The sequence below is a fragment of the Hemitrygon akajei genome, chromosome 5 (genome assembly GCF_048418815.1).
Source record: "Hemitrygon akajei chromosome 5, sHemAka1.3, whole genome shotgun sequence".
Lineage (NCBI taxonomy): Eukaryota > Metazoa > Chordata > Chondrichthyes > Myliobatiformes > Dasyatidae > Hemitrygon > Hemitrygon akajei.
This window is the reverse complement of record NC_133128.1, coordinates 27755705-27827793: the sequence shown is the minus strand read 5'-3', so window position 1 is coordinate 27827793 and position 72089 is coordinate 27755705. Positions and strand designations below refer to the sequence as shown.

Genomic DNA, 72089 nt, shown 5'->3' with positions numbered 1-72089 from the left:
ATACATAATCAACCCTCAATTATATCTATTTAATACTTTATTTTATTTCTGCCTTCCACCAATTTAGCCTTATGTCATAATTTCCATCTGCCTTGAAAATATTTAATGTTATATGTCATGAAGCATGGCTGTAATGTTATGAGTTAACTCCCTGCTTGGGAGGGAACATCATGGGAAAGTCATTTTGACCTTTGTTGTGAGAATACAAACTTCATTCTTGCTTCCACAACTGTCAGTCACTGAACAGAACTATGTATCTGTATCTAAAACAGTCAAGGCATGAATTTATTCCACGCTCACACACTGGAACTGTAGCTAAATTCTAATTTTGCAATGTTGCGGCTGAGTTAGTTTGTTTTCTTTACAGAACATTTACTTCATTTATTGGCATCAAAAGGTTTAGGGTCTCTCCATTGTGGAGTTCCTGTTGACAAAGCAGCCTATTGGGATTCGCATATACATGTGGCTCCCAGTCGCTCACTGATGGTTTGTCAACCCTAGTCCTTCAAGGCCAAAGTTGCTTTGTTGTGCTGAGAGAGACGGAGCAAAATTAGATGCTATCTTGGCGTGTAATGTAATCTATCGTCTCAGATGTAAAAGACCCAATACAAGAGTTGAATAGTTAGCTCCACATAATGATTAACGTTTATTCCTCCATTTGACATCATGGCCACAGGGTAGGAATTGTTATTATTGGTAGGTTGTTGACCACAATCTGCCTGTCCTATTTCATAAATTACAACAGAGTATATACTTCAAAAAATTCTTCAGTGACTGCAAAACATTTTGGCTTTTACGTAAGTCCACCACAGGCAAAGCCCTCCAGTTCACTGAGAACATCTACCAGGAGCGTTGCACAAGAAAGCAGCATGACTCATCAAAGGAGCTACAGGAGTCTTAGGTCCCACACCAACAGGCCCCAGAACGGTTATAACTCTTAAACGATGAGGCTCCTGAACCAGCGTGGATAACTTCATTTGCCTCAACTCTGAAATGATTCCACAACCAATGAACACACTTTCAAGGACTCTACAACTCATGTTCCCAGTACAATAAACACAAGAGAATCTCCAGATTCTGGAAATCCAGAACAACACACACAAAACACTGGAGGAACTCAACAGTGCAGGCAGCATCTATGGACATAAGGGAAGGGCAAGCACAGTGGCCACCATCTGAATGAACAGAATGGTGATCTTGAGGATTTAGCTCTTCGAAGCTTCAGCCAGAGAATGCAAAGGAAATGAAAGCTCCAGGTTAAGATTTTTTTTTGTCCTTCCCTTCTTTATATCTGCTCAGCTAGGACAGTAGAGATGCCAGACAGGATAGCTGAACGCTCCTGTTGCGGGATGTGGGAAAGCAGGGAGATCACCAGTGAGCATGGTGTGACTAATGTCCTGAGCTGACTATACTTCAATGCAAGTACAGTAGGAAAGACAAATAATTGTGTTGACGATGAGGTAGCTGGCTTACAAACAGAGGCAATGTATAGTGAGGAGAGGCTGTTGAGAGGGTAAAATTGCAGTCTTTTAAAAACCAACAGAAGGCAACTAAAAAAGTCATTAAAAAGGTAAGGATGGAATACAAAAGAGAGGAAAAATATATGGGTTTATTCAGAAATCTGATTGGATTCTGAATTTTCTTTTAATATTGTAAAACTTACATATAAGCAAGTTCTTCTTTCATAAACTTCAATACTGATGGCCAAAGTCATAGACAGGTTCAACTGGCAACAAGGACCCCATCTTTGAATGGGTTGTCACCTTTTCACAATTCTCCTGTGAGAATTAATGATTAATCTCTAGAAAATTACTTTAATCAATCCAACAGGAAAATGACAGACATTCATAGTTTTTTTAAGCATTCCTTGAATCTTTCAATGGTTATAAAAACATTGGAGTTATGGAGTTGAGGGGAAAGTTAATATTTTACCAACTCTACAAAATTACACAACTAGATATCAAAAGTGTTGGCCATTTTCTGATTGAGCTGAGAAGAGAGAGAGTGTGGAATGAGGTCCTTCAGCCCATTGAGTCTGCACCAACCATAAAGCACTTACTTTGACACAAATCTTATCATTAACCATTCATTCTTTTCACATTTCTATCAACTACCCCCACCCCCAGATTGTACCACTTAACAACACAAAATGGGCCATTTACAATGGTCAATTGACCTACAAACCCACACGCCTTCAGGGTGTGGAAGGAAACCACAGCACCCAAGGTCACAGGGAGAATGTGCAAAATCCACACAGACAACAGCCAAGGTTGAGACTGAAGCTGGGTCTCTGGAGTTGTGAGACGGTGGCTCTAATAGATACAGAACTGTGCTATCCTGACAGATGTCAATAGAGGAAAACAAATAGGATAATATTTTGTGCAAGGATAAACTGTTATACTTTATATCACGTTGAACTATACCATAAATCCCGCTAAAAACCAGCTTGCTTTAATGTAGTTTCATGGTCCAGGTCATGTACTTTTAAAGAACAATGCACTAAGCAGAGTCTCTTTCACCACTTCTTCTAATTCATTTCCCTATAGGGCCAATGTATGCTTAGCATTTGACCTGCATATGTGCATAACATTATAGTTTTCCAAGTTCAATAGGTACATTTAATGTATACAATATAAATCCTGAAATTCTTTTTCTTCGCAAATATCCATGAAAACAGAAGAGTACCCCAAAGAATGTATTTCCAGACATGGGCTTCAAGCAACCACTTCTCTGTCCCCTAAGTTCCTATTTCTCACATTTATTGTCTGTTTTTCCTTGAACATGTCATAACTGCTGAAATCTACCAACGTCTCCAAGTTCGCATCCAAGACAATACGTGTTTTTCCTCTATATAAATGCTTAGCCTTGTAACACGTGCAGCTACAGCTACGTTATAAACAAGCATAATAAACAGGTTTAAGGTGCTGGGGAGTAGGTACAGAGGAGATGTCAGGGCTAAGTTTTTTACTCAGAGAATGGTGAGTGTGTGGAATGGGCTGCCAGCAATGGTGGTGGAGGCGGATATGATAAGGTCTTTTAAGAGGCTTTTAGATAGGTACTTGGAGCTTAGTAAAGTAGAGGGCTTTTGGTAAGCCTAGTAATTTCTGAGGTAGGGACATGTTCGGCACAACCTTGTGGGACGAAGGGCCTGTATTGTGCTGTAGGCTTTCTATGTTTCTATGTTCCTAAACTATGAAGGGTCTCACACTGACCTGTTTCAGATATCACTGCCACAGGGAAGTCCAGGCTGATGTGCATCAACTGGTAATCATCTCCACCTGCAGAACATTCTGGGTGGGCCCTCTTCCTGAAGTGCTGAATGCTGAGGAAAATATTATCAATTGGAAAGTTTGTCAGGATATCACTGCCATCGTAATGTAAGTACATATTTGACCTTCTGAAAAGCATTTGATTTTTCAACATTATTTGAGTTTTTTTAGGGGGTGGATTTAGTGGGTATATTTCTGCCTCTTTGCTCCATACTCCACCTCAGTAGGTTGTGGTAATGCACCTTATATTGGTCTGCTAACTGCAATTAAACTTCATAAGAAGAAGAAAAGAAGAAGATATTACCTATCAGATAATCCACATCCACTAACTAGATGGCTTTCCTGTTAATCCTTTGATATCAGATTCATACCTGCACTGTTCATAGCAATTTAAAATGTGGTAGGATATGAACTTATGTAATTTTCTTTCATTAATTAATTCATCATCATCATTATGTGCCGTGTCAGTACGACGTGGGCAATCATGGTCTTATGACCCTGATTGTTATTGGCAAATTTTTCTGCAGATGTGGCTTGTCATTGCCTTCTTCTTGGCAGTGTCTTTACAAGATGGGTGACCCCAGCCATTATCAATACTCTTCATAGATTGTCTGCCTGGCATCAGTGGTCGCATAACCAGGACTTGTGATATGCACTAGCTGCTCACATGACCATCTTCCACCTGCTCTCATGGCTTCACATGATCCTGATTGGGTTGGGGTGGGGGAGGTGGTTGGCTAATCAGGTGCTACACCTTGCCCAAGGGTGACCCACAGGCTAGTGGAGGGAAGAAGTGCCTTACACTTCATTCAGTAGAGACCTATCTCTACCCTGTGGTTAACTGTACGTGGTAAAATTGTTATGGTTGAAACAAGGGTTAGAAGGGATAAAACAATATGAATGGTTGTTGTGTGATAGGAATACACTTTTATTTCAAAGCCACAGCTTTATCTCCTATGGACCACAGCTGTCTGAAATTCATACAATATTTAATACCCATGTAGTGTACTGGTAAATGGAACAGATAAACAGATTGTGATGATGGACAGGCAGTGAATTTGGGCATTGTTGCATTCAGTTGGATTGATTGAAATATGTCTGTTTTAAGGTGAGAAGGATCAGGAACAAGGGTGATAGATTCAGGACATAGATCAGTACATAGTATTACAATGTTGTGGCCATTAATGAGACTTCACTTTCCCAAGGGGCAGGAATGGTTGTTAGAGGTTCCTAGGTATAGATGTTTCGAAAGCGGTAGGGGGAGGTAAAAGAGGTGAAGAATGGCATTGCTAATCAGGGATAGTTCATGTCTGCAGAAAGGGAGGACGTCATGGAGGGATCGTTTACTGAGTCAGTGTGGGTGGATGTTCGAAACAGGAAGAGAAAAAGCACTTAATTGAATGCATTCTATAGAAGCCCCAATAACAATAGAGACACCAAGGAGCAGATCAGCAGGTAGATTTTGGAAATGTGCAAAATTGACAGTGTTGTTGTCATAGGTGACTTCAGTTTCACTAACATTGACTGGCATCCCCTTATTCCCAAAGTTTAGATGGAGGGGAATTTAATAGGTGTGTCCAGGAAGGACTCTTGATCAACTAGAGGAGGGCCATACTGGGTCCGAAACTAGGAAATGATCCTGGTCAGGTATCAGATCTCTCGATGGGTGAGCAACTCAGATAGAGTGATCATAACTCCTTCACTCTACCATAGCCTCAGAAAGGGATGAGAGCAGACAGCATGGAAGAATATTCAACTGGAGGAGGGGGAATTATGGTGCTTTTGGGCAGGAACTTGAGAGTGTAAACTGGGAACAGATGTTCTCATAGACATGCATAACAGAAGTGTAGAGTTGTTTAGGGAGCACTTGCAAAGGGTTCTGGATAGATTTGTCCCACTGAGGCAGGGAAGGGATGATAAGGCACAGAGATCAAGTGGAAGAAAAGAGCATACCTAATGTTTAAGAAGCAAGGATCAGACAGGGCTCTGGAGAGTTGTAAGGGAGACAGGAAGAAATTTAAGAAGAGACTTAAGAGAGCCAGGAGGAGATATAAGAAAGCTTTGGTGAGTTCAATTTAGGAATCCTCCAAGGCATTCTACACAGACATGAAGAACAGGAGGTTGACTAGAGTGAGTGTAGCACAGAACTTCCAGATGAGATGGGCAGGTGGGTGTTGTGAAACTAAAAACAAAAAGTATAATAATGTAAGATAATAAAAAATGTTAAACTGAGGAAAGAATAGGAGTGTAAGATGAGGTCCAGCATCCTTAATAACTAACAAATTGAATTGAATTGAATTGACATTATTTCTTACATCCTTCATATGAAATATCCCCGTATTGTTGTTTCACTGTCTTGATGACTTCGTACAGATCGTGGCTGCATTTCTTGAGTCACCAGCAACGTAAGCTGTGTGTAGCGCAGTAGGTGCTGCTCACACAGAACTGTTGATCCAGGGTTTCTGGTTTGGATAGACCCTGACCGATTTCTGGGGCACGACATCCTCAATGCACTCCTGGATGAGACTCGTGAACCCTACTGTGAACTTGGAGACATCCTCATCATGAAAGACATTCCAGTTGACGTCATCAAAGCATGGAGACCGATTGGTTTGACCAAAAAAAGTGGATGGTTTCAGCTTCTGCCTGTACCTCCACAGCAGCAAGATGGAGGAGTGATCCGACTTTCCAAATGGCGGATGAAGGAGTGCTTTGTAAGCATTGCAGAAGGAGGAGTAGCAGTGGTCGCGTATGCTATCCCCCCCCCCACCCCCCCCGTGATCACTTGGATGTGTTGACAAAACTTAAGTAAGACTTATTCAGTGACGCTCTATTGACAGTACAAAATAAAATCTATCTCAGGATACTCAAATAAGCATAATAGGAAGGAGCACATGTTCTGGCAATTTTTTCTATGATGATCTTTTTGACTAAAGTTGTGGTGACCTGGATGAATATTTTTCCTATGTTATAAATTTCTATAATTTTGTGATTTTTTAAAACTTATTCCTTTGACAAAGCCATCAATATTAACCTTGGCTTATGGAAACCATGTCGATAAGCATTTCTTTGAAACACTTTGCGCTACTTTGCAATTTTAAAGACACAGTATAAATGAAAATAGTGTATACTGACACATTCACTGTTGTAGAAGGAGCAATGCTGAATTATATTCACATGTTCCTCATCCATCCCCACCAGCTGGTGGATAACTTGTTGCTTTTTTAACATGTAAAATAATGAAGAAAGAATTATCTGCAGTGGTCCTGTTGTATTGTAGCTGATGCATCAATAGGTCAGACCTGCATCAGAATGGAAGGGATGAGCAGGATAAAAGTTCAAAGTTCAATGTTCAAAGTATGTTTATGTCATCATATGCTACCTTGAGAAACATTTTCTGTAGGCATTCACAGTAAAACAAAGAAACAAAATAGAATTAATGAAAAACTCTACACATTAGTTGTCAAGATTCAGCTCAGATACTTTGCAGTCTCATCTCAACTAAGGCCATGAATTACAATAACATAAATCCAAAACTGAACCTGGTCAAACACCACGGTGTTCCTACCTCATCAGTTATAATTTACTTCAAAGGTTATTTTGGAAAGCAATTTGCTTTTAGCAGGACTGTCTTTAGGTGGCTTCTACAGAATAAGCAATAACATTGTCACTTTTAGTCCAGATATAACACTGCCCCTAGAATAAGTTGTTTACTCATTGTAAACAGAGTGTCAGACGGGATCCATTCTTCATCGCGAGTCAGTGGAAGGAGGCCCGTCTAGTAGCATAACTGCTCTTGTAATGCAAACAAGAAAATAAATAGCTTCTTCAAATCCATGGTGCTAACTATTTCATTCTCTGACATGCCAGTTAGATCCTGTGCATGTAAAGAAAGTGTATGTTTGAAGAGAAAGCGTTTGAAGATCAAAATATTTGCTCAGAAACATTTAAAAAAATGTCATGAATCATTGCGGCAGAATTTTTACAAATTAGAAACATTCCGACACTGATAAAAGAGATGGCAGATGCTGGAATCTGGAGCAGAATAACTGCTGAAGGATATCAGTGGATCAGGCAGCCCTGGTGGAGAGAAATAGAGTCGACATTTTGGGTTAAGATCTTCATCTGGACCACAGATGCTACCTATGCCACCAGGCTCCTCCAGCAGATTGTTCTTTTTTCTTTGTTCAACGTTCCAGTGCCAATAATTTAATTCATGTTTTTAATGTAATTCCTTGTAAGAATTAAACGATTTCTGAAGTCAAGTGTTCGACAATATGAATGATACTATAGGGGCAGAAGTGAAATAAAAACACTACATAAGGGATCCTAATCCTAATGCTGGAAATCCTAATGCTTCATTAAGCTGAGGCTTTGTGGGTTGCTGGTGCCAACCTTGTGTGGGTCCCAATATTCCACCCTACGCAATACCCAAGCTTAGTTTATTCAAACCTACTAAGTTACATCAGGGTTCTCAACATCATAAAACAAACTCCTGCAGAACCCATATGAACCGAGGAAGAGTTTTTGCTACATTAAAGAGAATCCACAGTAGCCTGAAACTATACTGCTTTAGGGGAAATTAAGTTTTATATGATTCAAATTTGAATTAGTAAAATAATTCAGGTTTAGGCTCTTAGTAATTAATCTGTCAGCCAATAAATGGATTGCTTCCATGATGAAGAACTGCTGATAAACAATACTCATCTGCCAAGCTGGATTCACATGGCAAATTACAGGATTACATCATCCTTTGTATACAGTACTGTGAAAAGCTTTTGAAAATAAGCAAAACAATTTCTTCACATTTGGAGGAAAGCAGAACATTTTAGACTCGCCCTGCAAATCCATCAGCAGACTCAGAGTCTCTTCGGCCCAATTGATCCATGCAGACCAAGGTTTGTATCTAGGCTGGTCCCATTTGCTCATGTTTGGTACATATCCTTTTTATGCCATGGACCAATACCATTAAGCAAGGGGTCCATGGACGCTAGGATGGGAACCCCTGTTTCAACCTTTCCTGTACCTGTCCAATTTCTTTTTAAATAGTTAATGTAACTGCCTCAACCACTTTCCCTGGCAGCTCATTCCATATACTGATCACACTCTAGGTGAAAAAGGTTGTCCCTCAGGCTCCTGTTAAATCTCAGCCCTCACACCTTAAACCAATGTCCTCCAGATTCCCCAACTCTGGGTAAAAGAGTGTGCACGTTCATCCTATCTATGCCTTTATGCTCATCTACAACATCACCCCTCATTCTCCTTTGCTCCAATGAATAAAGTCCCAACCTGCTGAACCTATCTGCATAAGTCAGCCCCGTGACTCCCGGCAATATCCTTGCACGTCTCCTCTGCACTCTTTCCAGTTTAATGTCTTCTCTCCTATACCAGGATAACCAAAACTGAGCACAACATTCCAAACGTGACCTCTCCAACATCTTGCACAACTGCAATGTAATAGTCAAACCTCCATACTCATGCCTGGATTGAGGAAGGCCAGCATGGCAAAAACCTCCTTCAGCATCCAGTTTACCTGCGACTTCACTTTCGGGGAACCATGCTCTTGTACTCCTAAGGCTGGTGTAATAAGGGTTCTGGCGAGAGGATATTCAGAAAGTTAAAGGTCAATGTGATAGTGCAGAGTAGAGGGATGAGTAACGAAAACCAAAGTCTATCAGGAATAGAAGGAGCATATTATCATAAAAATATTCCTCCATTTAGAATGAGAGAAAGAAATTGTGAAAATTGCAAGCTGAACATAACATTCTCTGATTCACTAAAGGCGCAGAAAGAAAGAAATGGATGCGATCAATAGTTATTATGAGGACACTTGTAAAGTGTCCAAGGCTGGGATTTAAATATTTCAGGATACCTAACATCCTGGGTAAGTGGCAAAGTAGAAAGGGAAAACTAAGAATAAAAAAATGTAACTTCAGCAGAAGATGGATGCAGGATTAATTTGGGTGCAGCTAAGAAATTGCACAGGACAGAAAACATCAGTGGGATTTTTTGTAGAGTACTGATAAGTAAGCACATGTAACAAGCTTAACACAATAATCATCAGGCATTTTAGTCTACATGTATAATACTGTGCAAAAGTGTTCGGCACATATACATAGCTAGGGTGCCTAAGACTTTTACACAGTACTGTATTTGTCAACGTGGAGTGGAAACCAAGTCTGTAAATCAGGCAGGAGCAAGGAATGCTGGAAATGGTGAGGGTGGAATGCCTTGAGAGGGCTGTGGGGTCGTTGGCAGAGAAGGAGTGGGAGGGAGGTGGTTGTGTGCGTGTGAGTGAGTGGGAAGTTCTTTTTTTTTGTTGTTGTTTTGTTGCTTCTGTTGTTGTTTGTGTAGTTTTGCTCAACATTGTGGACATGCAAATTTGGTGCCGGAATGTGCTGCGACTCTTGTGGGCTGCCCCGGATCCTTAGATTTTGTTGGCTGTTGTCGCAAATGACACATTTTACTGTATATGTTGATGTGCGGTACTATGCAAAGGTCTTAGGGACATAAATATAGTAAAGATGTGTAAGACTTTTGCACAGTACTACTATATTAGTCAATGTGGAGCGGTGAACGAGTTTGTAAATCTGGTGGGAGCAGAGGATGCTGGGAATGGAGAGAGTGGAGTGCCATGGGAGGAGTATGGGACAGATGACAAAGTAAGAGTGCCAGTGGTGGGGGGTGATGCAGGTGCAGACACACATATAGCCCTAAGACACCTGGCAAAGTCAATTGATTCAAAACAATTGGTTTATTGATCATTACAGAATTTCTCTCTGGTGATTCCTGCTCCCTCCCCTCTCCCTTCTCCTTTTGCCAACCATGATTCCACTCCCCCTATCTCCTTCCCACTCTCAGTCCACAATAGAGACCCATATCAGAATCAGGTTTATCATTAATCACATATGTCATGAATTTTTTGTGGCAGTAGCATAGTGCAATACATAGAGTTACTACAGTGTACAAAAGTTTTAGGCACAGATAGATAGATAGGAAGCCTAAGACTTTCAGACAGTACTGTATCTACTAAATATTTATCAAAAACTTAAGATTCATAGATATTGCTATTTCAAGGACAAATTAAGTGAGGATGGAGATAGATGTCTTTCCACCATGTGCTTCAAATCAAATCAAACCTTTGCACAGAACAATTCATGTGATAAATAACTGAATCTGAATCTGATTTCAGAATTCAAAGGCTGACCTAAAAATTGATAAGGAAATGTAAAGAAGAATACAAGAGTAATCGGAAAATAAACAAAGAGGCGAACTAAATAACGAAGGGTACAGATCAAGAGCAGGCAGGTGGAATCAGTTAAATTAGCATTTTGGTCAGTGCAGCGATGGTGGGCTGAATGTCTTGTTCCTGGCTGTACTGTTCTTCATTGCGAATCTCTCTATGTATTCAAAAATGAAAAGCTTAGGAAGAGCAGAAAACCTGAGTATTTTTTAGAATGCTAGAGATTGGAAGGTGGTTGGTTTTTGAGGGATTGGGTTGTCCTTGTACATGATGACAGAAAGTAAACCGAGATACAAAAAACAAGTAGTAGGAATTAAAGAATATGATGGTTTTTATTGCAAGAGGGTTTATATACAAAAGTAAAATGTTGTTCTGCAGTTAAAGGTTATAGGAGCCCAGTAAGACTGCTCCTTGAATATTGCATAGAGTTTTGGTCAGTCTACCTACTTGCCTGAGTTGGAGGGCATTTAATTTAAGAACATTAGAGACAGGGGTTGGAGTAGCCTGTCTCAGTAAGGAGAACTGATCCAGACTTGGCAACAAGACCACTTTTCCATTTGCTCCCCTTTTGATTTGACTTCCTTGTAGTTTAAATGTCAATCTCTACCCTGAATAGATGAAATAGATACCCCTCCACAGCTCTGTGAGTAAAGAATTCCGATAATTCCCAACAATCTGAGAGAAAAAAAGACTTCCTAATTTCCTGAAATGGGTAATCTCTTATTCTGAATCTATGTACCTCAGCTCTAAATGTCTTCACCAGGGAAAACATCGTGTCAATTCTCTTCAGAATTTTATGTTTCAGTAAGTTCACTTGCCATTCTTCTATATCCATTTGTTCAGCTTTTAAAATAGTAACCTGCAGGCTATACTGAACAACAGATGGTAAGTCACACAGAGAATTTTAACTTCTCTCTGCCCCTGTTGCTACCAGACAGGCAAGGTTAAAAAGTCTCCTCAAGAAGGCATGGTTACAATTTTCAGTGAAATGTGCCAAATGTTGCTAAAACAAATCTTTAGAAAAAAAAACTGAATGCAAAGTTTGTTTAACTTTAATCAGGCTTCCAATTTATATAAAAATGATTTCAGTGCTGTGCAAACGTCTTAGGCACGTATATATAGATAGGATGCCTAAGACTTTTGGACAGTACTGTATGTATTGAATGTTTACTAAAAACTTAAGATTCATAGATATTGCTGTTTCAAGGGCAAATTAAAAGAGGATGGAGATAGATGTCTTTCCACCATGTGCTTAAAATCAAAACAAAATTAACCCACGCAAGAAATTATATTAAGAACAGCTTACAGTACCATGCAAAATCCTTAGAACCCTAGTAATATATGTGTATGCTCCTAAGAATTTTGCACAGTGCTGTAGAGCAGTACAACATAGCACAAGCCTCCAAAATCTACCTCATGATTAAGCTAACCCTCCCTCCTACATAACCCATAAACCTCAATTTTTTTCATCTACATGCCTATCTGAGTCTCTTAAATGTCCCTAATGTCCCTCTTAAATCAGCCTCAACCGCCACCCACAGCAGTGCATTCCACACACCAAACACTCTGTGTAAAAAAACTTACTTCTGACATCCCCCTTACTTTCCTCCACTTCACTTAAAAAGACATGCTCTACTGTTGCTGTCCTGGTTGGGGGGGGGGGGGGGGAAACACACTGGCTATCCACTGTATAATGTTTCTCAGACTGTTTAACAAGTTTTATCAGATACTTGCTTTTTTGTTAAATATCTCACTTTCCACAAAAGAAATATAGTTGCTTGCCTGAAGTTTAGACAACATGGCATCAACACAGAACATGACGCCCACAAAGATAGCACAAAGTACATGGCAAGACTGCTTTCGAGGTGCAATTTAACTTAAGTTATTTGACGAATGGCCACATGCAATGTAAAACACATCTGCGTGATTTGTAACATTCAGAATCCAGACAACGGCTCACAAACAAAAGAAGCTTTTTCAGAAGTGGTTTCCCTGCTCTTTTTAATATACAACAACTGAGACTATTGTACAGGGAACAGTTCGATTTTGTGCTATTTTATAATAATACTGACCAAATTCATGGCCTTCTGATCCAAATTAGCTTAGCACAACAAAATGAGATTAAATATTTTCTATGAGTTCCTGAGAGAATTTATGCAAAAATATCATAGAAAAAAAATCATATCATATATATTTATATAGTGTATTGAATGAGAAATCTCATAAACCTTATGCATGCATCCCCGAGATAATCCACACCTCAGTCTATAGCTCAGGAGTGAAATGAGCACTGGGGTTGTAGACTGCCAGCAGTATACAGTATCTTCTGTATAATGTTTGATTTTGGGGTATTATGGCCACTCACATCTATGGGACTGTCTGTTCTTAACTGTAAAGCCTCATTTCGTTTTCTTAACATCTGTCCAATGCCCATCATTGGGAATTTGCCTCTGCTTTTAACCAAGTAAGGATTGGTCAGTTCATTAGATTTTGCATTAGTTGCATTTGATGGAATAAGTGATGCCCTCTGGGGCCTTAAAATATCTTTCCTTCCATCATACATTGGAACAGTGTGAGCTGGATGACTCAGAGATTTCGAGGGACTTAAGCACTCATGCTGTTCAGTGGATGCAGAAAAGATCACTTGTGTAGATCCGATGTCTCTCTGCTGAGGAACCAGTTCTTGTTGTTCTTGCCCCATGCCAGGACGATGCCCAGTGGTGGCGATTGGCAAAAGGTCTTTCGTTCTTCGTTTCGAGCTCACCAAGCATGGTGGCTGGGATTCGTGCTGTCTGATAGGCAAAGGAGTCCTTGGCTGCGGACGATGCATTTCCAAGTACTCTAAGGAAGGTGACTTGAGGTAGCTGTTCTTGCTGGATGTTGTTCCACCTACTGGGATTGATCCAATAGGGCGGTAAGCTTCCGCCAACAGCCCTGCGGGGAAAAGATTAGAACGGGATTTGAGGCTTCAGATTACCAAAATTTAAATAAATAAATTTTCTCAGCAACCTTGCAAATACTTAACGCGCTCAGCAGAAAACCTTGGATATTTTGCATTGTAAACATCTGCATGTAATTTAAAATATGTGCTTGAAATTAGTTGGGTTGCTGGCCAGTACAGCTTGTTGAGCTGGAAGAGCCTGTTCTGCGCTGTATCTCCATCGAAATAAAAAAATTAATGTGTTCCGTGCCTTTTTGTTAAATTATTTCACCTAAAGTCTGAGACTTTAATCAGTTATTTTAAATGGCTAAAGCCTTCATTAAAACAGGCAGTTAATATGATACATAAAATGTTTATATGTAATAATAATTGAGAAATGGACTTTCTATTATGCTTTATAGTCAGTGGGGAATCATAGAGGGGAACAAGTTCAGAGGTCATTTGGTCTCTTGCCTGCAATGTCTCATACACAAGAAAATGTGCAGATGCTGGAAATCCAAACAGCACACAAAGTGCTGGAGGAACTCGGCAAGCCAGGCAGCATTTATGGAAAAGAGTAAACAGTTGATATTTTGGGCCAAGGCCCTTCATCAAGTCCAGAAAAAAAGTTGAGAAGTCAAAGCAAGAAGGTGTTCAGTCCTTTCCATGGATGCTGCCTGGCCTGCTGAGTTCTTCCAGCATTTTGTGTGTGTTGCCTGCCATGTCTCTCTTGAAGAGCAATCCAATTAGTCCTATTTCTCCACAACTTTCCTCTGGCAATTGTTTCTCCTTTAAGTATCTATTTTCATGGTTTCATTGAATTTCTGCCTGCCTGGCAGTGCCAAGGCAGTTCATCTCATACCCTAATTATATATGGAATAAGGTTTACCTCAAACTACTTTTGTTTCTTCTGCCAGTTACCTTAAATTTATGCTCTCTGCATTTCAACACTGCATACAATAGAAATATACTTTGTTTATTCTTGTGTATATTTTCAGGAGTTGAGACACCTCCATCAAATCTCCTCCCTTGGCCTTCTCTACTCTCAGGAGAGTTACTGCCACATCTCCAGTCAATCCATTTATCAATGCTCTCTCATACCTGGAACTATTCAAGTGAATCTCTTATATACCCTCTTCCAATTACCATAACCTTTCTCAAGTGTGAAATTGGAAACAATCAGGAAGCTGGGAACGTTAATGTTTTATGTAACTCTAACAAAGCTTTTTCGCTTCTATGCCATTGTACGCAAAGCTAAATGCTTTGTTAATCCATACTGTCACCTTCAAGTACCTGTAGCTTTCCTACGTTATTGTACACTCGTCATCTGATTCATTACATTTCAAGCTCCATGTATCCCATCCACAAAAATTATTTTAGATTATCTATGCCATTCATATCTATTGGTTCCTTAAAGTTGTTATAACCAGTGGTGGGGGGAGGGGGAGGGTGTGCATGTAGTAGTCAGGATCTCCCACTACCTAGTAAATGCTCCCAATAGAGTGCATCTTAAATAACCTCTGACAACCAAGTCTGGCTCCTGGTCTTCATGAGTGGCTTAACTATTAGTCCCGGCAGGACCATTCCTACTGACAGGAGAAAGGGCAAAGGCAGGTTACTGGCTCCTTAAAACCAGTTGCTTTGGGCAGATAGGACTTGTCAGCCATGTTTGGATGCTCATTGGCATCACCCATGTATCTGCAGACAATCAAATACATAGACCTTTACAAATTTTACCCTCGGTTTTAAGAATCCTTATACATTTAACCCTCATTTTCCTTTTTCAAGCTTGCATTTGTATACAAGATTATGAGGGATATAGATAGGATAAATGCAAGCAGGCTTTTTCCATTGAGATTGGGTGGAACTACAACCAGAGGTCGTGGGTTAAGGGTGAAAGGTGAAAAGTTTAAGAGGAACCTGAGGGGAACCTTCTTCACTCAGAGGGTCATGAGAGTGTGGAATGAGCCGCCAGCACAAGTGGTCCCTGTGAGTTTGATTTCAATGTTTAAGAGAAGTTTGGATAGATACATTGATAGTAGGGATATGGAGGGCTATGGTCCAGCTGTAGGTCATTTGGAGTAGGTGGTTGAAATGGTTTTGGCAAGGACTAAATGGACTGAGGGGCCTGTTTCTGTGCCGTACTTCTCGAAGACTCTATTTCTTCTCAAGTAGTCAATTTATCTGTCTTAAATGCTGACACTATTTCTGGTTTATTTATTCTACCTCAACCATCTCATTTGTCACATCTCTGATAAAATCCTCTTCCACAGTAAATGCTAATGTAAAGCACTCATTTGGTAGCTTATTCTTCTCCACTAATAGAACTCCATTGTCTACTTTACCTTACATATTCTGACAACCTTTTTTTATTATTTAAATCTATTAACTCCTCTTCATGTTGGTCATCATTCTATTTTTCAAACAGTCTGCTTCTGCTCACATTTCCTTTTCCTCTTCTTCTCTGCACTTGCTATAATCAGCTTTATTCTCCTTTGAATTATTCAGTTAACATCTATCATATGAATTATTGCGTTGACATGTTGATATCTATCATGTGAGCCCCTTCTCGGCTCCATCCCGTTTTCTAAATCTTTCACCAGCCAGGAAGCTTCGGCCTTCCTACAACACTTGTGGGGAAGAAGTTTGATTAATTACTTTAAAAGATGTTATTGAGATTTTCAATCAAGCTGTATTTTTGCAGACCTTAATTCTTTCCTTAATACAAGTGTAGGATACTTAAAATTTCAAGGACTCAAATGAAAAGTTATTAATTGGAAGAGGACAGGTTAGAGGCAGCACAGTAGCATAGAGTTTAGTACAACCCTTTTAAGTACCAGTGACATGGGTTCAATTCCCACCACGGCCTTTAAGGAGTTTGTACATTCTCCCGTGAACATGTGGGTTTCCTACAATTGCTCCAGTTTCCTCCCACGGTCCAAAGACATACTAGTTGGTAGGTTAATTGGTCATTGTAAATTGTCCTGTGATTAAACTGGGGGATTGAGGGTGGTGCAGCTCAAAGGGATAGAAGGGCCTATTCTGTGCTGAACCTCAATCAATAAATACTTTCTGAATAGCATAAGTTTACACGTAATTTATCGCTGCAGTTATCCACATTTAGAGAAAACTTTTCTTGTTCACCATTTTAGTACGAACATGCAATGGGACTTAAAAATGGACAAAAAGCAATATTGGAAATCTGTAAAGATAGATGATTGTTTTAGGAAAGGGGGTTTCATTAGTTTTGTTGAAAGATCTGTACCAAAAAGGTTATATTTCCAGTGGTGTCCACTTCCATTGAACAGCTTGACAGTGCAAGAAAGATGTTTTAAATAAAAAAATCTAAGCTTTTACATGATTATGTAATGAAGTTCTAAAGAAAGCTATTGTCCTCTAGATATACACTGGGGTAGAAGTTCATCCTGAGTCACTCATGCCGAATGCATAATGTATTCTATGATTTAATGCTATGTCTTAAATATATGCATGACATACTTAATGCAGCACATTGTATTCTTTCCTGGAACTTATTTTCAATGGAAAGAAATTTCAGAATTCATGCTCATTTCTCTGTAATGAATGGTCAATTGCTATTACATTGCTCATTTGGTGAGAAAGATAAGCACGTATTTCTATCCTAACTCTATCCCCTCCACAGATGAGTGCTTCCAACATTCCCTGTTTATCCCATTATACTGAACGTACCTCGCTCAGCTTTGGTGACCTTCCTGTCAGTTTGCGCAACTTTACTGGAGTTCACTGGAGCAAGGAAACATGGTGACTGTTTTGAAATATTAAAACCTTTCTCTGCCTTTCTGGGGAAAGGTTTCTGGGTAACATCCACTCTTTTCCCTGGATCCTTGGTCTTCTTTTCCTACACAGGAGAAAACAATTTAAATTATCGTTCAAACAAAAAGGAATATTTCTTAATGGACAATTCCATTCACAGTACATCAGAGAATAAACAAACTGTGCTGGCTTGCAGAAAGGTCTAGGCAATATTAAGATGAATAGAAAATAATATTTTTACCACTGAGGTGCCAGTCAGTGCTTGTCTCTAAGAAATGAGATTCAATGCCATTAGCATCACTGAGCTCCTACCTCCAACATATAGGCATCACTATTTACCAAGAACGTAACTGAAGCAACCACATAAATACTGTAGTTAAAAGAGGTCAGAGGCTGGCTGGTCCCATGGAGAAAGACTTACTTCATGACAGTGACTCTCACGTCTATATCCATATAGCCATATAACAATTACAGCACGGAAATAGGCCATCTCGGCCCTTCTAGTCCATGCCGAAGCTTACTCTCACCTAGTCCCACTGGCCCGCACTCAGCCCATAACCCTCCATTCCTTTCCTGTCCATATACCTATCCAATTTTACTTTAAATGACAATACCGAACCTGCCTCTACCACTTCTACTGGAAGCTCGTTCCACACAGCTACCACTCTCTAAGTAAAGAAGTTCCCCCTCGTGTTACCCCTAAACTTTTGCCCCCTAACTCTCAATTCATGTCCTCTTGTTTGAATCTCTCCTAGTCTCAGTGGAAAAAGCCTATTCACGTCAACTCTATCTATCCCCCTCATAATTTTAAATACCTCTATCAAGTCCCCCCTCAACCTTCTACGCTCCAAAGAATAAAGACCTAACTTGTTCAGCCTTTCCCTGTAATTTAGGTGCTGAAACCCAGGTAACATTCTAGTAAATCTAGTCTATGCAGAAAGAGATCAGGCCAAAGTTCTGCCGCAGAACATGACAGGTCCTCAGTACTCCTCTAAGGTTCATTTATTATCAAAACATGTATCCATATACAACACTGAAATTTGTCTTCTCCAGATAGCCACAAAACAAAGAAAGAGCATGAAAGTGGTCCAGAGAGAAACATTAAACCCACCCCCTCCGTACAGAAAAGAATGGCATCCTGATCACCAACCCCCAAAACCCTGCACAAAACGGAACAAGAACATTGACCCCCAAAAAACAACCCTCCCCCGAACAAAAAAACTAACAGAACATCAACCCCCAAGCACCCTCCCCACTCACAACAAAACAGAAAAGGAATGGGCGATACAAAAACACAGAACATCAAAACCGTATGTATGGAAAACGTCCATAGTCCATAAACACAATAGTCCAATCCATAAAGATGGAACGATGAGACCATCATCCGATATCACCAACATTCATCAAAGAGAGAGGCACCGCACGATGCAGAGAGGTCACCCGCCTGGCACAGCGAGCAACACTGCAACAGGCCACTCACAGACTCCTTCTCCAGCAGCGATCAAAAAGGAAGGCCGTCGGCGCTGAACTCTCGCTCAGCCTTCCGCATTGACATCGATGTCTCAAACTTACTTAATCAGCGATTAATGGATGCTTTAATTGGCAAAATGGAGCTGAACATCAGCTCATGCTCCATCTCATAGTTTCGTCGTATCGAGTCCGTCCGAGTACATGCTGCCTTGTTTGCTGGACAGTTCAAAGTACAAAATCATCTCCCAGAGCACCTTTGAGGGAGAATTCAGAGCCCTTTTGATAATAAACTTCTGCAAAGTTCAGAACAACCTTCGGTTGCTCCAAAATTCTGTGTGCCTGACTTAAACAAGCCCAGCTTCAATTTCCCTTCAAAAAGACCCTGCAAGTAATTGATGATCCCTTTAAAATGGACAGGTGCAAACCTTGTTCCTGCTGCTCTGATTGATTTCCAGTTCATGGTCCACACTGTATTAATTGCATGTGCATAAATCAATTTGACAGGCAAGACATCAATTGTGCATTGCATGAGGCGTGACATGTCCCTGAGCACTCTGGTACTGCATGCACATGCTTCCGATGCACACGAATCTGTGCAGTGAAGAATCACACGCTGTGCCACGTGATCACATTTACCAGTCTATTTCATTCTACAGTTCACTTGCACCGCCCAGGGCCTTAGTGGGCTAGACCTGAGGGGTCCAATGCCTCCCTGAACTGTGGATTATGAATAATTTAACATTCCTTAATTTTAGAGTTGTACAGATTTAGCTATCTGATAAATATTCAAAAATATTTTGCTATTTCATTAAACAAAAACTTTTGATCTTTAACAAAAAAACTGTAATTTTTTATCATTTATGACTATGATTCTGTTTAACTATGATTCCATTAAATTTAAATTTTAAATAAATTAATTTGTTATTCCATTTAATTATAATGGAATAACAAAGTAAATTATTTAAAATTTAAAACTAAGATTTAATAGAATCATAGTTAAACAGAATCATAATTCCATGACTATAAAGTAAAAGGAATTATAGTTATAGAGTCATTACAACACTGAAATAGATTCTTTTGACTCACCATATCCATGCCAACTATTTTGCTATCTACACTAGTTCCAGTTTCCCATATTAGGCCTGTACCCTCTGGTCCCTTGCCTATTCAAGTGCATGTCTAACTAGCTCTTATATGTAGTGATTATATCCGATTCCATCCCCTCCTCTGACAGCATGTTACAGATAACAATGGCTCCGTCAAAAAAATTCCCTTTATATTACCCTTCAAATCCCCATTTATACTTCCTCCCTCTCACCTTAAGCCTACACTCTCCTTTCTTTGCAGCCCCTACTGTGAGATTATTTTAATGCATTAGTTCCTAATATATAAAAAAATCTAACAATTCCCGTGGGAGTAGGTCCTGAACCTCCTCCAACTTATTTCTCCATACTCAATCCTCGAAGATGTCATGTTAACTTATTTTTTCCCCAGTCAACTGCATTTGAAGGAATGTTAGACACACCCAGAGCTTAAGTTTCAGACCCATTCAAATATTTTTTGACGTGTGATCAGGACAGTTCTCAGAATCTCAGCATTTCGAGGCTTGCATCAGCTTTGCTTTGGGAACTGTCAGTCTGTCTCAACAAGTTAGCTTGACTGGCAATTTCATTACCTCAGCACATGCCCAATCGTACCTGATTGTCCTGTGCATTTAGCTCTCGGGCAGAAGCTAGGTTACTTTCAAAGGCAAAGCAGCTGGTGAAGTGAAACAGTTCCTTCATCAGCAGGATTCCCTCAGAAAAATTGAACATGAAATTTAAACTACATGAACATGAAACTAAAACACAGCTGCTCTTTGTAGGAATCTCACAAACACTTGACGCAACTTTGCACTAAAGAAAGATTTGTAAAAGCAGAAATTGTCAAGGCTAAAGAGCATGTGGCAGCTGCAAACGTTTGTCGAACTGCTTCAGGCAGACTTGAAGGTGAGTGGACAAAGAGGTCAGTCTGTTCAGTGAAGCAAACAAGGACAGCTTTCTGTTAGCTTCCACATCTCACTGTAAGCTGATAGCGGCAACCATTAGCACAGCAGATGGACGGTCTACACTGTGAAACAATAGGGACTGATTTTTTAGAAATAACAAATAACTTTCAATTACGTGACCAACTGGAGTCTTTTCTAGGCCAAGGTAGAATTTTTTTTTGCTGTTGTCATTAGTACTCTGAAAACAGAACTGTATACTTATATCACACTGTCCTTGGATTACCCATGTTTGTTACAACTTTGGATGGTGCCCTCCCAAAATGAACACTAATTAGGGTATTGGAATAGGGTTAATACCCTAGCTAGTTATACCCTAGGGTACTAACACCAGAATATTACAATAGGGAACTTTTGAGCATTAACTCAATTGACAGACTATTACTGGAGGGAAAATTTGAGTATTTGTATTTTATTATTACTGAAGGCCCCTATTTCTTCTCTTTTTCAATCTTCATGTTGTAGCACTATTTTTTATAATTTTCCTCCTTCTCTTCCCTTTAAAAAAACTGTTTTGATTCTTTCCTCATCATGGACCAAACTCAAGTATTGCACACTTCCATCAATACACATGAAACTCTTTGCAAGACTTTCTTTTACAGCATTCTACTCGTAGACTCAAGAGATTCCGCAGCTTCTAGGAATCCAGAGCAACACACCAAAAAATGCTGAAGGAACTGAGCAGGTCGGGCAGCATCCATGGAGAGGAAAAAATAATCGATGTTTTGGACCAAGACCCTTCACCAGGAATGTATCTCTATGTACTGATGCTGAGAGTCCAAACATTTCCAGTGTCCATTATCTATATTTCTTTTTTTTTCCTTCATTTTGCTTGGGAGAACTCTGCTTGTCCCCAAGATGTAGATCTGCCCTGCACATTACAAAGCTCAAGCAGCCCCAGCAGATACAGCCCCACTTAGATAAAACAGAAAGCTTCCAAAACTAAAAAGGAATCACTAGACTGATGATTTGAGTAGAGTAAATCAAAGTACATTTGCTTTTCTGAGATAATTATTCTATGTTAGTTTGAAGGATGCACTTGGAAATGTAAAATCATAGATGTAAAAATCAATATCAAGAAAAAAATAGATCTATTCAGATCAAACTGTACCTCCTGCATTTCCTTGAGTCTGTATTTATCACACTGATGCAGTAGGTTCTTATAGCAAATGCCATCTGCAAAGTCTGCTTTCTACAAAAGAAGTAAATATGATTAACATTGGCAAATGATTTTCTCAGTCCATTTCTGAATCCTATTAATTGGTAGAAAGAGTTTTGTATTAATTTAGTATTACTTTCAAAGAGTCTTTGTTTTAAAGTGGTCCCTGTGGTTAAAATCAACAAAATAATTTGGTTCATCTAAATTTATCTTTCACTATCCAGTTTTAACAAAATTTCAAGGAATTGACAAAGTTTATAATTTTTTAAATTATTCTGTTCTTTTGTGACTGTTTGGTTTAACCTGGCTGGATTAGAGTATTTACTGGATTCAGTGGAATGAACAGAGAAGTGATTAAAAGCAGAGAACCTCTGTAATCTTATACCTTCAACAGTACGCATACTAAGTTAACTTTTGTACCATCAGGTTCAGTGTTCAGTTATTCTTCCCATCCATTTCCCTCAAAGCTATAGTTAGTGGTTAATTACCTCAACAAAATTTTTTTGTAGAATTACATCATGTTCTCAGGGCATCAATAATTTTCACATTATTTAAGTTTCAGAAAAGGGAATAAAAGCATTGTATAATATAATGATCTGCTACACAAAAAACATTAAGTGAACGACTCAATCAAACAGACTTAGCATGTTGACAAATGGAAAATTTTGAGTGGGGTTCCCTTTGATAACTTGACAGATGTAGGCACTTGACTAGGTGAATGAAAATACATGACAAACTATAAATTATTGCCTCTTAAGAGTTCCTAAATTGTTAAATGAATTTAATAAATGATCAAAAAGAAATTTAATTTACAAAAATTAAATATACTTTAAATATACATTTAGTTAGCTTTAATAATACTTTAAATATACATTTAATTGACTTGTGGATTTCTTTCCATCAAACTCTTATTTTTAAAATAATTTCTAAGTCAAACACCATTGAATATCAGTCCTGTCTGCAGGCTCTTTCATGTTGTTACCAGCTAAGGAAATCAATGAACTTCCAATTAAAAAGTTGTGATTGGTACACCAATGTATCAAAGGCATGGCACAAATATACGTCAGTCCTTTAAGAGTTTCTTTACCCAAAATACCATACACTACTCTTCAAAAATGAAATGAACTTTACACATAATCAACTATTTACAAACATAATCATATAAAATAGGTTAAATATTTACATTTGGATCTACATTTATAAATTCACTCAATTATACATTCAATTGATTTATTGGTCCTCTTAATCTCCCATTCAACAAAATTGCATTTGTCATCCCTGAAGTGTCCATTTTTGACATCCTCAGTTCTGGTGCATCATCTTCTCCTGTAGGCAATGTGGCATCCATTCAATATTCAGTGACTCCTGACCACATCCTACCAAGTAATATCTGCATCATGGAACCGACCCTATAACTCTAATCTGTATATATTCAGTACCTCGTGTTCTTGAGCACCTTCTTCACATTTACCAGTTAAATCACACTAACCCAGGCCATTCACAATTTGACTCCGTAACATGGGCAATGGCTGCACGAACTCTTCGACAGCATGAGAACCAAAAGGCTTTCCATCAATCAAATTGGGCCAGAAAGCAATTACTAAATTCAGAGGGGTGTAGACTCAGCCAGCAACAACCATCAAGGGCACCTTCCAAAGAGAGTGCCTCAACATATGCAGACCCTCCGAAATACTTCCACTCTTTCCATTTAAAGGCCAGATGGTTGAAACAGTTTGTTCCTCTTTGGCTTACCAACCTGCCTTTCAACTACTGCCTCCCATTTTGAGAAGAAAATCCAATTCTCTATCCTCATTGCAAAGTGTCATCCTCTCAGTGCTACCATAAAGCATCAAAATACCAAACCCACTGCCCATGAGGGCCCTTTTGGCACAAGCAGTGATATAGAGACAGCTATCAATAGAGTATTCCTTAATGCAGCAGTAAATCTCAGCTAATCACTAGTGACTAGTACACCCATGTATCAAAGTCATCCCACAAGATGCACTCAGATGTTTAATATACGCATAGGCAGCGTAGAACACAGGATCCTCTACACAGAATATTACAGCACAATATTGCGCTGACCTTTTAACCAACTCTAAAATCAATCTGACCTTTTCCTTTCCCTCATTTCTTCTGAATTTCTTTGCATTCCTTCCTGCATAGGCACTCTGTAATAGTTAGCATTATACACTGGCCATAGTTAGTCCCAGCCCAGAGTGCATATTTAGGCTAACACACTACCAAGAGTGTAGGACAGCTGCACTGTCAGAAGGGTTGTCATTCAATTGCAGCAGGGACCCTCCTCCATTGACATAAAAGCTCACATTACATAGTTCTGAAGAAAGGTTGGGTGTGGGTGATTGATTATCTGCTCATTACATTTGTGGAAACAGATTATACATTAAGAGGATGCCTCCAATAGTAGAGGAGTCCAGGACAAGGTTACATCACCTCAGAATACAAGGTTGTCTCTTTAGAACAGAGATGAGGACAAATTTCATAGGCATGAACATCGATTTTTCCAACTTCCAGTAATTTCTTTCCCTTGCAGCTTCCCTCTTCTTCAATTCCTCACTCTGGCCTCTTAACCTCTTCTCCTCACCTGCCGATATTCTCTTCCTGGTGTCCCTCCTCCTTCCCTTTCTCCCATGGTCCATTCTCCTGTCCTATCAGATTCCTTCTTCTCCAACTCATTGCCTTTTCACCTATCATCTCCCAGCTTCTTACTTCATCCCCCTCTCCCCACTCAACCCACCTGGCTTCACCTATCACTCTCTAGCTTGTCTTCCTTCCCTACTCCAGCTTCTTGTTCTGGTATCTTCCCCCTTCCTTTCCAGTCCTGATGAAGGGTTTCGACCTGAAACATCGACTGTTTGTTCATTTCATTAGATGCTGCCTGACCTGCTGAGTTCTTCCAGCATCTTGTGTGTGTTGCTGAGAAGGAATTTCTTTAACCAGAGGATTCTGACTCTCTGGAATTCATTGATGAAGATGGCTGGGGAGACCAGGTTCTGGACATATTTGAAGCAGAGATTGATAGTAAGGTCGATAGAAGGGCAGAAAATGGGGTTGAAAGGATAATATATTAGCCATGATTGATGGGCTGAATGGCCTAATTCTACTCCTATATCTTATGGTCTAGATATTGCGCAAACATAGGCTGCTGTGTTTCTCACAGGAGTAAACACATTGGTTGTAAGGTACTTTTGGATTCCTATATAATATAAATATAGGTTTTACAATCTAGTCTTGACAAGGTGGAGGCCAACATTATTGATCGAACGTCCAACCATTTATACTTTCAGGATGAGTAGGGTTGAGGACCACAATGTACCCAATCAAGATAAAATACTCATTTATTTCCCCTTCAGGAACCCCAAGAAACTGAAGCTAACCCTATTCTGATACGAGCTGCCTCAGCATAGACCAAAGATCAAAACGTGTCCACTAGGTTCCATGATCCATCTAACACAGTGCGTTCTGTTGCTACAACAACAGTAGCTGTGTGGTATTTCTTGCCAATTTAATTTATTCCTTTGAACAGTTATTTTCAAAACATCACTACTCAATCTATTACTTACCCCAATGCTTTTAAAATAGTGATCCAATTTCCTATTGAGCAGAAAGTAAATGGAAAGAGTGTGGGAGGCTCGGTTTGACAGCACCGTGTTTACAACCTCAGCGTGCTTATATCCCATTTTCTCAGTCATGTGGAGCACCACACTCTGATTCAAGTCCTCTGGATGAAGCCTAGAGTAGTAAAAACAATTGGATGTTTAACAACAATCTTTTTTATCTTTCCGGCACATTGAAAGGAGAGAGAAAACACATTTCTGAACTAATTGCTGTTTGCTTTTTGACGAACAGCATATGACTCACTCCAACAGTACACAATGTAATTAATGTTCAACATTTTCGATAGACATCAGCAGCAAAGTACCACAACATTTCATTCAAAACTGAGTAACTGAGTAGAGTGTTCCTACATTACCCAATTCTCATGTAATTAAATGGCCGATTCACTTTAGTGAGAGAAAGGAGGCCATAATCTAGCCCTTAATTTTTGATCTTTTAATTCAACGTTTTGGCTCTTTTAATCTAATTAAGACAGCAGCTATATTTCATTAGGAGCTTGAGAAGATTTGGTATGCATCCAAAAACACTCGAAAATTTCTGCAGATGTACAGTGGAGAGCAGTCTAGCTGGCTATCTCATCGCCTGGTATGGAGGGGCTTCTGCACAGGATCGAGTAAGCTGCAGAGAGTAGTCGGCTCTATCATGAGCACTAGCATCCATAGTACCCAGGACAGGTTCAAGGTGCGATGCCTCAAAAAGGCGGCTCCCATTATTAAAGACTCCGATCACCCAGGGCATGTCCTCTTCTCATTGTTAACATCAGGAAGGAGGTATAGAACCCTAAAGGCACCCACTCAATGATTCTGGAACAGCTTCTTTCCCTCTGCCATCTGTTTTCTGAATGGACATTGATCCCATAAACATTACATCATGACTTCTTTTATTTCTATTTTAGACTACTAATTTAACAATTTAATATATATATACCTACTGTAATTGGTTTTTTATTATAATGTATTGCATTGTACCGGTGCTGAAAAGTTAACAAATTTCAAGACATAAGCCAGTGATATTAAACCTGATCCTGATTCTGATCTGTACAATTTTACTTTTTCACGTGGGCTGCTTTAATTCTGTGAATATCATTATTCTAGCTGCTGCTACATCACCTAATGAACATGTTTATAAACCTGCTCCTTTGAGGCCATTGTTGTAAACAGGCAATTGCAAAAATTGCAGTTACTTAATAAACCACTGAGATTAGAAGACAGGCTAAACCACTTAAGTCTAGCCACCAGTCTTAATGTTAGCACTGAGTCTGTTGCTCTTTGTTCAGGATCAGGAATGAGATAAGATCAACATATGGCTAAGCAGCAGACTTTAATTGAGCAAATTCCATGTCATCATTTGCAACAGGGCTTTACCTGACAGGAGGACAAATTAGACAGTTGGTCAAAAATATTAAAAATCCACAGGTAGAGCATCCTCATCTATCATTTTTAATTATCATTCTGTTTCTCTTTAAAATAGCTCTAGACCATGACTGCTAACTAGCCAATAGAGTACTGTGCCACAGCCTTAGGCACACGCATGTAAATATACTGTAGGTTAAAATAGGAAGGTGGTTAGGAAACATAAATTTGAGTACTTAGCTTTGTGTTAGTTCAGTAATATTAAGTGTTACTTGGTAACTGGAAAGACATAATACACCCTAGCTATATTTCTGTGTGCACAGTGCTGTACATACACATTAGCTTCTCTTTTAAGGGCAGCACCGTCTGTGAGGAGTGTGTGTGTTCTCCCCGTGAGCACATGTGTTTCCTCCAGATGCTCCAGTTTCCTCCCACATTCCAAAAACATACAGGGTAGTAGGTTGATTATACATGGGTGCAATTGGGCAGCGCAGGCTCGTCAGGCCGGAAGAGCCTGTTACCGTGTGCAGCATTTCCAAATATAAATCAATCCATCGATAAATAATGTGGCTGTCAGACGAAACATAGCATCATACTACACAAATGGATGTAGATTTAAATGTTACATCAGTGAAACGTGGAAGGTGAGTCAGCCAGCTTGTTTCTTGTTTCATCAGTGGAGCTAAACGTCATGTATTGAGCAAAAAGAGCAGACAGTTCTCTTCAGTTTTCAATGAAAAGTGGAGGGCTGTGCTCCAATTATATAGGACACTGGTGATCCACATCTGGAGTACTGTGCACACTGGCCTTATTTAAGAAAGGATGTTAATGCAGTGGATGCGGTTCAGAGAGCTTTACTAGACTAATACTCGGAAAGGACAGATTATCTTATGATAAACACAGGAGATTCTGTAGATGCTGCTCAGACAGATTTGTAATTCTGGAGTTAAGAAGAGAGAGGCACAGTTATCTGAAATGTATTATATAAGCTCATAAGACCACAAGGCATAGGAGCAGGATTAGGCAATTTGCCCCATCGAGTCTGCTCCACCATTCAATCATGCCTGATTCTTTTTTACTCCTCCTCAACCCCATTTCCCGGCCTTCTCCCCGTAACCTTTGATCTAATCAAGAACCTATGAATCTTTGCCTTAAATACACCCAACAACCTGACCTCCACAGCTGCACATGTCAACAAATTCCACAAATTCACCATCCTCTGGCTAAAGAAATTTCTCCCCATCTGGATCATGAAGGATCCAGACAGGATGGACGAAGAGAGGATGTTCGCACTGATGATAAATTCTAAAGCTAGTGTGCACTGTCTAGAAGTAAGGGATCAACCATTAAGATAAAGATGACTTGATTATTTTTCCCCTCCCTGCTTGAATACTTTTAGGCCCAATAAGTTTAGGTATTTAATAAATGAGGAAATGAAAGGGTACTGCAGATCAATGAGAACTGGATTTGAGATTACTGTCAGAACCATTATGATCCATCATGGACAGGATGGTAGGTTAGCAGTTAGTGAAATAACTGCACAGCGGAGCAATCACCAATTGGGGTTTGATTCCTGCCGCTCCGTTCTCCCCGTGACTCTGTGGGTTTCCTCCGGGTGTTCCAGTTTCCTGCTACATTCTAAAGGTGTACGGTTAAGGTTAATAAATTCTGGGCATGCTAAGTTGGCACAAGATCATGGTGACACTTGTGGGCTGCCCCCATTTATTCACAATTCACTGACACCCAAAGGCAGATAGGAACAGGTAGTAGAAGCTGAAAGATATGGATCCGAAAGTGCAGTACCACAATAGTAACTGTTTGACAATGGTTACATTTCTTTTGATTATCCAGGGCTTTTAATAGAAATTCTAATAGACAGCTAAAGCTGACACTTTTTGTTTTCCAGTTGGGTGGGAAGCAAATGTTGTCAGACAGAGATGCTAGCTGGCTGACTATTTAGCTATGAGCTTTCTTTGTTCCAGTTGTGGGATTTTTCAATTGTCCTCCTGGGGATTAGCTCTGTGATCTGCCTGAACTAGAAGAAGGCTAAAGCAATACCTTGAACCTAAGTCAAAGAAAATAAATTAAAAGAGGAGCATTAGCAATGGTACTGAAGAATTTGAAACAGGCTGGCCAAACAATGCCCTTAAGCTTTAAACCTGTGACAAAGTGAATTTTCCAGTGGCTTGAATCCTAAGTGTACAAGATTGACATCCATAATTATTATTGTCCACGTGGTTTGGTACTGACAAAGTCAAGAAGGCTTCTTGGGGTATATTGTAAGAATATTTATTCCCTAAATAATTACCAAAAGTTGCTAACACCAATAATTTCAATGTAATTGTGCACAATCTAACCTAAACATGTGAGAAAAGAATGATGTGGGGTTAAAGAAAGTGCAAACAGTTCAGAAATGTATATGAACAAGTCATTAACAAAACTGACTTATCTTCATTAATACAGCTTTCAACACTGATCCATGTATTTCAGTTTTTTAAATGTTTCTTCCCGAAACCCCAATACATCTGGGATTACTCCTTCTCTGAGTTCCCAATTGAATGAGCACAAGCCATGTGTTTTAAAATTTCTGCCTGTTGTGTTCATGAGCTGGGTACTAGGTAATGTATAACTGATGGGTGGAATCCATCCCCTTGCCTGGGAATTCTGGCAGAAACCTGAGACCAACAACATAAACAGTAACAACCTGCACTCTATCACTCCACAATACAAGTGGGTGAAGGCATCAAAGTACTGGGCAACCAGACTGTCGAGTCAGTGGATTGTCATTGCTCAGAACTGAAGTATTTGAAGGGGCAAGGTTTGACATCCCATAACCAAATCCTGTGAATCAAGCTGTGTGCAACACTATTTGCCATGCGGCTACTCCACAGGCTGTAAGGATTCTAAACAGCTATGAGCTATGGGATAGAATCGCAAAAAAACCTGCTTGGTCTGCTTATTATTAACAAATAAGACACTAAAGTTAACTAAAGCATGCTTAAAGGTTAAAATTAGATTGTAACTCAGTGAAGTTTGGTTACTTAGGGCCATATTCTATTGGTTATTCCTCACTTTCGAATTAACTTTTAATTAAAGCTTTAATCTATTTAATTTAAGTTCATTATGAAATAATAAAACCAGATAGTTTTTACAACTTGGTATGGGCTGATAACACCCATCTGTTTTGGCATTTGGGACTAGAAAATCAGTCAACGTAACACATTTCATCAGCGTTGCACAATAGAAAATGAGCATTACTTGAATGAAATGCAGCAATGAGCATTTCTGAATCACTGCCATCCATCTAGAAATTATACAAGGCAAATTCCACAGTAATTAAATCTTGGTCTTGACATGATTACTGCATCACACATCCACACATTGTTCATTGTTCAATGCTGCTTCTGGGAAATTAGACTAAGTTGCCTGGTCATTGGTTACTCCCAGGCAGAATTAGACTCTCATAACAAAGAGTTTAAGGGGAACCTGAGGAGGTGCTTCTTCGTTCAGAGGGTGGTGCAAGTGGATGTGGTGGATGCAGATTTCATTTTAATATTTAAGAGAAGTTTGGATAAGTACATGGATGGGAGGGGTATTGAAGGCTATGGTCCAGGTGAAGGTCAATGGGGCTAAGCAGAATAACAGTTCAGCACAGACTAGATGAGTCGAATGCCGTTGTTGTTGATTCTCTCCATACCTCATGGATCAATGGCCGGCAACCTTGCCATTTCTTCAGCATCGGTCTGTTTTTTATAAGGTCGAGTTGCTAGCTCGGTGCTAAACTCAACACGGATGGACAGTGTCAGGGAGCCGGGCGGATCTGAAACTGGCGGCTGCTCGCTTCAAAATCCGGTGCGGATGCCACTACACCACTGGCCGGCAGAGATGGTCCAAATGCTGTATTCCTATGCTGTAGTGTTCTATGAATCTGTGACTGAATCCGAGGCATGGGTACTGACCCACCAGTCCCCTGAGACTGTAAAACGGAGGCCCCAGTCTCCACACCCCCACCATATCCACCCACATACCTAATCACTGCCTTGACTCAGATCTTGATGCCCATTACTAACTCCAGGCTGTCCAGCCTTCAATACCCTTTCAGTTTGGCCCTTTCTGAATGCATGGTTCACAGAAAGGCTTGTGTACAGGTAATTGGGAAACAATTTCCAATAATTGGGTAAATAATTGGGAAAGGTAAGAATACATTGTTGTTATCAAATGCAAAAGTAAGCGATTACAGTTCATTGACAGAGGGCATTAGTGAGACCACATCTGGATTCTGTGTACTGTACAATATTGGCCTCATTTTTAAGGAGGAACGTCTGCATGTTGAAAGCCGTTCTGAGAAAACGTAATAGACTTAGACCTAGATTGGCTGGATTGCCTTATGAGGAAAGGTTACAGTGACGGACATTTGAAGTGGTGCATACAGCCCAGTCCATCACAGGGAAAGACCTCCCACCATTGAGCACACTTACATGGAGAACTGCCACAAGAAAGCAGCATCCATCATCAGTGCCCTCCACCATCCAGGCCATGCTTTCTTCATGCTACCTGCATCAGGGAGGAGGTACAGGAGCCTTAGGTCCCACACCTCCAGTCATTATCCTTCAACCATTAGGCTCCTGAACAAGTGTGCATAACCTCACTCACAACAATTCTGAACTGATTCCACAACCTACAGACTCACTTTGAAATACTCTATAGCTCGTGCTCTCAGTATTACTTTATTTTATATTTGCACAAGTTATACTTACACATAGGTGGTCAGTAATTGTTTATGTATATGTAGTTTTTCATAAATTCTATTGTATTTCTTTATTTTCCTATAAATGCCTGCAAAAAATATCACAGCGTTGTATATGGTGACAATTTGATAATAAATTTACTTTGACTTTGACTTCCAAGAGTTTGGACAGACTCAATCTGTATCCAGAGGTGTTTCAAAGAGTGAGAGGGAACTTGACTTAAACATACAAGGTCTTGAAGGATCATAACCAAGAGTGGTTGTGGAGAGTCCATTTCCTTTGGGAGGAACTAGAACAAGGGATCACCCATATAGGACACAGGTGAGGCAAAATTTCTTCTCTCTGAGGGTTGTGAAATTTTGGAATGCTTTCTTCAATGAGCGGTTAAAGTAGGGTATTTGATTGTTATTAAGACAGAGTTAGAAAGATGCTTGATAAGTTTCAGAGACTAAAGGGTGCTCAATGGCCCCAAATGGACCAGTCGCAAACTTATCAGAATCAGAATCTTGTTTAATATCACTGGCATATGTCGTGAAATGGCAGAGCAGGCTGAAAGGGTCAGGCCCTACTTCCGATTCTATTCCATTTGTTTGTATGTTTGTTTCTTAGCATTGCTGTTTTTGGTGGACCAGGTATACTGCTTCCTATATGAATGATTTTGTAAGGTTGTTTTATTTCACCACACTCTAGTGAAATAGTTTTCTTTTCAATACAGTGACTAAGGTTAAGATCTTTCTTTCCCCAACGGCAGTCTGTCATGACTGTCTGTCATCATCAGAATCTGATGGATAGATTTGCAGTTAACAGCTGCACACGATCTATCTTTTTTTTGCATTGCCTTAATGTTTCTGCCTTCCTTTAAGGGACTTTCTATTTTGCACCATGCTACGTTCCTGACAGAGATGAAAGCAATCAAAAGAGATGATGATAACAATTTGAGTTATTCTAAAACCTCTGTCAAAATCTACCCTCCAATCATCAGGGCAGGTGCAAATCCGACTCAGAATCCAATTTTCCCTGTGGCTTTCTATCCTGCCACAATATACTGGATGTCAAATATATTGTTCCTTCTTGCAGGCGGCTGTTAATCTTCTGTGATTTTAATTTGAAGTGAATCTCTAAATCTCCATTGACTTGGTTTGCATCCTTACATCTAACACCTTCTGTGCAATAATATTTATGAACAGCAGGGCTGGGCTTGAAACTCAATTGCCGATAGGTGTCTGCCTTGAACATTTTTGTTTAATTAGCGGAAGCTCTACTGAAATTGCAGCTTCTGATGGGAACATGAAAGAAACCATGCATATTCTGGTGAATCATATAGTATTGATTTTACAGGTATTCTTCTGACAACAGGGGAGGACCATGCCAGCATTTATCGATGATTACTCTGGGCAACATAGATTTTGTTTCCACTGTACTTTTGAGTGTATTATATGGATTTTGTGCTGCTGATCATGAAAGACACCATGAGATTTCCCTATCACATACCTTTTTTTTAATCACTTATCTTTGTTATTTCAATTCATAATTTGAGTCAGAAAAACTGATGCCAAGAAAGGCATTTTTGTTGGTCCACAAATCCAACAGGTTATCAATGGCAGGCAATTCAAGGAACTTCTAGTGGGACTGGAGAAAATAACATGTTGAAAATTTTCTTGGCAACTACAGTGCACCAAGTTACATGCAGCTGATTAACAGCATGCTTCAGGCACACTAAACCACGAGGTTCAACATGTCACTAAAGATTAATTTTCTACATTCCTATTTAGACTTCTTCCCTGCAAATCTTGGCACTATCAGGGATGGGCATGGTGAAAGGTTTCATCAGGACATTGGAGGTCATGGAGAAATGGTATCAGGGCAACTGGAATCCATCAATGCTGGCTGATTATTGTTGGATGTAAGCAAGAAGCCTCAGATACTAAGTACAAACGAAAATCATCAACAACATATTTTTAGCTTAGTTGAACAATTGCAAGCCATCAGCACTGTTATGCAATTAAATGCATTATAATCAATAGAAGTTAATTTCTTATTTCTCCAAGTACCTACATGATACAAGCAGACTGACTTTATTTATTTATTTATCTATCTATCTATCTTTTTACTTATTCCAGTGTGGAATAGGCCCTTTTGCCCCTTCAAGCCGTGCTGCCTAGCAATCCCCTGATTTAATCCTAGCCTAATCACAGGACAATTTACAGTGACCAACTAAACAGCCAACAGGAATGGCTTTAAGCTGTGCAAGGAAATCAGAGCACCCAGAGAAAACCCACGCAGTCACGGAGAGAAAGTACAAACACATTACAGGCAGCAGCGGGAATTGAACCCAGGTCGCTGGTACTGTAATGCGTTGTGTAACCACAATGCTGTTATCATGCCGCCCCAAATTTATTATATTTGTGCTCAGCTTCGTGTGGTCTATCATTAAAAAAAAATGCCTGAGGAAGCAACGCTTCTGAAAAAAATTGCTGTCCAGTTTTACTTGACTTGTCACTGGAGTTGTACATCCCACTGAATCCAAGCTCCTAATTTATGCCAATCCCATTTTCCTTGTCGCAGCCCCACCAACTATTTCCGAATTAGGCATATGGGACAAATGCAGGCAAATGGGATTATCTTAGATGGACATTTTGAGCAGCATGCCTGAGATGGACCGAAGGGCCTGTTTCAAAGCTGTATGACTCTATGAATCTGACTTCAACTCTTTTGCCACATAACTAAGCTAGGAACAATTTATAGTAGTCAATTGAACCACCCCATCTTTAACAAGTGGGAGGGAACTATTTGCACTATTTATTTATTCATTTTTGTAGCTTGTAGTAATTGTTATGTCTTGCACTGTATTGCCGCCACACAAAAAAAAGCAAGTTTCACAACATACGTCTATGATAATAAACCCAATTCTGAGTCCGCAGCAACCGGAGAGAAACCAACTCAGTTACTGTGGGAACATGCAAGCTCCACACAGACAGCACCCAAGGTCAGGATCGAGCTCTGGTCTCTGAAATTAGTGAAGCAGCCTGTGAACAACCTCTTCTCTCAAATGGGTCTATACTCATGTTTCATAGAACATAGAAACGTATAGCACGTTACAGGCCCTTCGGCACAAGATGTTGTGCCAACTACTCCAGAATTTCCCTACTGCATACCCCTCTGTTTTTCTAAGCTCCATGTACCTATCCAAGAGGCTCTTAAAAGACCCTATTGTATCCATCTCTACCACTGTCAATGGCAGTGCATTCCATGCACCCACCACTCTCTGTGTGAAAAACTTACATGTGACATCCCACTTGTACCTACTTCCAAGCTATGCCCTCTCGTGTTAGCCATTTCAGCCCTGGGAAAAAAAGCCTCTGCCTAGTGACATGATCAATGCCCTTCGTTATCTTATACGCCTCTATCAGGTCACCTCTCAGTCTCTGTCACTCCAAAGAGAAAAGGCCAAGTTCACTCAACCTATTCTCATAAGGCATGCTCTCTAATCCAGGCAACATCCTTGTAAATCTCCTCTGCACTCCATCTGTAGTATCAGTGGCAGTGATCATACATATAAGTTGGATGACAGTAATTTTGAGTTCCATTTGAGACTCGACAATAAAATATAGGATGGCAGTCTACTGCATCATGTGAGATGTTTTCCTTCAATTGGGAAAAATGGGCTTGACGTCCTCTCAGGAGAACATTAAAGATTCCTATACATTACATTTTTTCCCAAAAGGAAAGGGAATTCTCCTTCTACTCGGTAATATTATTGCACCAAACAACATCAATCAAACAGATTTGCCTAGAAATTCAATTCCATCGTAAATGTTTTCATACACTTGAAGGTTCAATTTCATCATGCAAGACAAGCTTTTCACTGTATCTCAGTACATATAACAAATAATAAACCAACTTCAAATCCAATTCATTAAAAAATAAATCACAAAGGAAAATTGTGGACTCTCTCTAAAAGCCACAAAGTCTGTGGCTTCCTGCCAGGTCCTCAGAGCATTGAATGCAATGAGAAACTCAGGCATGCACAGTGATGGCCAAGTAAATCCACAACTTTTGCTGAGATAAACAGGGCTTAATCATGCTATTTGAAACAAACAGAGGTCATTACGCCCTACCGGTTTGAGTAAGCCACGCTTGATGTAGGTGTCCTTGACGTAGGTATCCCTGAGGAGTCGTCATTCAGCCAGTGATCAGAAAGTACCTGTTGAATGTTTGGCCGCTTAATGGGGTCAGGCTCCAGTAAGGATAGTAGAAAATTAATAGCAGCTGGGAAAATAATAAAAATAGTATTACAACATTTATTGATCGCACTGAAATCTCAATCTCTCTCTCTCTCTCTCTCTCTCTCTCTCTCTCTCTCTCTCTCTCTCTCTCTCTCTCTCTCTCTCTCTCTCTCTCTCTCTCTCTCTCTCTCTCGTTTTCTCCTTGACATCTTTATGTAATTTCTCTCGGTCTGTGTCAGGATAGCATTCCAAAGTGATGCCTCATTTTGTTTTCATTGGAGTTTCATACAGGCACCTGCTTTACATTAATTTAATATTAACAGGCAGTCATTCCAAATTCACTCTGTGATTAAAGACAGCGTTGCAGCCTGAAGTATACAAATTTTACTAGTCAAGGATTTGGAATATTTCCGAGAGTTATGTTTTTATTTCTGGATTGCATTAACACTATAATATTATCAATTTTCATCTGAAAACAGACTTTAGAAGTAAAGAATAATAACAAATACTGCCACTATGAAATATGATGAAACATGTATAGAAATCGTTCAACAGTTCATTTGTCAGATTTGAATGTTATTAACCCTGAGTTAAAATGCATGTTCATCTTTTACAGCTTTGTCAAAAGTGGTTCTGAAATAATTCTAAAAAAATGCATTTAGAAATAGAATTCCCCCTTTCCTCTTGTCTTTTTCCCCTCTTAGGCTACAAACTGAAATTCACTAAATATAGTGAATCTTGAATCTAAATATAGTTTAGACATAAATGAAGTTAATGCTCTTCCCAAGCTTTCATCATTGTTCTGTAAACCAGTTGTTGTGAAGGGTATTCTATATATAATTTTTCTCTCACAGTAGTTAAGAACTTAGCCCTGTAAGACCCTCTTTCCTCCACTGGTCAGATCAGAGCTCCCATCTTCCACTATGTATTCTTATGGTAATTGTATTTTCATGTTTACTATCACCACGCTACCACTCAATAAAAGCAAGAGATTCTGCAGATGCTGGAAATCTTGAGGAACTCACACGAAATGCTGGAGGAACTCAGCAAGTCGGGCAGATCTATGGAGAGGACTCAACATTGACTGTTTATTCCCTCCATGGATAAACCTTGATGTGTTGAGTTCCTCCAGCATTTTGTATGTGTTATACTATCACTGCACTGGAATTCTAGAAAAGCTTAAGCAGATTGGGAGTAAATTCCTAATTTCATTCAGGAAACTAACATGATTTAATGGGAAACAAAGATTTATCCTTCTAACAAGAAAATTAAAATCAATCATAGTAATTAAAATTATTTTAATGGTAAAATAAGCAAATGGATTTTAACAACTCTGCCCAGTTCCTTCAAACTTTAGTTATAATTATAACTTGATCTCTAACAAGTTAATGCTAGTGCAGACATGTTTACCACATAAAACATAGGTTAAACCATCTAAAGGTATTTTGAATTTTAATTGCCTGTGACTTCTACTTATATAAAATTAAAATGTTCTTTTTATCAAAACCAATTGAGAATTTATTTTTTAAGAAAGAGCCTTTCATGCCAGAGGAAAATATCATAGAAAGAATAATTTTAATAAAACTTTAAAAAATTAAGTTTGCATTTTTATTAAGCAAGGCATGTCAAATTTTAACTCACTCGTGGAGTCAACCTTATTCCACAATAGCTGTGTTCAATCTCTTCAGCTACATGCTAATTCTGAGAATAGATATATCTGTGGTAGCTACCAATATCAATCTTATCTTTATAGGTATTGAAAAATACTCCACCTGCCTTATGAGGTACAAAGTAAAGACATCTCTTTAAAAAAGATCGACCATGGTTATGACCATCATGACCTATCTCCCATGTTGATCAGTGAGAACATTTATTATATCTGCTGTGTTACTGCGCAATAAAGATCTTGGAAAAATGATTGCTAGGCTCAATGACTTACATTCTGAAATCTTGTCCTACATGCCTTTAAGAAGGTATCTATCTCGCTTAATAACTTCCATGGCAATAGTGGTGACTGAACTTACATCCCACCACTCCTTTAATACCAACCCTTTGTCGATTTTGTAAAGTACAATGCCATTACAAGCCCACCAACCATAATAACAAAAGCAACATTAGCAGAGTGGCAATACCAGAGTACAATGAAATCTACTCAGTTTCCAATTCATCATCACATTATAGAAAAATATCTTTTTATTGCAGTTGTATTTAGCGATATTAAATATAGCATCAACAATATAGTGCTTAGAAGAAATGCCTTGATAAAAGGTTAAGTTATTGTGAAGGGCAATAATTTTAAAACATTTCTTGCTTTGTGGTATAATTTCTGTTGCTTTTCACCCCCGGTCCTATAATTTGGAAATTAAGGAAGGAAGGAGTAATCTGAGCTTTGAAAACAAAAAGTCACATGAGACGAAAGAACTGCCAATTTTTCCTCTCCTTTGAGATTTATCTTTGCATTGCCTGGAGCACATCTGCACAGTCCCAAGCATATAAAATTCACTGGAAGCAGAGTAATGCTGGTTCATCTGCTAATCAGAGAGATCACTACTGATCCATGACCTAACTCCACCTATCAGTCTTTATTACCTTGGGATGAAAGCCATTGGATTCTAGGTGTTTGTCATTCTTAAGTTCTGTCATTATCTTTGTTGAAATTCTACTATGTTAACTTTGGCAAGACCACATCCTGACTTCACTGTTAGTTACAATGGGACATCTGGCATCTATCCCATTCCTCAAATGTAAATACTGATCAATATAATTATTCAACATGCCTGCCTAAGCTTATTTTCATTTACAATGTCATATTATCTGCTTTCAAAAGGCTACATTTTTACTGATGACATAGTTCTTCTAAATTGCAACTAGATTTTGTTGGATTGGTTTGGATATCCTTTGCAGATTTCCATTCGTTCACTATTTTTTTAACCTTTTGCTCCCCTTTGTATCTTTTCTATCATGAAGATCTGTGCAAGCTTTTGCAACTTTGCTATCTTTTTCATTAGGTTTTATGTTGCCTCTTAGTTTAATCATCCATGGATGTCGATTCAGTAATAAGAATTCTTCCTCCTAAACTGGTTATGCATCACCTTAATTTCTTTACTCTCATCCTATTGAAGGGTCAGAGCCGTCTCTACTTCCTGAGGAGACTGAGGTCCTTTAACATCTGCCGGACGATACTGAGGATGTTCTACGAGGCTGTGGTGGCCAGTGTTATCAAGTTTGCTGTTGTGTGCTGGGGCAGCAGGCTGAGGGTAGCAGACACCAACAGAATCAACAAACTCATTCGTAAGGCCAGTGATGTTGTGGAGGTGGAACTGGACTCTCTGACAGTGGTGTCTGAAAAGAGGATGCTGTCCAAGTTGCATGCCATCTTAGACAATGTCTTCCATCCACTCCATAATGTACTGGTTAGGCACAGGAGTACGTTCAGCCAGAGACTCATTCCACCGAGATGCAACGCTGAGTGTCATAGGAAGTCATTCCTGCCTGTGGCCATCAAACTTTACAACTCCTCCCTCGGAGTGTCAGACACCCTGAGCCAATAGGCTGGTCCTGGACTTATTTCCACTTGGAATAATTTACTTATTATTATTTAATTACTTAAGGTTTTATATTGCTATATTTCTACACTATTCTTGGTTGGTGCGACTGTAACAAAACCCAATTTCCCCAGGATCAATAAAGTATGTCTGTCTGTCTTTGTCTGTTGATCAGTTTTTACAAATCTTCTGTTGTTTTTTTTCCAATAACCGATTTACCAAGATTACTGCGAAAGAAATTCCCCCACCTTTTTCAGTTATTTTCTCAGTCATAATAAAAAATTTTAAAAATATCTTGAAAAAAGTCAATACATGTGCAATACATTATGGATTTTTTTTTTAAAGTGGCTGCTTGAACTACTAATTCCCGTCTGGATCCACTTTTCTTTGTTTAAACACAGTGAGAAACTAAAGTGACATAAATTAAAAACAGCCGCAGACGTAGTAGGATTGTATTATTTTTAGTTGGATTTGATATGACTCAATACGACAGTGCCCCAGTTGGTTCCACGTAGATACAGTTGTTGAAACTGATAACAGCTGACATATCTCACCTACCATAAAATAAGGCCTGTTGGCTGCACTGAGTATCACAGTGCTGGATGATGCATTACAGGGAACTAAACAGGGGAATGGAATTAATCAGGAGTACTTTGACCATAAGACATAGGAGCAGAATTAGGCTATGTGGCCCATCAAGTCTGCTCTGCCATTCGATCATGGCTGATCCTTTTTTTTTCTCCTCCTCATCCCCATTTCCCAGCTTTCTCCCCATTATCTTTGATGCCATGTCCAATCAAGAACCTATCAATCTCTGCCTTAAATATACCCAGTGACCTGGCCTCCATAGCTGCACGTGGCAACAAATTCCACACATTCACCACCCTCTGACTAAAGTTCTCCGCATCTCTGTTTTGAATGAATGCCTCTCTATCCTGAGAATAGCCCTCTTATCCTAGACTCTCCCACCATGGGAAATATCCTTTCCACATCTACTCTGTCTAGGCCTTACAACTTTGAAAAAGTTTCAATGTGATGCGCCCCTCATCCAGCAAGCACAGACCCAGAGCCATCAAACGTTCCTCGTATGATAACATTTTTATTCCTGGAATCATCTTTGTGAACCTGCTCTGGACCCTCTCCAATGCCAGCACATCTCTTCTAAGGGGCCCAAAACTGTACATGATACTCAAGGTGAGGCCTTACCAGTGCCTTATAAAGCCTCAGCATCACCCCCCTGCTCTTGTACTCTAGATCTTGAAATGAATGCTATAATTGCATTTGTCTTCCTCACCACCAACTCAACCTGCAAGTTAACCTTTAGGGTGTTCTGCACAAGGACTCCCAAGTCCCTTTGCATCTCAGATTTTTCTATTTCCTCCCTATTTAGAATATAGTCCGCACATTTATTTCTACTACCAAAGTGCACGACCTTGCGTTTTCCAACATCGTATTTCTTTTGCCACTTCTTGCCTATTCTCCTAATCTGTCTAAGACCAGCTTTGGCTCAATGGGACAAAAGTAAATTAAATAATCATTCAAGTGTATTTATCACACGTACATCAAAACATACAGTGAAGTATGTTAGTTGCATTGACAACCAACGCACCTGATGGTGTGCTGGGGACAGCTCACAAGTGTCAGCACACATACCACTGCCCATATAGCACCCGGACAGGACTCCAGTTCCAGTTTCCAGCGAACGTGGACTCAGGCCTGCAGACACTGGGCTTTGACCTCACCGGTAGACTCACAGAGATTCACAGACTTGGCTACGGCCAGGCCAATGGGCCTCAACTTCCAGACTTCTGATTCATCCTTGGGCTTCAATCCAACACCAGGCCTCCAAATCAGGAACTGCCAATGGTAGGAAAGCAAACACTACGCCTTGAACTCTGGTTTCACTGATTTGTAAACCTGGGTGTGGGGGGAGGGGTCATTGGATCTCATTCCTCCTGCCCGCAGAGAAATCCAACTCCAGAACCTATTGACAACTTCCTGACTTGAAAGCACCCTCATCCATGCTCTACCGATCCGACATGCAACATCCAGCTACAGATGTTCCACATCCATGTCGCTGGTCTTTGAACGCAAAACAGTCACTTAGACGTTTGTAAATGGGCGGAGAGGATGGGTTGATGCATTCAGGCATCAATGACTTGTAATGTGGTAGATCTCTCATTGGTATTCAATAATTCTTGCAGTAGGGAAAGCTCTCCTGTGACTGCCACAAGTTAAACAAAAATCTCACGTCCACCAACACCAACAAAATTGTAAAAGCAAATAAAATACATTTAATTTTTCCTGAGAGAAATAATAAATACAACAAGTCTTTACAACCATAGGGAATCACTGCTTTCAATCAAATATCTGCAGACTACAAAGTTCTATAATTTAGTTATCTCTTCGGTGCTTCAATATTAATACAAAATTTTGTAGCCATACTCCTTGCAGAAACCAATTCAACTGCAGTATTGGATTATAGTATGTTCTGCAGCCTCATAGGACACAAAAGGCTTGGAGAATGATATTTTAAAGCAGAAACATGAAATCAGAATGTATTCTTTCCTAATATAAAGAGTACTTTAGAAAGGAGGAAGCCATCATTGAAAATACAACTTCCCGTTATTAAAGTAGGGCAAAAGCGGCAGATTACCAGTATCCCTGTCTTCCATTTCACACATCATTCAAGCTATCCTTATAGGAGTGGTCAGAGAAGGAATCAACATATGTACAAAAAACACATGTGGAGATAGAAAATGTGTGTGTACAAAAATATATGCAAAGAACAGAAATGCACCGTAATAATGACTGAGATTTGCTAAAATAAGTTTTTTTAAAACTCAGTTGCAGTAGCATTTTCTGAGTGGTGTTTCTTTCCTTAATTCACTTTTGTCAATTCAATTCACTTTATGAACTATACAATATTCTTACGTTGTCCTGAGAGGAAACTAAGTTATCCTGAACTGCTATAAGCTTGATTTCTGGGTGCCAAAAATCTTTCAATTTATAGAATTGAATTTCAACTTTTCACCCACCGAATTTCCCCTGAAAACAAATTGCAAACAAGCAACAAGCTGCAATCATTTTACTCATTCTGTTCATTCTACTGATTTATATCAGTCAATAACATAATTGCCACACTTTTAACCTTGGATTAATTCACTGAACAAGCGCAATGTAATCAGCTTCAGCATGTGAGTTAGGCCATGGTACGTGCTTTAGTATCTCTACAAGTTTTCTAAGCATGGACCACTCAGATCAAAGAGACTCCAAGTTCATCATTAGTCTATGCTTAGCACAAGTCTACACTCAGTTACCTGGCTTCATGCCAAGCAAGAGTGCTTCAGCCAACATGCTGGCAGATCCCTTCTATGTGAGCGTGAGAAGCTGTTCGAATTTTCCTACTGTTACAAGAACGGTCACTGAAGTACTCATTGTCTGCAGTTTTATGAACCAGTGAGGCACCAATGCGTTTGAGAGAGGAGAGAAGATGATGACAGAAACATGGTGCAAAGGAAATTTTAAAAAATACATTGTGATCACTATTTTTAAATGAGGGCAAATTGAGTTGTTGATGCTCCAGAAGGTATATTTACTCCTGCCAGGTTCGCCTTGAACACTGCTGACCCAGCTTTGTTTGCTAATCTCTGTATAAGCTAATATATTTCCTTCTCAGATGCTTGACCCCTTAGGATATCTGGTTGCCATTACATTTTTCCCCTGGGGAAGTTATTCTCAGAAACATCTGCATTAAAAATTGCAAGTGGAACAAATACAATGAAAATCTTAAAGTTTCATTCATTTTCTTGATGAAGCATTTGCAAGTAAATTTATTCACTTTTATAAAAATCTTTAGAAGATTAAGTTCCCACTGTTTGTTGGGGTCAACCATAGATGCCGCGTTCTAGCTGTCAATATGCAATACTCAATACAGGGCAGGACGATATGGGGAGTGAGTTGTTGCCCATGTAGCAGGCTCCCCTCTCCGTGCAGCTGATGAGTCCAAAAGAACGGTGGAGACTGATACAGTTTGGCACCAGCGGTGTCGCAGGATTAGCTAGTCAGTGTTGAACTCAACATAGGGTTACCTTACGGACTCCAGCTCCTGATTTTTTTCTCAGAGTTAGTACCAAAGCCTTCACAATGAGTGGTTATAGCTACAAGACAGCGGAGATTTGAGATCAGAGTTTTCCTTCTCGGAGATGAGCTGCATCTACCCAGAGTGACTGGTTTTAAGGCGCCAGTAACCCACCTTTGCCCTTTTTCCTGTCAGTAGAAATGGTTCCACCAGGCTTAGTAGCTAAGCTACATGTGAAGCCCAGGAACAATTTGAGGCGCATGCAATTGGGAGCATTTAATAGGCAGTGGGAGCTTATTCCCACTACATCCCCCACCCCACCCACTATGAAAACCTAAAGGAATCTAGAAGATTGGGAAGATATTTTAAGCCAACAGAGTAGAAGTAAATGAAAATAAAATTTTTAATGTGATTTCCTGGTTGCAATTATCCTCCAAAGGTACAGAAACTGCTGGTCCCATAGAAAATTGCTCTCGTATAGTATAATATAATATAATAAAACTCATTGTGTGTAATTACCTGATGAGAGATGGACAGGTAGAGGATTAAGGTCTTTATCCACCATTTTCTGGTGCAAGGCTCTTAGGCTGAATGGCTCTACTGTGAAAGGTAAGGTGCCAGTCAGCATTGCATAGGTATTCACACCACTGGAAGGCAAAAGAAAAATATAGCAAATGTACCATTGAAAATTAAATTGAACTTTTATCCTCATTTCCCTGAACACTAACACATATCCACCATACCTCAATCCTGCTACATTCCCACATTTCCTGCCCATAGCTCTAACGTTTAAAGATTACCTTTACTTGTTATATGCACATCGAAACATCAAAACGTGCATCGAAATACATTGTTTTGCATCAACATCCAACATAGTCTGATGATTGTGCTGAAGGTAGCCAACAGCTGTCGCCACGGTTCTGCTACCAGCATAGCATGACCACAACTTACAAGTTTGCAACTCAATCACTGACCTCCAACTCTCAGATACATGGAAATGTTCAGGAGTGATTTATTCTGAACATTATCTCAGAATAAAAAAGAACCCTCATCCTTTAACCACAAAGCTGGCTTGGGATTCTGTGATTTAGCTGATCCTATTGAAACTCGTCTTCAACATAAACTATGTTTTAGAAATGACCATATGTCATTTGAAAATTACTTGAAAATAATCTCATCTGCTGAGCAGATGTAGTGATGATTTAACTCAATTCAGGCGGTTGGCCTCTGATTACCAGATGAAAATTGGACTCCAATAGCAACAGGAGAATGAGGAAGATCCTAAGGATAAGCTTGACTGGTTGGCTGAACTCTGTTAACTACCCTGTTGGTGGAAAGCAGTGTGAAGGTCAAACCTGTGATCAATGTCCTGAGGTGAAGTCCAAAGTTGGAGGCCCAACGTCTGTGATTCTGAGAATCTAGGGACAAGGACTAGAGGCAAGGAAATGCTTGTTATGGGACTGGAGGCCCATCTGGCTGTGTGAGCAGGTGGGAGGTGGCAGGGGAAGGTGCTCGTTTTGCTGTTGTCTTGTTTTGTTTTGTTGTTGCTTGTGTTGTTCTGTGTAAAATTGTGGGCATGCTATGGAATGTGTGGTGACACTTGTGGCCACCCTAAACACGCCCTTGGTTGTGCTGGATGTTGATGCAAACTTCGCATTTCACTGTACTACCGATGTGATAAGTAAATCTGAATATGTCAGAAAATGTCAACAAATAAAACTTGCCTGGATAAAAAAATAATGAATCTAGTTAATAAAATTAGAAAAAAAATAATGTAGCATTAATTTTGAAGAATAATATAATACATTAAAATTCGAGACATTTACTTGCAATGAAATTCTATTATTTAAATCCAGTCTAATTATTAATAAAGCACTTACATTGACCATATATCGACCTTGGGACCGTACTTCTTCCGTGCTAAAAGTTCTGGAGCTGCATAGGCTGGACTCCCACACTGGGTGCTAAAAGGGTCAGAATAACCCAAAATTCCAGCACAGTTGCTCAATCCAAAATCTAGTGAATCCAAGAGAATGAACATCAAAATCCAACTGGACATGTACAATCATTCTCAGCTTCAAGATATGCCTCAAAAATTTCCTTTACAAAATCTGTCCACAGATTGTAGTGCTTCATTTTCCCAGTCTTGTCTATCGACACTATTTTACCCTCAAATTCTAATATTTTACACTTCCCGCTACAAGTTAGGGTAGAAAATGTTTACATATTTTTAAATCTCCAATTTTACAAAACAATTTGAGATAACAATTGCCCACTCTAAAATTTGCAAAAAAAACTCAGATTAAGCACTTCAAAAAATCTTCAGCTATTCCAAATGAAGCACTTGGTATTAACAATCATATGGGAATTACTAACATTTAAAATGAATCTTTTTAAATGTTTTAAGAGTCGTTGAATTACAATATGTAACAGGGGAAAAGATTTTTCTGCCCAATGTCTCCATGCTAAACAAGTTGCTTGCACAGTTCAATTCTCCTGCATTTGACCTGCACATACCACTAAATCTTTCCTATTCATGAACCTTGAATATGGCCAAACGTCTTTTAAATGTTATAGTTGTACAGGCCCCTACCACTTTCTCTGGTAGCTTGTTCCATATACCAATATACAATATCCAAAATATATATATATATATTTTGTGAAAAATTTACCACTCAGGCCCGCTTGAAACCTATGCTTTAGACTCCTCTACCCTGGAAAAAATCTTTGACCATCTCCTTACCTGTGCCCCCCATAATTTTATAAACCTCTCATAAACACCTCAAAAACACCTCAGCCTGTCCAGTCTCTTTTTAAAACTAGAGCTCTCCAATCCAGGCAAAATCCTTACTGATCTTTTCTGCACTCTCACCAGGTTAATGACATCCGACCCATAGCGTGTGTGTAGCACTGTGAGGATTTTTTTTTTTGATTTCTCAAGTACCTTCAATAGCACACAGCCCTCATTGTGGAGGAAAAGCTCTTTCAATGCAGGTTGGCACTTCCATTGTGTGGATAATAGACTACCTGACCGGCAGACCACAGTTCGTGGCGCTTTGGAGCCATGAGTCAGACATGGCTATAAGCAGCACTGGGGCCCCACAGGGGACTGTACTGGCTCCCTTCCTGTTTACCCTGTATACCTCAGACTTTAGATACAACACTGAGCCATGTCATCGACAGAAATTCTCTGATGATTCAGCACTAGTTGAGCATATAAAGGGAGATGGGAGGGTGAATACAGGGCTCTGGTGCAGGACTTTGTGATGTGGTACAAGCTGAATCATCTGCAGCTCAACATCAGTAAGGGAAAGGAGATGGTGAATGACTTTAGGGAAACTAAGCCTGCGCTGCTCCTTGTTACTAGTGAAGGTGAGGACATGGTTGTGGTAAGAACATACAAGTACTTGGGAGGGCACCTGGATGGTAGACTTGAGTGAATTACCAAGAAGGGCCAGGGTCACCACTATTTCCTGAGGAAACTGGGGTCCTTTGCAGTACGCAAGCCTTTCCTTCACACGTTCTACCAGTCTGTTGCTGCCAGTACAATTTTCTATGTGGTGGTGTGCTGGGGTAATGGCATCAACATGGGAAATGCCAACATGCCCAATAAACTGATCAGGAAGGTTGGATCTATTATAGGAGTAAAACTGGACATACTAGAGGCTGTGTTAGAACAAAGGACCCTATGGAACATCCTGGCAATTCTGGAGAATGTTTCTCACCTTCTGCATGCTATCTTGGCTGAACAGAGGAGCACTTTTAGTAACAGACTAAGACAACTGCACTGCTCCAAAGAGCACAATATGAGGTCATTCTTATCCTTGGCCACTAGGCTCTATAAATGAGTCAACTTATAGCTGGGGAAGTGATGATCCGTCTCCGGTTAGAATGTTTGAGGTAACTCATTTTTTTTATTCTTTCTTACTTCTCTTCTAATATTTGTATAGTTGTGTATCTGTGTACTTATTTGTATTAGCGCGTGGCCTAGTAGGCAAGGCATCAGTCTAGTGATCTGAAGGTCACTGGTTCAAGCCTCAGCTGAGGCAGCGTGTTGTGTCCTTCAGCAAGGCACTTAACAACACATTGCTCTGCGACGACACCGGTGCCAAGCTGCTTGGGTCCTAGTGCCCTTCCCTTGGACAACAGTGGTGGCGTGGAGAGGGTAAGGCTTTCAGCTTGGGCATCTGCCGGTCTCCCATACAACCCTTCCCAGGCCTATGCCCTGGAAACCTTCCAAGGTGCAAATCCATGGTCTCATAAGACTAACAGATGCCTATTATTATGTGTACTTATAATGCTACTGAGACACTGTAATTTCATTTGGGATCAATAAAGTATCTATCTATCTATATTCCAGCTGTGGTCTTACTGATGCCTTGTATATTACTTGATTTTACTCCCACCTAGTGTACTCAGTTCATGTCTGATGAAGACAAGCATGTCATGTGCCTTCTTCAGCACCTTGTCTATGTGTGTCATTGCTAAGTATTTGTGCTCTTTGGTCTCTCTGTTCTACAATACTCCCCACGGCCTTTCAATTACTGTTTAAGTCCTGCTCTGGTTTTGCTGCCCAAGATGCATCACTTCGTACTTAACTGAGTAAAATTCCATTCTATCAGTCTTTGGCCCACTTTCCCAGTTAATTTATATCCTGTTGTAATTTTAGACAAAGTTCTTTACTGTCTACCACCCCACAAATTTCAGTGTCATCTGTAAAATTACGATTCATGCCACCTACGTTCTTAGCCAAATTGCACCGTTCCCTGTGGCACACAACCAGACACAGGCCTACACTCTGAAAAACAACACACCACTAACACCCCCAACTCCTTCTACAAAATCAGTGTGTATCCCGTCAGCTATTCTATCACGGATCCCATGAGGTCTCACCATATGGACCAGTCTATCATTTTGTACCTTGTCAAATGGGTTGCTGAAGTCTACATAGATAACATCTACCACTCTGCCCATGTCAATCCTTTTGGTTACTTCTTCAAAAAACTGATGAGGCATGATTTGCTCATGCACAAAGTCATACTGACTTTCTCTAATCGTTCCTTAATATGCTTCAAGACATCAAAATTCTATTCACTGAATTACCAGATTTTCTACACAGTAAGTGCAGAAGAGAAGTATTAATTTTAAGACCTCGTCAATTTGAACATTGCAATATGTGCTTTTATATAGTTCCTTAACATATCAAACATTTTCCAGAATGAATAGCAATTGGAGAACAGCATCAAAAGCTAACAGTTTACTTTTTTAGTAGCTGCCTTTAACCATGTTGCCGGTGCTATCAGGTATCTGCTCATTCTCACAGATGAAATTTTCTAGTTCACTGTTCACTCCTAACAACTTAAACTAAGATAAACAGAAAATCTGGAATATTCATGAGATTAATCATTATCTCACAAAGAGAGAAAAAATTTTTTAAAACAATTATTTGTGTGGAGCCCTTTGTCAGCTAAAGGTCCCTACGAAAGTATTTACACTTGTTTGCTTCAAGCAGTGTCTGAACTGGCTTGTCTTTCTCACTTTATGTTTCCATTATTTTCATCTTCTCAAATCCCCCTTCAATCCTTATTTTTAATTTTAATGGCTGCATAGTCCCTCTCCGAGAAAATTCCTCTAGAAATGATCAATCTCCTCCCAGCATTTTTATTAATTTTACCACATAATATTCTCCAGAAATTTCCTCATTCTATTTATTTAATAATTTATTGAAATACAGTGTGAATAGGTCTTTCCGGCCCTTTGAGAGGCACTGCCCAGCAACCCCTTTGGGACTGTGGGAGCAAACCAACGCACCCAGAGGAAACCCATGCAATCACAGGGGGAACGCACAAACCTCCTTACAGACAGCAGTGGGAATAGAACCTGGCTCGGCAGTACTGTAAAGCATTGCGCTAACCCCAACAGCATGAGAAAAGTTTCAAAGTATCCAACCCTTCCCAATTCTGAACCAATGCCCACTGAGCATACCTATTAATTTTATATTGTTTTCTTCATCAAGTAAAAGGTTTTCAATCTTCAGATCTCTGCAAAAAGAACAAAAGTAAAACTCATTAACTCATTCAGAAAACTCTCTGTTACTGTATTTAGAAAGAAATAACTTTGGTTAAAGGGGCAAGACACTACTGAAGAGAAAGAAAGCTAGAACTAATGTAATTAAGCCATACTAAACGTATGCAATTACTCAGAGTTAGCACATTCACAAAATTTGAATGCAGTCATTGAAAACCAGGTAGGATGTTTACTGCTCATGAAATGGGCTGTTATGCTCTGGGGATCTGTCAAGCTTGTTTGTGGCACATAGGCACTGGCAGAATAAATATCTCATTCTACAGCTCTGATGTAAAGCAACACATTATAATTTATTTTTAAGCATGTCTAATGGCTTTGAAAACAGTGTGAAGACCCACAATATTTGCAGAAAGTGGGGCAACACCTTTTTTCACAGTGTTGGTAAACACTCCTGCATTCGATTCCTCTGTGGGTTATTTAACCAAAAAGACATTAATGGATTAAAAAAGAAAAGCATAGATGGGAAACTGTTACTACTACATTAAATAATTATTGCACAGAAGAATTCTCAATTGCAGGTGCAATGCTCTTTCTAGTACGGCAGTAAAATAGCTTCAGGCTAGGCAGAAATGTCTGCTTTGCAAAAGCAATAAATAGCTGATTTTGTGGCAATTCAAAGCTACAATTGCAACCAGGAATAAATTGTATTTGAGCATTTCAAGTCCAAGTTGGATACTTGTAAATAGCTTGACATTATTCTGTTCAGTCTGCAAGTAACAGATTTGTATGTGCAGAACGATGCATTCTCACAAGAAAAAGCAAGATTTTCAGTGAAGAATCTGTTAAAAAAGCAACCGACTGGGTCCCATTTATCCTCTGAAATAATTCCTATTATGATAATACTTTGTTCCCTTTCTATATATAATTATTCTTCACCTTCCTAAGACCACAGGACATGGGAGCAGAATTAGGCCATTTGGCCCATCAAGTCTGCTCTGCTATTCATCATGATTGATTTATTTTCCCTCTCAACCCAATTCTCCTGCCTACTCCCCATACATCCTTACAAATCAAGAACCTACCCACCTCCACTTTAAATACACCCAATGGCTTGGCCTTCACAGCTGTCTGTGGTAATGAATTCCACTGATTAACCATACGCTGGCTAAAAAGAAAACCTCCTCATCTCTGTTCTACAGGGACTTCCTTATTTTCTGAAGTTTTGCCCTCTGATCCTAGACATGTCCACTACAGGAAACAACCTTTCTACGTCCAATCTATCTAGGCCTTTCATTTTGGAAGGAGCAGTGTAGTTCGAAATGCTGACTTTTTAATGTGCACCTTAACACATTAGTCAAAAATAGTATAGGATGCAAAACATTTCTCAGTATAAGGAGGGAAAAATCAGCCCCAGCTGCTGAAAAAAATCCATCCATATACTTTTTGATTGAAGACAGCTTGGTTTTATCATTATAGGTCTATAAGACATAAGAGACTGTGCCACCATTCTATTATGGCTGATTTATTACCCTCTCAATCCCATTCACCTGCTTTCTCCCTATAACCCTTGACCCCCTTAGTAATCAAGAACCTGTCAACTTCCGCTTTAAATATACTTGTTGACTTGGCCTCCACTGCCTTCCATTATAACGATTTTCACAGATTCACCATCCTCTGACAAACTCCTCCTCACCTCTGTTTTAAATGGACGTCCATCAATTCTAAGGCTGTGCCCTCTGGTCCTAGATTCCCTCACTACAGGAGACATTCTTTACACATCCATTCTGTTTAGTCCTTTCAATATTCAATAGATTTCAATGAGATCTCCCTTTATTCCTTTAAACTCCTGTGAGGGCAGGCCCTGTGCCATCAAACGCTCCTCATATGTTAACCTTTTCTTTTCCGTAATCATTTTCAAGAACATCCTCTGGACTTTCTCCAATGGCAGCATATCTTTTCTTGGATAAAGAGCCCAAAACTTCTCAAAATACTCCAAGTCTGGTCTGACCCATGCCTTATAAAATCTCAGCATAACATCCTTGCTTTTATATTCTAGTCCTCTCAAAATGAATGCTACCATTGCATTTGCCTTCCTTACCACTGACTCAACCTGCAAGTTCACCTTTAAGAAATCCTGCACAAGTACTCCCAGGTTCATTTGCACCTCTGATTTTTTTATAATTTCTCCCCATTTAGAAATAGTCTACACCTCTATTTCTTCTACAAAGGTACATGACCATACACTTCCCTCCACCATATTCCACCTGCCGCTACTTTATCCATTCTCCTAACCTGTCCAAGTCTTTTTGCAGACTCCCTGTTTTAAAAACGTGGGTTATCACCCAAGAAAAAAAATGGCTGGAGTCGCTTAGCACTTTAGTGCAAGGGACTTCATTAGGTGTGACAAAAATCAAAGTTATGAAAATTAATGAAGATAGCAACAAAATAAGTGCCAATTCTTACAAAAAGATATCTACCAGAAAACACAATAATAGCTCCATACTTTGTCCAGTGTGAACTCCCGGCAGCACCCATCTCTCTCTCTCTAACTGAGGACAACCTGCTCCGTTTTTTAAGCACTAGGACAAACCATCTTTAATTACCTACAAAGTTAACTTAAGACTACAATGAATTAGATTATGATGCACCGCACAACGTAGTTATTTTGACTTATTTTGTAATATAAGTATCTACCTTAAGTACAGTGTAGAAACAATATACACACATTTACACATCCCCATTACTAAAAGAATGGAAAATTCAGCCATGTAAAGTGAAAAAGACACTATAAAGGTAACCCAAGTGTATTAGCTCAGTTTAGGACCCATTATGAGAATATACCAGGGAAGACATTTGTGGTAAAGAAGGCAAATGCAATGTTGGCATTTACTTCAAGGGGACTAGAATATAAAAGCAAGGAGATAATGCTGAGCCTTTATAAGACACTAGTCAGGCTGCACTTGGAGTATTGACAAACATTTTGGGCCCCATATATCAGGAAGGATGTGTTATCATTGGAGAGAGTCCAGAGGAGGTTTTCGAGGATGATTCCAGGAATGATGCGGTTAACATATGAGGAGTGCTTGGCAGCTTTAGGCCTGGGAGAGAAGGAGATGGCATTTTTACAAGTAAAAAGGTGGGAACAGGGTTCTGTCATCCATAACATTGACATATAACATGATAAGAAGTGTTCTTGACACCAACCCTTGCAGTCACAGGCAGCCAACCAGAAAAGATCTCCTTTATTCCCAGTCTTTGCCTCCTGCCAGTCAGCCAATCTTCTATCCTGCTGCTGGTATCATGTATTATGTTAGATATCTTCTCCTCCACAGTCACCTTCAGCACAAGACTGTGTGCTCTATTTGCTTTACACTTATAACTGTGAGGCTAAGTACAGCTCCAATGCCATATTTCAGTTTGCCGATGACTCCTCTGTGGCTGGCTGAATCAAATGTGATAACGAAACAGCATGTAGGAGGGAGATTGAAATTCTGGCTGTGTGGTACCATAACAACAACCTCTCACTCCACATCAACAAAACCAAAGAGCTGATTTATTGACTACAGAAGGAAGGAATAGGAACTACAGGAGTCAGTCCTCTTCATGGGATCAGAGATGAAAAAGGTCAATAACTTTATATTCAACGGTGTTATCATTTCAGAAGATCTATCTTGGGTCCAGCTTATGTTGTTGTGAAAAAGGCACCTCTACTTTCTTAGAAGTTTCCAAGATTCAGCATGTTATTTAAAACTTTGACTAACTTCTATAGACGCACGGTGGAGAATATGCTGCCCAAATGCATCACGGCCTGTATGGAAACAACAATGCCCTTGAGCAGACAAATCTTCAGAAGGTAGGGGATATAGCCCAGATTATCACAGGTAAAGCCCACCACACCATTGAGCACATTTATAAGGAGTACTGTCACAGGAAAATAACATCAATCATCAACCACCCTCAACATCCAGGCCATCCTCTCTTCTCATGGCTGCCATCAAGAAGGAGGTATAGGTGCCTCAGGCCCTACACCACCAGATTCAGGAATAGTTATTACCCTCCAATCATCAGGCTCTTGAACTCACCCCAAGACTGAACTGATTCCACAACCTGTGGACTCACTTCCTACAACTCATGTTCTCAATATTTATTATTTACTATTTTGTTTTTTGTTTCGTTTTTGTATTTGCATAAGTTGTCTTTTGCATGTTCATTGTTTGTCCATCTTTGTTGAGTGCAGTTTATCAATGATTAAATGCAAATGAATCTCAGGATAGTATATGGTAACATACTGTATATGTACTTAGATAATAAATTTGCTTTGAACTTTAAACTTCACACAGTACCTTGAATATCTCCTGATGAAAGGTCTTGGCCCAAACTGTTGACAGTTTACTCTTTTCCATACATGCTGCCTGACCAGCTGAGTTCCTCCAGTATTTTGTGTGTGTTACTTTGATTTCCAGCATCTTCAGATTTTCTCTTTTTTGTAATTTTATGTTTATTATCAGTGAACTGTTCGTTACAAAGGGCTTTATCAAATGTCTTATGCAATTTCAGTTAAAAACACATGCTTTAATACGTAACTTTAATATCCTCTTCAAAAAGTTCCATTGGGTTTATCTTTTACCAATCTATCCTTTTGCAGAACAACTGTAAAATTCTCAATGCATTCAGTCACTCTTTTCTAATTATAGATTTCAGCATTTTCCTGCAACAGATGTTTTGCTGACCTGTCTAAAATCCCCTGCTTCCTCTCTCCTAATTACCATAATACCATGCACAATGTTCATTCCCAAGTTACATTTTCAGGATCAAGAGAAATTTGAAATGTAATAATTAGAGCAACCATTGTGTCTTCGGCTAGCTGCTATAACATCCTAGATCTTGAGATACGACTGTCTATAAAACCATTATTTCCATTGCCACGGGAATTTAGATTATGTTACCTTTGTGGTTCCCTGTCCCTGATACAGAATTTGTTTTTCTATGAATTTCGGGATTCTATCTTCTTCTACACTAAATACTTACTGTACATAAAATAATCACCAATCAAATCAACCAATATCATGGTGTTGTTTAAAATATCACAATCATTGGTTTTTGCTGGTACCATATTGGCCCAACCACACCAAATTTAATTGTATTTTAACATCCTCTTACTAACAGCTCATCCATCTCTTTACTACCTATTTTGTCAACTGATCAGCAGAACACACAATAGATTATTCTATTTAGTATGCTCTTTTATTTTACTTTTATGTTGTTCTCTACCTCTGTAATCAACCATGGCTTGCCTTTAATATAACAATCATTGTCACTTTGATGAATAGGTTGGTCTTGCATCAAAGCAAGCACTGTTTTGTACACTGCTGGTGTTCTATGGTTTAGATTGCCTCTCAAAGTCTAACCCTATGTCCCTACCGTGAGAGGTGGAAACGGGTAAGGCCAGCCAATAGGGCTTTGGTGAAACCGTATATGCCAATCCCCTGTACAGTGGATACAATGGATTACAGAAACATTGATGAACTCCAACCATACCATCGACTTTGGACAATGGAGAGGGGAGATCATCAATGGCCTATGCTCCACTGGGAGATAAGGACCCAAGAAGATTAGCGTATTATACTTTGCTGTGACTGGTATTTCTTAAGGTAAGACTGGATATCTCCTTGATATTCTGATGCTTGTGCATGTTCAGTGAAAGCCAGATGTTGAAGGCCAGGTGAAGGTCAGATATAGACACATATAACTTCCTGCTCCACCATGGAAGTTGCAGAGACAACATCAGTGATGCACAGAATTACTGAGCTGAGAGGCAGGGTGTACAAGGCTGACAGAAGAAACAGCATCTTGTGGCGACCCACTTCCTAGCGCACTCAAACTGGCTCACAAATAGCCAGCGCGCAGGCACAAAGGCCAGGTCCGCAACAAAGGGAAAAAGCCTGCGGGGGGTTGTGAGTACGTGTCCCTTACAGCATCCGTGCCCGGGGAGGGCGGGATGAGGGAGGCTTTAAAGCAAGGCTGTGAAGTTCGAATAAAATCATCTTTAATTGCAGTTTACCGACTCCGTGTCATTATTTTAGCGCTGCGTGTAGCACACCGCTACAATAGGTGACCCCGACGGTCCAAACGATTTTTGGACCGGAGATGACCGACGCCGCATCTGTTCATGCGGTTTCATTGAAACTGCCAAGCTTCTGGACACTGCGACCTCACCTATGGTTCCAGCAAGCAGAAGCCCAATTCCACGTTCGGCAGATAACCTCAGAGGACACACGTTACTACTACGTGGTGAGCTCCCTCGACCAGGACACAGCGGCCCAGGTTGCGGAGTTCGTACAGTCTCCCCCGGCGGACGGCAAGTACACGGAATTCAAGGCCCTGCTCCTCAGGACTTTCGGACCCACTTCCTAGCACACTCGAACCGGCTCACAAATAGCCAGCGTGCAGGCACAAAGGCCAGGTCCGCAACAAAGGGAAAAAGCCTGCGGGGGTTTGTGAGTACGTGTCCCTTACAGCATCTGTGCCCGGGGAGGGCGGAATGAGGGAGGCTTTAAAGCAAGGCTGTGAAGTTCAAATAAAATCATCTTTAATTGCAGTTTACCGACTCCGTGTCATTATTTTAGCGCTGCGTGTAGCACACCGCTACAATCTCATCCACGCAAACAGGGTTATCAACCTTAAGTAATACAAATGCATATAAATGGTTTATTTATTTTTCCTTGTTTTATTTTCTATTAATTACTTTTAGGACTTGATGGTATTTTTGATGATTTTTAGTCAATGACAACAATTCAAACTATTTTTAAACGTATTTGATTTTTCCAGTTCTTTGACAGCAGTGAGTGGTCAAAGAGCATCAAAGTATACTGAGAGGAGAACCTTAAGATCTGCTACCTGAGGTTAAATCACTACTTGCGGGCTGAATAAGTCTGATTAGTTGGCACTCTGATTTTGGGTGGGCTGGGGGTGCCATGGGCAGTGAGAACAAGGTGGTGGGTCCTATCCAATAGGTGGAATGGCTCGATTTCATCACCAGTCCTCTTTCTTGCCTGCTCCCCACAAACATTAACTCCTTTACAAACTAAAATTTGTGGAATTTGAACCTTCAAAGATTGAATAATTCAGTCTCCACATCTCTTCAGCATAGAGAACTTCAGAGATTTATCACCCTCTGGGAGAAGAGAATCTTCTCTCCTTTGTCTTAAATTAGAGGCAACTCATTCGGAAGCTGTGACTCAAAGAACAAAGAACAATACAGCACAGTACAGTTCATTTGGCCCACAATGTTGTGCCAACATTTAAACCCTGCCTCCCATATAACTCTCCACCTTAAATTCCTCCATATACCTGTCTAGTAGTCTCTTAAATTTCACTAGTGTATCTGCCTCCACCACTGACTCAGGCAGTGCATTCCATGCACCAACCACTCTCTGAGTAAAAAACCTTCCTCTAATATCCCCCTTGAACTTTCCACCCCTTACCTTAAAGCCATGTCCGCTTGTATTGAGCAGTGGTGCCCTGGGGAAGAGGCGCTGGCTGTCCACTCTATCTATTCCTCTTAATATCTTGTACACCTCTATCATGTCTCCTCTCATCCTCCTTTTCTCCAGAGAGTAAAGCCCTAGATCCCTTAATCTCTGATCATAATGCATACTCTCTAAACCAGGCAGCATCCTGGTAAATCTCCTCTGTACCCTTTCCAATGCTTCCACATCCTTCCTATAGTGAGGTGACCAGAACTGGACACAGTACTCCAAGTGTGGCCTAACCAGAGTTTTAGAGAGCTGCACCATTACCCCGCAACTCTTAAACTCTATCCCTCGACTTATGAAAGCTAACACTCCATAAGCTTTCTTAACTACCCTATCTACCTGTGAGGCAACTTTCAGGGATCTGTGGACATGTACCCCCAGATCCCTCTGCTCCTCCACACTCCCAAATATCCTGCCATTTACTTTGTACTCTGCCTTGGAGTTTGACCTTCCAAAGTGTACCACCTCACACTTCTCCGGGTTGAGCTCCATCTGCCACTTCTCAGCCCACTTCTGCATCCTATCAATGTCTGTCTGCAATCTTTGACAATCCTCTACACTATCCACAACACCACCAACCTTTGTGTCATCTGCAAACTTGCCAACCCACCCTTCTACCCCCACATCCAGGTCGTTAATAAAAATCATGAAAAGTAGAGGTCCCAGAACCGATCCTTGTGGGGCACCACTAGTCACAACCCTCCAATCCGAATGTACTCCCTCCACCACGACCCTCTTCTGGTTCTGTACCCCACACCCTCCCATCTCCTGGCATCTATCCTGTTAGAATGTTATAAGATCAGTTATCAATCTTTCAAACTTAGATGTAAATAGGCTCAACTTGTTCAATTGTTCCTTTCATCATTCTTTCATCATAGGAATAAAGGCTGGTGAACCTTCACTAAAATTCTTGCAGTAAAAATCCTGCCTTAAATAAAAGATCATAACTATTCAGCACCCCAGGTGTGGTCCCATGAATCCCTATAAAGTTCTAAGACTTGCATTTGAATATACATATGAATGCATTTTTGTACTTAATTCCTCTGTGAATAAAGGCCAACATAACATTCCATTCACCCTCATAATTACTTGCTGTACTCGCATGTTAACGTTCTCTGTTTCATGTATAAGTGTTCCCAGATCCCTTTGTCAGGCAGCATTCTGGAGTCCTTCTCCATTTAAAATTACACTGATTTTGTATTTTACTGCCAAGTGGATAACCTAACATTTACCCTCATTCTGGTCCATCTGCAAAATACATAAATACACAGTCAACCTACCTACTCTCAGTAGTCACCTGTACACCTGCTCATTAATGCAGATATCTCATCAGCCAATCAGCAACTCAATGTATAAAAACAGGGATACATGAGAAAGAAAAGGTTCAGTTGTTGTTCTGACCAAACATCAAAATGGGGAAGAAATGTGATCTAACTGACTTTGATTGTTGGTGCCAGACAGGGTGGTTTGAGTAACAGTCTCTAGAATTCACAAAGAATGGTGCGAGGAACAGAAAACATCCTGTGAGTGGCAGTTCTGCGGACAAAACCATTAATGAGAGAGGTCAGAGGAGAATGGTCAGACTGGTCTAAGCTGACAGGAAAGCACCAGGAACTCAAGTAACTATGCATTACAACAATGGTGTGCAGAAGAGCATCTCTGAATGTTCAGCAAGTTGAACCTTGAAGAGGATGGGCTACAGCAGCAGAAAACCATGAGCATACTCTCGGTAGTCACTTTATTAGTTACAGTACCTCCTGAACCTAATAAGGTGGCCACTTAGCATAGATTCCTTTACAGACATTTTGCTTATGGGGTGTTAGCTTTCATAAGTCGAGGGATAGAGTTTAAGAGTCGTGAGGTAATGATGCAGCTCTGTAAAACTCTGGTTAGGTTACACTTGGAGTACTGTGTCCAGTTTTGGTTGCCTCACTATAGGAAGGATGTGGAAGCATTGGAAAGGGTACAGAGGAGATTTACCAGGATGCTGCCTGGTTTAGAGAGTATGCATTATGATCAGAGATTAAGGGAGCTAGGGCTTTACTCTCTGGAGAAAAGGAGGATGAGAGGAGACATGATAGGGGTATACAAGATACTAAGAGGAATAGATAGAGTGGACAGCCAGCGCCTCTTCCCCAGGGCACCACTGCTTAATACAAGAGGACATGGCTTTAAGGTAAGGGGTGGAAAGTTCAAGGGGGATATTAGAGGAAGGTTTTTTACTCAGAGAGTGGTTGGTGCGTGGAATGCACTGCCTGAGTCAGTAGTGGAGGCAGATGCACTAGTGAAATTTAAGAGACTACTAGACAAGTATATGGAGAAATTTAAAGTGGGGGGTTATATGGGAGGCAGGGTTTAAGTGTCGGCACAGCATTGTGGACCGAAGGGCCTGTACTGTGCTGTACTATTCTATGTTCTATGTTCTATCGTCCTCATGGCTTACTTTCCTATCTACTTTTGTGTCATTAGCAAATCTGCCTCAATTCACTCCATCCCTTTGCCCCAACCATTAAATTATTCTGTAAATAATTGATACTAGTGATGCTAGTAGCAGACCATATCATGGAACTCTTATTAAATCTAGAATATAGCTGCTTCGCCTTTCTATGGATGTGATTAAAATAATGTGTTTTTGTGTCTGATTCATTTTCCTAACCAACTTTTTTTACACTGTGGATTATGAGTGTATACAATGAGATACTAAAGGAGGCTCTAAACAGGGATTCCCAACATGGCTTCTACTGACCTCTTGCTTAATGGTATTGGTCCTTGGCATAAGAAAGATTGGGAACCCCTGCTGTAAAGTGATGTAACTGGTATAATCTGAGCAAATGTTTGACAGAGCTCTGAGCAAATGCATTGTGAAGCTTCTGAATATATGCACTCGAATCTCTATCAAATCAGTATCTAATGTGATATGTTATTTACCTAAATGGATATTCGATATTAGGTATCTTGAACTGGCCATTGTTAAACTTATTGCATTAGGTGAATTAGATTTTAAAATCAGTTAGAGGAACCAAAATAACTCACTCAAAATGTTGGAGGAACTCAGCAGGTCAGGCAGCATCTTTTTTATATTATTGACATACAGCACAGAATGGGCCTTTCCAGCCCTTTGAGCCATGCCACCCAGCAATCCCCCAATCACAGGACAATTTACAATGACCAATTAGTCTACTAACTGGCATGTCCTCGGATTGTGGGAGGAAACTGGAGCACTCAGAGTAAATCCACGCAGTCACGCGGAGAATGTGCAAACTCCTTACAGACAGCGATGGGAATTGAACTTGGGTCACCTATACTGTGAAGCATTGTGCCAACACAACGCTACGGAGACAAATAAAGAATTGATCTTTTCGGATGAGAAACATCGACTCTTTATTCCTCTCCGTAGGTGCTGCCTGACCTGCTGAGTTCCTCCAGCAATTTTTGTGTGTTAGTTTGCACCTGCAGAATTTCTTCTGTTTAAGAGGTACCAAGATACTATTTTCAATTAAATAATATGTATCAAATTATTTAAAAATACATATTGGAAAAGGAAGAAGATGGCACCAGCAAACAACGCGACCCCCTCAAGACGGTTCATGAAGCAATCCCTTCTTCTACATCTCCTTTTCATTTCAGATATGGTTCTGCTACTGTTAGAGCCTGTTATCTACATCCTGGCATTGTGATGTAGAGCTGATAGGGCATTCTGGTGCTCTACTGTCTCCAGAGTATTCCACAAGGCTGCAACAAAGCATGCAGCGTGGAAGACAGGAAGCAGGAAGCAAGTTCACGATCAACACCTTCTCTCCCCAATCTTGCCGATGAAAGCGCAGGGGAAGTTGGACATCATCGAGACGGGTGCAGAGGGAAGGCAAGTGTTCAGTGCCATCTACTAGCCTCTCACTCGTTGCTGCTGGAGAAGGCATCTGCGTGTGGCAGTCTCTTGCCCGTTCTCACTCACTACTCCCAAGGGAAGGTCTTTGCGATTGAGTTACCTCTCCCTCCCTTGATGCTGTCAGCAGATGGTGCTGGAGCAAAGTGTAATTGACCCAGATTGTAGACTTGGACTGTAATTTTGGTGTATGATGCGTTCTAGTTTCTAACTCACGCCCTGGTTACTCTTTTCTGTTACAAGTTTTGGGAGACTTCTGAATCAGGGTGGCCTAGAGCTAACAAACACTGAGCTGAAATGTTCTGAAATATGCCTCTTGATTTTGTGTTTTATATTCTATGTTTTAATTTTTTTGTTGCCATTTGCATGTTTCTTTGCACGTGGGGTAAGAGGGGGGTTTGATGTTTGATGTTTTTCTTTGAACGCGTTGGTTCTATGGTTCTTTCTTTCGTGAATGCCTCTGAGCAAGATGAATTTCAGAGTAATATACTGCATACATACGTTGATAATAAGTGTACTTTGAATCTTTGGAAAAGGTACCATCCAATCCATTAAAACTCTCCCCATTCAACAGTTAACTTTCCTATCACATCAGCATCAGACTTCTAACATGCACATTAAATAACTTAAACGTTGTTGGCAGTTCTTTTTTCCTATGTTAATGAATAAAGATATTTATCAAGCCAGGTATTCTAAATTTCCTTTATCACATTCTCATTTACATTCCAGTTTACCTAAACAACTGTAACAGATGTCAGAACATTGACTTCAAGGCTTTCTGATGCACTATTCATCATTTTAAGGTATTTATTTTGACATCTTTCAGGTGGCAGCATGACTTTGTGATGTTGGGAACAGCAGTGTCAGCCAAGTCTGCTTCCATAACGAAGAGTTGATTACAATTGTCAATAATGATACTATGATAATATGCCCTTTTATAAGATTAAATCTACTCATTAAAAGAAAACACACACACACACACGTGCACACGCATATGCACACTCATACACCTACCTATGGACAACTCCTGCTCGGTGCAGGTGCTCCACTGCTAGAGTGAGTTGCCTGATATATCGGCGTGCCTCTGCTTCTTCCAAAATCTTTTTGTCATACATTTTGTGCATTAAGTTCCCTCCTGTGCATAGCTCCATAACCAAGTAGTAGCTGTTCTCTGTTTCGAGTATATCCAGAAGCTGCGTGATATTTGGGTGCCTGATCATCTGATGAATCTGCCCTTCTCTCCGCAGGTTCTTTGTTACATAGGAGTCTTTCTTGGCTTTCTTCTTATCAATAACCTTCACAGCCACCTAACAGATAACAGAAATTCTGATTACCATTCGGCATGAAATTTACTCCAGCCCGCGTCTGCAGCTAATTGATGAGCTAACTCCTTTTGGAAAGATAAATGACTCAAAATGAACAGGTGCCTTGTGGCCACTTGGATTTTGTGGTTTGAAATGTTCATACTTTCCCAACTACAACTGCAAAATACACCCAGCAGTTAAAACTGTGTCTGGAGAGTACAGTTCAAATTATACATTGTAAGTAGTAAATGAAGTTTTGGTGATTATAGTTCTCTGATGGATGATAACCATTTGGAAACAAATTAAGGACGATCACACAAGAATGTGAACTGTATAATGTCAAAACGTTGTTGTTTTACAGTAATCTTTTAAAGTTAAATCAGGCCTGACATTAAATAATGCCAGCAATTCAATGCATCATTTCTCAAAGCAGGAGACTTCACATGTTGCAGTCTGGAGCACCTCAGAGGGTCCAGCTGCAGTTCTGGTGGGGAAAAGGAAACGTTGACAATATTAATATGCATTTCTGCTCACCACACTACGTGATTGATGGAAAGGATGCAGAGGCAATTCATCAGAATGTTGCTTCAGTTATGACTCTGGATAGACCGGTTTATTTTCCCTGTAGCCGAGGAGGATAAGCACTAACTTATCCCTCTCTTTTCCAGTTCTGATAAAGGGTCACATTAACTGCTTTCTGTTTTAGATGTGTTCTTTTACAGTCTGAGGCATAGAATGCTTGAGCAGGGAGATCACTGAGAACCATATAAAAAGTTGTTACGCAACAACTAGACTGTGTGCAGTTGTGATCACCACACTAGAAGAAGGATGCGATCATAATAGAGATGGTGTGAGAGTGTTGCCAGCAATGGAGATGATTAATTAAAAATTAAAGTATTCCTTTTTAACATATCTTCAGCAAAAGTTAATAATTTAATGTACTTTTTATATCTTTACACCTGCTGTAATTTTTATGGAAAATTGTTTAGTGTTCAATTTTCTTCTCTGGGAAGAACTTTAAGAGCATTGTGATCTTGCACAAGGGAGAATGTTGCTTTTGAACCGAGGACATAGAACATAGAACAGTACAGCAGAGGAACAGATCCTTTAGCCCACAGTCTGTGCTGAACATGATGCCATATTAAAGTAATTTTTTTCTACCTGCACATGATCCATATCACTCCATTCCAAGAATATTCATTAGCCTGTCTAAATGCCATTGAAACACCACTATTGTGTCTGTTTCTGCCCTACTCGTTGGCACAACCAGGTGACCAGAACTACACACAATACTCCTGGTGTTGCCTAACCAAGACTAAAAAGGCATGCTTGTGAGGCTCTCCTGTAGCTGATTTGCTTCTTCGCTGCCACCAATAACTTAACTGAGAAGAAAGGAGAAGCACACCAGGGGATTCAAATCAAAGTTAATTGAGGTAAAGGTGTTAATTTGGTGGAGGAAATAATTTGGTCCTTGCACAGAATGTGTATTTAGAACTGAACTCTGTTATTGCAACTCATGGCAGTCTAGCCTTGAACTAAAAATATATAGAACTATATATTCTCCAAACCAAAGGACATAATCAAAAGCCAAACCCTTCCATATTTTGACCATTTTACTTGGAATTCTGTAATTGTATTCTTGCAATCTAGTTTCCACTATTGTTACAATACCTCCTTGTTAAATCTATTGCAAAAAAGTGGTAAAGCAGAACATTAATTTTCATGCATAATGAATCTTCACGAAAAATACTACAAACTGAATGTTCCAGATTCTGTGACATTGTAGAGAAGTTGGCACATCATGATTCACCCGAGCAACTAAAATTACAGTAAGAACATAAACAGGAATACAACATGTCCATGCGTAAAGCTATATTATTGATGAAGATCGCCAATAAAACTCTTTGTAATTAATGCATTAGTCTTTGACTTTCTAAACCTGCCTCAGCCTTTAATATACTTGACCACATCACCCTTCTCTCCTGTCTCTCAGCCATACACCAGCTAGGTTTGTCTGAATTCATCAAGCTCCATTCATATTTACCTAGTCATAACCAAAGATCACTAGCAATCCCTTTCCTAGATCTTATCTCTTTTCCAATTATAACCAAAAATCTTCAATCCAAAATATTAACTGAGTTTCTCCATCCATAGATTCTGCTTCTATTTCAAACTTCCAGCATCTTCAGTTTATTAATGTTAATTCCTCTACTATCCCTGTGGAGATTTGACATGATATCTAAATCCTTGACAAAATTTCCATAGACATGCGTTGGAAAGTATATTGACAGGCTACATCACAACCTGGTATGGAAACAACCAATGCCTTTGAATGGAAATTCCTACAAAAGGTTGTGGATTGGGCCTGTACATCATGGGTAAAGCCCTCCCAACCATGGAGCATATCTACATGAAACACTGTCATAGGAAAGCAGCATCCATCATCAGAGAATCTCACCATCCAGGCCAGGCTCTTTTCTTGCTGGTGCTATCAGTTAGAAGGTAAAAGAGCCTCAGGACTTGTACCACCAGATTCAAGAACAATACTACCCCACAACCATCAGGCTCTTGAATAGAAGGAAATAACTGTACTTACTTGCCCCATCATAAAAATGTTCCTACAACCAATGATTTCACTTTTAGGACTCTTTATCTCGTGTTCTCATTATTTATTGCTATTTATTTATATTTGCACTTGCAGTTTGTTGTCCTCTGCACTCTGGTTGATCTTTCATTGATCCTGCTATAGTTAGTATTCTATGAAATTGTGAGAATGCCCCCAAGAATCTCAAGGTGTATAAGATGATACATATGTACTTTGATAATAAAATTAACTTTAAACTTTCCCTTCTGGTGGCTATAGCATTGCCTCTGATTATAACCACGGACTTATCCATGTTCATTCCTATTTCTCAGTGATACCATCAAAAGACAGGAGCCATTTTCACCAAGCTGTGCCACACCATTGTATCATTCTGTCTCTAAATTTGTCCAGCATCCAAAGTGAGCCAATGAAGTACAGATAATTTTCTTCTGTTTTTGAACCAATAATTCCAAGTTTCCTTTGGTCAGTCTCTGAAGTTGAAGTGGATAGTCTGAAATATTGGTAATGCATTTGACTCAGAAATTAGTTTTCAGCTACTGTGCCATCACAAAGAGCAGCTTCGGTCTCTATGAGATTGCCCGACTTTGTCCATGCCCAAGCTAATCTCCTGTGAAACCCCTCATGACTGTTGTAAAATCTCAAGACCTCGCTATTCCAGCACAATACTGGTCAGCTTTTCTTGGTGTTTCCTCACAAATGTGAATTATCCAAAATTTAGCAGCAATCTTAAACAATCCCAGTCACTGACGATCCTTATGCTTGCTGACCACACTGGCTTGGCCCAGGCAACACTTTAGTCTAGAAATTGAATATTACCCTTTCTTAGTGTGTGAATGCCCATTCAGCTTCACAGAAAAACAAAAGCGAAATTGACCAATAAGACATTTGAAGGTGCAGGAGAATAGATTACGTACACGCAGAGAAATTGGCTGAAATAGCATATGCACGGTTGGTAATTGGGGCCACACATAATACAGCGCACCTTCAGCTGCTTCGCTATACACTAATCTAAAGAAGGTATATTGTGCCTGGTAACCACGTCTAATGTGGCTGTCCAGGTGCTGACAAGCAGAGAGGAAACACCTTCTACATTCACTCTTAGGATGGGAGGGATGACCTATGGGGAATAGTTCAGTAGAAGTGGTCCATAGTCTCTGATGAGTAGCAAGGTGAATACAGAGCCCCCCCCCCTCCCTTGGACTGAAGAACTTAGAACTAAGGGGTCGCGGTCTCAGTTTAGAGAGAGGGATACGTTTCTCTACTCAAAGGGTGGCGAGCCTTCGGGAATCTCCACTCCAGCAAGCCACTAAAGTCCTTACTTTTCCCCGAGGTCAATAGATTTTTGGTCAATAAGGGAATCAAGAACAGGCATCATGTGGGGCAGTGGACCGGCCGTTTTCTTGTTTTAACGAACAGCAGAGTGGAGTTCCCGTGGCTCGGTGGCCTGCTCCAGCTCCTTTCCCGTTTTATCACGGGTCAGATCACATCTGGTTCTGAGTTAAACCACCACCCCGAGGGAATACTTCTCCAGCATGAGTTAGCGCGCCTTTCCAGTGTTACCCTGGCTTGCTTCTCAAATGCTGGGAGACCTGTTCCGTATCTCCTGCACTTTTGTAAATATGCAAGGAGGAGTTGTTCTAACCTATTGTCATTATCAGAACAGAAAACAGTAATTCTGGAAATATTGGTGTTAGACCTCTGAAGCAATTCATCTTTTTTTAAAAGTTTTTGGTGTTTCGGCCAAATGCCCTTCAATGATCCAATTGAATAAAAAAAATGAAATAAGAGTCGGAAAACTAAGTTACCTTTTCACCAGTCAGAACATGCAATCCTTCTCTGACTTTGGCGAAAGATCCCTCGCCTAACTTCCTCCCAATCAGATAACTTCCGACCCGCTTGGTGTGGTGGAAATTGCGGATTGACTCTCGAGAAACATGGGCAACCGAAAATGGAAGGGTAATTTCCGAGCCGGAAATGCGGAGTTCTCCCGGTGACTGGTCGTCCAGGCTGTCTCCGGCTGCCGCCGGCATCCTCGGCCTGGGAAGTGGCTTCTTTCGCCGCCTCTGCAGGAGGAACGTGCCGGCGATCCGGAGCGATAAACGCGGGCAGCAAAGGTCGACAAAATAAGTAATCCGCGCCGATTTCCAACTATCGGTAGTTCAACACCGGTCCAAACAACTCCGGCACCAAGTGGAATTGGAAGAACTCGCCCTGTGCAGGTGTCCAGTTACTTGCACTTACAGTCTAATTGACACAAAGAATGTTAGTCAAGCAAGTTCCGTTCCTCTTCCCCGCTCCAGCAATGTTTACAAGTGGGGCGGCGAACAGTTTATGTCAAATGTAGAGATCGTCATTCCGACAGCTCCACTGTACTTCCTGTGAGAGAGGCTAACGAGAGGGGCTTCAGAGGCAGCAAAGTAATCAGACAACTGCCATATCGGCGTATTTCTCTTCAGAAAACCCGCGGGCACGGTCTGCCGCTACAACCGCAGAAAGAGAGCAGCGACTCTCAGTTCTGGAAGATACATCTTCGTGTTTTCAGTTTGATCCCATTAATCGTGTCCGATCCGTAGTCGACAGATGCGACGCCGCTCGGCGGTTCGTATAGATTTCTGGTCAGTTTCGGTCACTGGAGCATTCTCTGAGACACACACAGACATGCACACACTGAGCTGCGCGAAGGGCACCACTGACTTCATCTTTTGAACTTCTCGGATTTCCAGAAGGCGGGAGCAATCCCAACCTCTTTTCCTCGTACGCGACTTGTGATTTTTTTTAACCTTCTCACTGTCTCCCTTCAAATTTGATGACGCTTTGTTCTCTCCTGCTGTGAACTACCTTTTATTTTATTAATTGTACCTTTCCCGACGGCGCGGTCTTTAATCAGCTCCTTTTGAAATCCTGTCAAACGTTTCTCTCCGATTCTCAGCTCACTGAAGTAAAAGAAAGGTGCTTTTAATAATACACTTTCAAAACTCTTTGTGCAGCGTTTATTAATGATGTATCATGTTTTCCCTCCTTTACCAAAACGGCGCCGAAACTTTTCTCCCAGGTTTTCCAATTTTGTTCGTATCTCCACATCGCGAGGGAAACGGAAAGTTGCTCCGCTTGGTCGTATTTCTATCACCATACGTGTCTGGGTCTATATTCTGGTTATTATTAATGTGCCCTTCACCCCAGCGGAGTTTCTGCAGAATTGTGTGATTGTGACCCTTGTTTAACTTGACGCTTCTGGATCTTTCCTACTTTCCGTGATTTTGTGCACGTTCGCCCTGACCCGCACAATGCTGACCCTTCCCTGGTCTGTCCCCCTCCTCTGTTAGCTCTTTATTCTTCTTTTGGTTTCCCGTCTCTCGTCGAATTTTGTTCTATTTCACCCTCCCATTTCCCCTCTAATTCAGTTTATCTCGTCTTTAATTTGCTTTCTTTATGCTTGCCGCCCCGTGGTTTTGCCTCTTGTTTTGCTCACCAGGGAGCCCCGAAGCAAAGCAAACGCTAATAGTTTTCCGTTCACCGTTTCATTTGAATAATTGTCCCGAGGCAGCAGTGCTCTTAATTGGCCGGTGTCTTACGTCTGTAGTGCCATTTAATTCCCTTTCATGCTGTCTAGCAACCCGCAGCAACCTTTTCATTCAATTATATATTCTGAGGCTAAATAGTACACATTTACGCTCAGTGGCTGAGAGTATACTGTATTCATGGTCTTCTGCACATGTGTGTTCAGATGCTCTTCGGCACACCACTGTTGTAACTTGTCCTTATTTGAGTTACTGTCACCTTCCTGTCGGCTTGAGCCATTCCTCTCTGACCTCTCTCATTAGCAACGTGTTCTTGCCCACAGATCTGCCCCTGCCCTCACTGGCTTTTTTTTTTAAATTTTCACACCACCCTCTGTAAGCTCTAGAGACTGGTCTGTGTGAAAGCCATCACGTTTCTTCCCCATTCTGTTGTTTGGTCTGAACAACCAAAGCTCTTGACAATTTCTGCATGCTTTTTGCATTGAGTTACTGCTGCATAACTATTGACAGATTAGATATTTGCATTAATAAGCAGTGTTTTGGCATAATTAATAAGCTCACCACTGAGCGTAGTTTTGCTATAACAAAGACAGATCTGTATGTCTTATGTTATATAAAGTTTCCCAATCAAGGGAAAATTAAACAAATACAATTGGAGGCAGCGCAGTAGTCTAGTGGTTAGCACTATGCTACATTGAATCTGGAGTAACAATCATTTTGTTCTGCTTTACACTTAGATACTGAAGAATGACAATAAATAATTGATGGTAGTTTAGCAGTTAGCGTGACGACACTGTAGCAGTTAGCACAATGCTTTACAGTACCAGCGACTTGGGTTCAATTCCCACCACCGTCTGTAAGGAGTTTGTATGTTCTTCCTTGACCATCTGGATTTCCTCTGGGAGTTCTGGTTTCCTCCCGCAGTCCAAAGACCTACCAGTCAGCAGGTTAGTTGGTTTTTGTAAATTGTCCCATCATTAGGCTAGGGCTAAAGCAGGAGATGGACAGAGAGCCACAAGGGCTTGTTTCATGCTAAATCGCAATGGGTAAATATTTAAAAATTACAGTTCAGGGTTCAATTGCAATGCTGTCTGTGAGGAATTTGTACGTTCTCCCCATGACCATGTCGTCATGGTCCCTTCTGGCAATCTCCCACCTTGCCATTTACCTCAGGAATTGGTCCTCAATCCCCTCGTTTAGTTTCCAATCATTCCCAGGTTCCACTAACTACACACACCTGCTTTCCATCAGAAAATGCAGGATAAAGACCCTGTGATCACAACAAGGAGCTGCCAGTTTGTTGGTCGACTCTTGTGTGAGTAACCTTGGTTCATGGTTCTTAGGACTGCCAGTTCTAAGTCTAGCATCGCTCCTGGATACCGATTCCCCTCTAGCTATGTCAATAACGCCTCCCGACTCTGTCTCCGCACCCGTGTTCTGCACTTGGGTTCGTCCACCGCCACGCTCGTGTAACACATGTGGGTTTCCTCTGGGTGCTCTGGTTTCCTCCCACAGTCCAAAGCTGTACGGCTTAGTAGGTTAATAGGTCATTATAAATTGTCCCATGATTAGGCTAGGGTTAAATGGGGGGGATTGCTGGACGGTGTAACTGAGTGGGCTGGAGGGGCCTATTCCGTACTGAATCTCAATAAATAAAATAAACAAAAATTTCCAGGTGATGTGAGTTCAATTCCCGCCACTGCCTGTCTGGTGTGTGTACGTTCTTCCCGTAACTGCATGGGTTTCCTCCAGGTGCTCCAGTCTCCTCTCACAGTCCAAAGACGTACCAGTTGGTAGGTTAACTTTTACATTGTAAATTGTCCTATGATTAGGCTAGGATTAAATCGGGGGATTACTGGGCTGCTTGGCTCAAAAGGCCAGAAGGGCCTATTCCATGCTGTATCTCAATAAACAGATAATCATCAGTCAATCCTGGCCTATGTTTTCTCTGTGTAATACCGTGATATTCTGGGAGCCGTTGTTGCTGACTTGCTGATTCCAGAATATATTCAGGAAAGGGAATGTGGAACATTTAACACTTGATTTTCATTTTGTGGAATGGCTTGAAACCATCAGATGTTAATATAGATGATAAAGCACGAGGAATATAGAAGTGGTGTTTCTTTAGAGAGGAGAGGATTTGAATCAGACTGAGTGTAAAATGCAGCAACTCATAGCAGTTTGTTTGGAGCTCTGACCAGCGATTGGTCTGCCTTTGGGATTAATAAGCAAGAACAAATTAAAGGAAGGCAGGGGAAAGCACAACAGCCATCGTCTGGACAGTCAGACTGGTGATTTTGAGGCTTCAACTCTTCAAGGCTTCAGTCAGAGACAGCAGGAAAGAAAAACTCTAGGTACCTTTTTTCTCCTCCCTTCTCTACATTTGCTTATTTGGGACAGTAGAGATACCAGGCGGGATAGCTGAATGCTCCTCTTGTGGGGTGACAGAAGGCAGGGAGACCTCCAGTGTTGCGGAGAACTACAAATGCGAGAAGTGCGTCCAGCTGCACAATCCGTGTTAAGAAGCTGGAGCTGGAACTCGATGAACTGTGGATCATTTGGAAGGCTGAAGGGGTGAATGATAGGACATTTAGAGAGGTGGTTACACCAAAGGTTGACTGGGAAAATCAGGTTAGTGCTGGGGTCCAAGAGGGGGAATTTCTAGAATGCCTACGAGATGGCTTTTTAGAGCAGCTTGAAGGTGAGCCCACAAAGGGATCAGCTTTTCTGGTTTGGGTGTTGGGCAATGAACCAGAATTAATTAGAGAACTTAAGGTAAAAGAATCCAAAGGGGTATGATCACAATATGATCAAATTCATCCTGAAATTCGAGAAGTAGAAGCTAAAGTCAGATGTATCAGTATTAGAGTGATGTAAGGGGAATTACAGAGGTATGAGAGAGGAGTTGGTAGAATTGATTGGAAAAGAACACTAGCAGGGATGATGGCAGAGCAGCAATGGCTGGAATTTCTCAAAGCAAATTAGAAGGGACAGGATATATACACCCCAAAGAGGAAGAAGTATTCTAAAGATATGATGATAGAATTGTGGCTAACAAGAGAAATAAAAGCCAAAGATAGGGCATATAATACTGCAAAAAATAGTCGTAAGTTAGCGGATTGGGAAGCTTTTAAAAACCAACAGAAGGCAACTAAAAAAGTCATTAAGAAGGTAAAATGGAATAAGAAAGTAAGCTAGCTAATAAAATTAATGAGGATACCAGAAGTTTCTTCAGATGCATAAATTGTAAAAGAAAGATAAGAGTGTATATTGGACGGCTGGAAAGCAATGCGGACAGGTAGTGATAGGGGGACAAGGAACTGGCAGACCAATTTAATATTTTGCATCAGTCTTCACTGCGGACGATACCAGCAGTATGGTAGATGTTTCAGGAGTCGGGGTCATGCATTGTGTGAAGTTACCATAACTAGAGAGAATGCTCTTGGGAAACTGAAATGTCTGAAGGTAGATAAGTCACCTGGACCAGATGGTGTACGCACCAGGGTTACGAAAGAGATGACTGAGGAGATTGTGGAGGCATTAGTAATGATCTTTCAAGAATTACTAGATTCTGAAATGGTTCTGAAAGACTGGAAAATTGCAATTATCACTCCACTCTTCAAGAAGGAAGAGAGTGTATCCAGAGATACCGGCCATGTGACAGATGCACTGCCACCTGGCTGGTCGGAGGACACACCACATGCCAATCAACATTTGGTCCCTCCCAAC

General features: G+C 40.3%; 1 protein-coding gene across 1 annotated transcript; it reads right to left on the bottom strand.

Annotated features, from left to right (window-relative positions):
- Positions 1 to 12496: 12496 nt before the first annotated feature.
- hunk (hormonally up-regulated Neu-associated kinase) lies at positions 12497 to 67541 on the bottom strand. Its single transcript, XM_073045090.1, has 10 exons — positions 66648 to 67541; positions 61948 to 62240; positions 49474 to 49529; positions 45369 to 45504; positions 44008 to 44135; positions 35755 to 35905; positions 25482 to 25650; positions 21850 to 21930; positions 17141 to 17309; positions 12497 to 13446 (listed from the first exon to the last, which is right to left on the bottom strand). Exons 1-10 carry the CDS (start codon positions 66870 to 66872, stop codon positions 12785 to 12787), a joined length of 2070 nt encoding a protein of 689 aa, XP_072901191.1. The 5' UTR covers positions 66873 to 67541; the 3' UTR covers positions 12497 to 12784.
- Between the last annotated feature and the right edge of the window lie 4548 nt (positions 67542 to 72089).

Bases quoted from the DNA above. Each gene is read 5' to 3' on its own strand.
- hunk (XM_073045090.1), bottom strand. From the start codon at position 66,872: ATGCCGGCGGCAGCCGGAGACAGCCTGGACGACCAGTCACCGGGAGAA. The intron at 45,505-49,473 runs GTATGCTCAGTG...TGGATTCACTAG, and splicing joins AAACAATATAAAATTAATAG to ATTTTGGATTGAGCAACTGT. The intron at 25,651-35,754 runs GTAGGGCGTAAT...TTACTACTCTAG, and splicing joins AGCGTGGCTTACTCAAACCG to GCTTCATCCAGAGGACTTGA.